Consider the following 69,483-nt stretch of genomic DNA (forward strand, 5'->3'; position numbering starts at 1 on the left):
TTGAAAAAGCTTTTTTTTCCCAGGCAATTGTTGTGCCAAAATTTGGACATTTAGTTTTTTTTTTTAGCTCCACCTGTAACGAACCAACATCCCTGTAACTCAACTACTAGTTTGGAGAAATAGATTGTTGCTCATTTTTCACTGGGCCTTCAAGCAAAGACTTTAGATGTTTACGAAGAGAGAGAAAGTTACGAGGGAATGTGGACGTGCGAGTCCTGGCTATGAAGGAAAAGCAGCAGATGAGAAAAGAGGCTCTTCTTTATTTGCACTGGTTGAGTACCTCCTGCATCTTCTCTTGCACGTTCTCCATCTTCTCGGCCCACTCCTCGCTCAGACCCTCCTCGTCGTCTCCGATGACGGTGGCGTATCCCATGAGGGCGATGAGGCCGATGCAGAATAGGTAGGTGAGGCGCGTGCAGAGTCGCTCCATGGTGCGGCGGTCGCCTTGCGAGTGCTTCAGGTACACCTCCAGGATCGGTCTGCTGAAGAGCTTTGACTTGCCCACCACGCCGTCGTAGAGCGTGTGCAGGTTCTGGTCCCCCATGTCGTCGGCGTAGCTCTCCACAAAGTCGTCCTTCTTGCGTTCGCTGTGCTCCGGCCGCGCGTTCACCATATCCATGAACCTTCTGAACTGGTTCTTCAGGTTCTCCTCCACGCGGCAGTACTGCCCGTCCAGCGTCTCTTTCTTGATCTGCACCAGCGTGTTGCTGTTCATCTGGGAGAGCCCATCCAGGGCCCGGTTGACAGAGCCGAACTCGCGCTTCAGGGTGCGAATGTCCTCGTCGTCGACGTGGTGCAGCACCACCCGGATCAGAGAACCCGCCACGCCAAAGATGGGGTTGACCACAGCTGCTGCCGAGGAGATGGTGGCCACGCACTGGAGGACTTTGACCAGGCCCTGCTTCAGCTTGGCCCGGTCCTCATCGATATCGTCTTCCATCATGTTGTCGAGGGCGGTGCAGATGTGCAGGTCACCTTGTGCAGATGTTGCTGTCTGTGACAAAGAAAGACCATAGTTTATCATCATTGATGGTCTTAAGCCTGACCAACAGTTTCACAGCTACAGATCAGCGGAGTCCACTTGTGATCCGTGTGAAACAACACGTGGACTGACATTCACACAGAGCTACTTGTGTTTAGTTCCACCCCAAGAAGCTTATCACTGATTATTTCAGTTTGGCTCATCCTGATTAGTCTTCCGATAACTACATATATTGACAGCCTCACAGAAAATTTGAACATTATGGTTTTTCTAAATCTCTTTTAACCAGGAAGTGAACGCATTCTTGTCTCTGGCTGGTTGCAGATTTTTTTGGCAGTGAAGGAGTTAACAGCCTCCCTGCTTCTGCATGTCGGAGCGCCATTCAGCACTCGAGTGTTTCAGCACCAGGCTGCTCCGTGTGAGTGTCGATGGACGGAGCCGATAGCTCCTCAGCACACAAGCAATAGAAGCCGTGCAGGCAGCTGAATGGAGAAGGAAGGCTGCGACAATAGCAGCAGCTGATGGGGGCGGGACGGAGCGCATGGTGGAAAGTAAAATGTGCAACGGCAGACTGAGCTGTAAGACGCAATTATTACATAACAGATGCTAAAGTTGAACACAGGTGAATTACTATGTTCAGAGAAAATATGTGAGTGAAGAGGGAGCAGTGAAAACAAGATTAGAAACAGGCCTTCTTCCTCAAAGAAAAGCAGCATTTTTGACATAAGTTTGACATAAGACACAGGGCTGCTTTAAGCAATATTATTGGCAACGGCTTGGCATGTGTGCCACTGCATCACAGACACATACCAGCCTGACATGCCACGACGATAAGCAGCTGAGGACCAAACAGGCACCGAGAGCACTGTACCATACCGAAAAGGCTGCTGTGTGTTTCCGTGTTATTTTTGGTCCCCTTTAATAAATACTCATGTCCACCAGAGGGGGCAGTAATTTAACCTATGACGACAGACACCCATGCAATGCACCATCCCATTTCAGCACCATCACAGTGGACTAAAACCAGTGACGCTGTGGAGTAGGATTTAAAACTTTAACTTGAGATGAACTATATAAAAGATGCTTCTGAAGCCTCACTTTTTTGCACAACATCCTTGCACTTATGCTAAAAGCCATCTGCTCATCCTGTAAATGCCCTTTTTGTAATATGACTGTTGATAAAGTTATTTGCTTCAGAGTTAATCATTTTCATCTGCTAAATAATAATCAAATCAGTAAATCCAAATCAAATGTGTATTTATATGATTGTGTCCCGAGGAAAATCTTTAACAGAAATGAGTGCTTGGAGGGTGGGGGGTATAATTACAGTCTATACGACAGTTACTACTTTGACAATATCGCTAAGATTATCTAGTAGTATTCTATGGAAATGTTGTGCCAAAGTGAACGATTGCAGCTGCATTTTAATCTGAAACAGACAATTGACCCAATATGCAAATCACAAATTCCTTTTATTTCAAGCTAAAAATATTGCTTATAATTAATCTGACCATTAAAGACGGGGGTGTAATTATATTGGTTTTACATCTTCAAAATAATTAAGGGACAATTTGGGCTGGTGGTGGGTTTAACCAATCACTGCCCTCTAGCAGCATGGCCTTTTAAAGAAACCACGTCCAAGTCTCAGTGAGAAAATCCACAGGCCTAAAAGTTATGTTTGGGTGACTCAGCTTCTGCAACACTGTGCGTCCACACACACACACACACACACACACACACACACACACACACACACACACACACACACACACACACACACACACGTTCTAAGGAAATGTGAAGTGTTTTGGTCACTGCAGGGCAGAAACATTTGACTGCGTGTTGGCTGTAAACAAAGCTTCTCTCTGTGTCTAATCAGGAAGAACAACGCTGCTCTCACCTGCAGTGCGGCGGCCATCTTGAATATTTTATGTGATAGCAGCAATGCTAGGCTAGCCCCCCATTTTACACGTTGTATTTTATTAAAAAGTATATATTTAGTACATAGTCTTTGTTTCCCCGAGTCGTTTAAATTATTTCCTGCCGTTCCTTCTTGGTACCCGACAGTTTTCTCTCTTTTTACAGATCACAGGCCGTGTGGCAGTTGGGACACTTTCCTCAGGAAGTGTCCGCCCGTTGAGGACCGCAACTCAAACTATACGCGTATTAATCAAAGCTAACATACAACAATGAAGTTATCTTCCGGAGTTCTGCCGACGGTGAGTACTAAAACAAGCAGAACACCGTCTCTCCTCGCAGCTCGGGCCCGGACAGCCGCCTCCCGGCTCAGCTATGGCTCCCCCTAGCCGTGCCTCCATGTTTCCTTGTTAATGCACACCACAGTGCCCTGACCCTCCCTGCTCAATAACACTATGAATACACCAAAATATATCAGAAAACCTCCATTCCGGTATCTAAATGTGGAATGAAGAGTCTATACCTGCTTCTCGGATCATATTTGGCCTCAACAGGAGATAGTATTCCTTACCTTTTGAGGGTGGCTGTTGCTACACTTCACTTTCCAAAGGCTCAACCTCGGTAGCCTCCTTCTTCTTCCCAGCAATCCCCGCAAAAAGGGACACTTCCATGTAAGTTGAATATGTAGGGGTGAACAAATTGGACAGAATTGATTAAAAAGAGCCCATAGAACCCCCAAACCCTGGATATTGACTTTTTGGCTCTAATTAAAAATAACCTCCACATTTTAATTTTAAAATTACGTGACAATATCTTGTAATTGTAAAAACCCACTCCTCAAACACACCATGTCTCACCCCTATTGTTTCAACTTATACTGGTCCATCCAGCACTCATACAGTTGATACTGAAGATCAATTGTCAGTCAAGGCGCAGCTGGGCTCTGTGGCGCTCTATGCGTCGGTTTGTGCCTTCACCAAGCCTTGAAGCAGCTCTGGAGGACTACAGATGACCCATTGGTGGTATTTATGAATCAAAGAGACCCTTGTCGTGTGGACTGGACCACAATAACCGGGAAGAAAAATACTTCCATGAGTTTAGAATCCAACCAGGCCAAGAGAGAGCTATGCTTCCAAATGGACCTCTCCAAAAGTACGCAGGTGCCCAGGGCACATAAGGCACTCTTAAAATCCGTGGAGAACAAGGGGAACGTTTAATGGGCGTGAAAATAATTATAATAATAGCTCTATTCAAATCTTACCAATTACACTGAAAGATTAAAGGCTACACCAAACAAATGTCGAATTTAATGTATTTCTGAAAACGTATTTGATCCTGAATGGCCCCGTCACTGCTTCAGAGTTTATAAATAAGTAACTATGCGTATTTGATTATATTTTAAATACTTAGATACAGTTTTTGTAATACTTACACCTTGAAGCTCACAAAGTGGAATTGTGTGTTCAGAACAGCGTTAAGCAACAACCTGAGCTTTAACGCACCGATTCGGCGCGCCACAGTAGCCATTTGTCTGGTGCTGTATACAGACGACAAAGAGCAATAATCTAGGCCTGTAGCACACAACATACATGTATATATAATCCCATATACAAAAATCCACGCTGACAAATCCACTGGATCCTTAAATGCGCAGCCGCTGCGCAGGCAGTTGAGGCTGTTTTCCCCCAAACAAACCTCGATGCAAATTCAGTAGGCAGCTGCAAGCAGAACGTTGAAGAGCAACCCTCTCCCCGTCCAGCTCTGGCAAATGACAAGGTTTGAGCAATACAATACAATAAAAACGCGACTGCCCGTTAGAAATAATCTTTAAACAAAGCCCCTATACGTCATCTGCTCAGACAGCACAGTTGGCGAAAGCGTGGCGCATGACGTGTCCCTCTATTCAGCACCATGACAGCCGGAGCTGGAGCCGGACGCGCGCCTGCCCTCGATGCGCAGCAGCAGCAGCAGCAGCAGCTGTCGCACACACCGCCTTCCGGACTGCAGCAGCAACACCTGCGCTGCAGCAGCTGCTCTCGGGCAAGGTCAGCGCGCACAGGCGGTCCAAATGCGAGATGTTTAGGCTCATGGATGACGAACAGCTTCTGTTGCAACACTTGTTTTTGGCTGGGGAGCAGGGGGTAGCATGTTTGAACATGAATCATTTACATGGATAAACAACTTCATTTCACCATTTACTATAAACAAAACGTATTTTGACTGATTGTATTCAATGTGTAAAGAATTAAAAATAAAACAAATGGAAATCTTGTTTTTTCTTTTACTGGTCACACAAACATCGGAGTGACAATGGCTGGAAGGACGGATGTTCGTGGCTTCTTTATGAGAAAAATACTGCATATCTTTATAATTCCCCAAATATTATATATAATCTCCATCTGTTTTTCTAGATGCATGCACTGTGAAATGTTTAAAGGGAAAAATACAACTTTGGGAAATCCTGTCCCAAGTGAGATGCATGCAGTGTTGTTCACAGGGATAATTTAACAATGAAGTAATAGTCTAAACAAAGAAAGGACTTCCTAGCGGCTGCAAGCAGCCCCCCAGGCAGCCCCCCCCCCCCTCTTCCTTCTCTGAGCCTCTTGTCAGTTCGGAAGACGGCGCGCCCTTCTTCTTGTTTCTGAGGAAATCCTGAGGTCAGAAAGGACTGAGGAGCAAGTGTTCACCATGCAAGTACAAGTCATCTTTTTATTCATTCATGGCTGAAGCAGAATGTGGCCAAAGAAGTCGATGAAGTCAACTTGAATACCAAACAAATTATTTGGTTTATAGAGGCAGTAATTGCAGAAGGCAACAGAACAGGAAAACCCACCAAACCACTATTTGCTTTAACAAATCGGATGCCCTTTTAACCTTTTAATACATTAATTGTACGCTTATGACCAACTGAGACGTGCTGCTCCTTTTAAGTGTGACGTGACGTGACTGAACAAAGAAAGTGAATTTGCATTGGTGCCATTTTTCTTTTCTTCACAGGAATCAAACTAATCATTAGCCACTGTGATACAACCATCTGTCTGTGATACTATTGAATTATTCATAATTGAAAATGTCTGAGATCATAATATAATGTTAGAAAATAATGATAAAGGCAGGTATAACAATGTCTTTTCAGAGGCAAACCGAATTTAACACCTCAACAGTCAAACATGTCCACGCAGTGGTCAGTATGTTAAAAGGACTTAATGACATGCTTCTAAAATGTAAAGTAAACTACCTCTAAAAAATTAGAATGTTGGGAGGTTTTGTTGAAAAAAGTAGTTGTTTTGGATGTTGAGTAAAAGTAATAATATGGTGTGTCAAAAAAATCTAAAGATATTACATTAAAAAAGTAAATAAGAAGTGATGTGTGTAAGTGTTTATGTAAATAAATAATAGTATCAGGTTTTTGAATAAAATATTTGAAAATGTATGTTTAAAGATCATCCATAAAACTCTTATAACAATTCAAATCCTAATGTTAGAATAGAAGAAAAAATCCTATTAAAGTGCATTTAAAGAGTAAAGAAAAGTAAATGTTGAAATATATATTGAAAAAAACAAATGGCATATTATGTGGATAAAGGTTTTAATCTTCGGAACAAAAAAAAAAATCTTTTGTATTGTGACCCTTTTAATGCTCAACAAAAGCTTAGATGTGAAACGCGATGGGATTGATTGTCGTCTTCTGATGACATCCAGCGTGGAAACAAGTCATTGATTTTGGGTAATCAGACAAGGAAAGGTCAAAGGTTACATGATAAGATGGGAATGATCAAACATAGAGGGGAAGCAATGATTACATTGCACATGATCAGAGGAATATCAGAAGTAAAAGCAGAATAAATTGTCCCCATGAGTGCCAAGAAAAATCCATTATAATATATGATTATAATAATATATATATATAAATATAATTCATAGCATAATATGTAATATATAAAAAAGCCATGTTAGAGAGTATCAACAAAAAAATAGTATCTCTAAAAAAGTTCTGGTTAATGAAAATTCATTGGTTTGTCTAGAACATGTCCAGTATATTGATGAAATGTGTGCAGGATTTAGAAAAAATGTCAGTGTCATGGTTTTTCTATTATATATCTATGATTCTTTTAATCACTGTATGTATCAAAGTAATTCAATAAAAAATATATTATGGCTAAAGTATATGTTGAAACAAATGATTGTCGTAAAAAGCAATTTATTGTTTTGGAAGAAACATAGTATAGTCTTTTAATAAAAGCCATTAAAATTAAATTAAATCAAAGGCATTTCAATATTTTTCACTGAAAAGTCATTGACAATAAGAAATGTCATAGTATATTACAGAAGGCTGCATTTATTTATCAAAATGACCCTATATATTAAGTCACAAAATAATCACAGCATAGCATAGTCATATTATAATTATATAAATATATATCACGTCATTAAAAAACCATATTGTTTCTCAAAAAGTCATATTGTCTGTCGAAATTCTGAATAGTATAGTATGTCCACCAAAGTGATTCAATTCTTAAATAAGTCTGAAAAAGTTATTTCATAAATCATATTCAGTTATAGTGTCGTATTTCACCACACAATATGTCAAAAACAAAAGCAGTATGTCAAAGTGAAGAACTTAAAAAGTCATAGTATTTCATTGCGTAGTATGAACCAGCTGTCCTCCATTACAGAGGCCTTGGTTTTAGGTAGACTGCATCGATCCAGTGGCTGTCACATTAGCACATCTGCAGCCAGCGTTCCTACAGACACGTTATGCACCGCATGGCAGGGACGAAATGAAGAAAAAGAACCAAAAAGTAGAACCAAATTGATAAAACTGGTGTTTTTCTCAGTTTGTTTTTATATTTCAGCCAATAAATGACTTACAATAGGCTGAAAATACGTGGACCATATCGGAAGATGTGAAATGTCGACTTCAACACAATGAAAGAACAGCCCTTTGTGTGTCCTCACGCTGTCCATCAGCTGCACATTATTCCCCCGCTGGCGGCGTGGGGTCCCGCCCGGTTGGGTTCCGGCGCGTCCCCGGGCGTCTCCGCGTCCTGGAGCAGGTGCGCGTAGTGCATGGGCTCCGCGTGGTGGCGAGGGTTCTTCCGAGCGTAGTACCTCTTGGACGCCGCTCTCCACGCCTCCCTCTGCAGGGACTGCGACGCCTCCGGCAACTCGGATATCAGCGTCCTCCTCCTCTTGTCCGCGAAAGAGATGGGGTGAGGGTACCGGGAGTCTGTGACGTGCGGGACGGGGGCCGAGCGCGGGAAGAAGGGGCCCAAGCGGGACGGGGCGGGGCCCGAGCGCTGGAGGAAGGAGGGGGTCGGGTGCGAAGGGGCGGGGCCCGAGCGCGGGGGGTGCGCCTGCTGGCGGGCGACCTTGCGGGCGTAGTAGCGCCTGGAGGCCGCTCTCCACGCGGCCCTCTTCTGTCGCTGAGCCTCCTCCGTCAGCTCGGACATGGGCACGCCCTTCTTCTTGTTCCTGGGGAGGTCAAGAGGTCACAGAGGACAGATCGTCAGAAAGGACGCACCCCTTAAAACACTATAAACGCATTGTATCTTACAGGAACAGCGTGACCCCTCTAAGCAAACCCCTCCCAGTCCAAGCAGGAGAGGATTTTTTTACAACAAGTTTACACACATGCGTTAAAAATGACCCGACGTGTACAAGTGTGAGCAAAATTTTAAAAAAAAGAAGTAATAATTGGGTCAAAGTTTATTTTTATGTTTATTTTGTCACACATAAAATACACTTCGGGCACATTTGGGCACAACTTGGACCGTGTTCTCTTTGACTGCCTGCCTGACGAGCTCTGGGACCAGGTTCAAGACCCCTTTTGCCTCAGTCTGTTGCCCTGGATCAGAGCTTCATTTTCAGAGGACTCATCAGGCGAGTCTTCGCTCTCATCAAAGGAGTCTTTTTCCTCCAGGAGAGCTGGATTTCTAGACAAGACCACAACTCCAGCTTGACCATGTGGCACACGGTCATCAGCATCGGAGATGTCAGAATCAAGAGTTGCTTCATCTTCCTCATACTGTTCTTTATGTGGCATCGCTACGACTCTTTCTGATGTGCATGTGGCACGATTAGGTGCAGCCAAACCAAATAATATGTACAACTATCAGTTGATCAAGAATACAGTAATAGTGGTTTCATTTCAGTGACCTGGCTGACATGAGCTAACCGTAGCTAGCTAGAATAGAATGTCACGTTGAACTAGCTATTGTTAGAAGTGACTTAAATAACAATTAGCATTAGCTTGTTACGTTATGTTTACAGCTAGCTAAAGAAATTAGACATTTTACTCTTTCCCACCAGTTAAGGATGTCATGTTCTTAACTGTAATGTTCAAATGTTCAATTATATTTTTACAAGGTATCAAATAACAACAAAATGTGAAACAAATGTAAAATAAGACTTACATAAATCAGATGTGAAAAAGCAGCCTGTTTAGTTGTGTTGCATGTGAGCACAAATCAAAGGGTCCTACCAAAATTCACACTTGCATTCATTGGTCATTTTGACCCATGTGTGTACTTTATGTAGTAATACAACAACTATTTTTGTTCAAAATGGAAGACAGAGAAAATTAAAACGAGGAAGGAAAACACATGGAGCAGCCGGGATTCAAACTACCAACGTTGCGGCTCCCAGTGCATCACGTTACTTCATGCGCCACCATCACACAACGCATAAATACATGTATATATAATTTTGGACACATGTTGTGCAGGGATACAAATAAAAATGTATTCAAATGAAAAATATTTGTAATGATGATGTTGGGTATCAGGCTATTTTAATTATTAAATAACTCACCTGAGGTGTACGTCATGGTGGCCGTAACCGCCTGGCTCTGCATGGCGGTCCTCATCTAAAGTTCTGCTGTTCTCTACATTTTCTAAAGGAATCAGAGAGAACATGGACACTTAGATATCGACGCAACTGCTACTCTAATCATTTCTACAGTGGTGTTTGGGAATACGCACACAGGAAGAACTAAAGGTAGGACTAAAGGTAGGGTGCATCACCGTGTGCGCTGGCGCCCTCGTTGTCCTCGCACGGATGGCCTGCGCCCTCACGGAGCTCCTCGAATCTCTCGTCGCTCATTTCCAACTTGATTAAAACCGGGTCGATATCGCACGGCTCTTCTTTGATGACGAAGCCGCCGGGAGACATCGGCAGATTCCCGACTGCCTCCGACACATCGGAGGAATTGGAAGAGAGGGGGATGCAGGACCGGTCCGCTCTGGCGCGAGATGACGTTGGAGCCGACAGGTGGATTTGGGGGGAGACTTGCGATGGGGGTTTGGCAAAGAGGCCTACTGTCGAAAAAAAAGGATTAAAAAAATATAAGCGTTTCCATTTGTACATATTAAGTCTGTATAGACAAACATACATATCTGCCAAATATAAGGGGATGCTTCTAGTTTACAACAGTATGCGTATTCAAAGTGTACGTAAACAATTGTGGGAAATGTGTTTATCAAGTGCAGTCGTATTGAAATATAATATTTTCTATATATATTTAGCCTTTTATGGTCGAGGCAACATACAGTAACTACTAACACAATGTAATGGGTAAGCGAGCTGCCCCAACCAAGATGGCCGCCATGTGTGGACGTTCTATACTCGGCCGTAAGATATTTAGCTTTTATATACATCTATGCTTTTTATAGGCACTTTCGACGCTCACCGGACGTCCTGAGTTACACATAACCCCCCCCCCCTCTTCCGGTTGAGTTTCTGGGGCGGGGGGGGGGTCGAAGATGTTTAGGTCTGTCGCTCCTCCCCACCTGCGTCTAACGCAATTCTATTGGCTCGGACGATTACAACGAGGGATTGGACTTCAGGAAAGGATTGGCTGAGACACTGACAGGATAAATAAACATGTACAAACGCCTCTTTAGCTCTGTTCTGCTTCACTTTATCAAAGTTAAACTTTCATCATCCTTGTCTCGTTTATCCCTGTCAGAGGGAACTCGTTTACACAGAAACACTTCAAATGTTGGCGTTATTATGTTTTTTTCCCCCCGCACATACGGAGAGACTCTAACCAGTCGAGTATCCTACACACTCATATTTACGTACAATTAATACTCATTTCATAATCCTGGTGCTCTGCTGTCCTCTCTGCGTTGATGCAGCTCAGTTCAAACCCGCTCTCCTCGATCGTCTGCGCGTCATCGGGGGTCCGAGAGCCAACCGGGCTGCGCTCCCCTCCGAGCAGTCCGCAGGCGAATCCCCGTCGGCGGAGCACCTTCACCTCGCACTCCATCTCCGAGAGACTGCTCTCCAGCCGACGGATCTCTTTGTCCTTGTCGGCCACCATCCGCTGGTACTCGCGAGTCCTGGAGCTGTTGACGCCGTACAGCACGTTTATGATCGAGTCTATCGCCAACCGAATGGCGTTTTCCACCACCAGGGCTTCTTCGCCGCGCAGGTGTGGGTGCAGCGTTTGGCTTTTGAGCAAATCCATCTTCGAAAGTGTGGGTTTTTTTTTTATGTTGACACGCTACGATGCTAGCACACAATGCTAGGCTACCAGACGCTGGCGGGCTGCCTGGAACGCGCCGCGCTGCTTTGTTCACATTTAACACACAATTCCAAGGCGTCTCCCCGTGATGTCGAGGGTTAAACAAAACGAAAGAAAGGCAGACGTGTGTCGAGCTCACGTCTGCGAGGCTGGTAACCAGTACCGTTACAACAGAAGTGCTTCCTGCTTCCGTCTACTTCTATGGCATCAAGGCGTGTCCCCGGATGTCAGCCTGGTGCGCACAGCGCCGCCTGGTGGCTCGTTTGAAGGCGTACACCAACATTGCAGCCTTAGGGAAAGTGTGGCCGTACAAAAAAAAAAAACCCACTGCGATGCCATTTTTTAAAATCATTTTTTGTAAAAAAAATAACTGACTGAATCAGTTAAATGTGTCTCTTTTGGAAAACCAAACTACATGAATTAACACAACATGATAAAATAATTACGAAGGAACTGGTAAAAACAGAACAGAAAAACAAGGATGCATAAAGTTTAAGCCCTGATAAAATGTGTGCCTCAAGCCTTAAAAGCATCTGCAGAAGGGGAACACTTTGAAATGGTCAAAAGTTACAACGCTGCAAGCTGAAATTCTACCGCAGTGTTCTTTCAAAGGAAGTAAGTTGCAAAAAGTAGGAGCAAAAGAGCTAAGGAAGGAAGTAAGGAAAAGTCTGCAGGAAATAACCATCTAGGTTTTGTGGCCCATGGCTTCTTTAATACAAAAAAATAAATACAAAATCAAACAGTAAACTGTATATAAACTAGACAGGGCATTACATTGATAACATTATAACATTGGGTCTGTATCAAAAGTACAGTGTGAACATGTTTTGAATAATAATCTTATGAGCAAACATCACCACCATGGAGATGTCTTATGGTTTGTTGTCGCTGCTCTGCCCTCAGGCACAAACACGTTACATGCTGGGGGGGTTCTGTGCCGTTTGTTCTGGTTTTATCTGCCTTGGTGAAGATTATAAATAGGCTGTACACTAACTAAAAAAAGAAACAATGCTGAACTCCTTACTTAGCCACAAACAGGAGAAAACAAATTGCGGAAAACCCCTACACCCCTCCCCCCAGAATGCAACACCGCTGCGGGAGAGCACATCTCACACAGCAGCAACTTTTGCAGATCATCTGATTCTCATCACGGACTGAGGGGGGAAGGCCCGGAACACGCAGAGTAAAGTCTCAAGGCCTCCTTCTGGATCTCCTGCAGTGGTTGATGCTCTTCTGAAATGATATATGTGAGAGTTAATATAGGGCTAAAGCATTTTTCAATAATATGTAATGACTCAACATATGCACGGTAGTTCAGAGCATTGTTAAATTACTCAGCTTTAATCGCCGCAGAGTGACGCGACTCACCCATCAAGCATTCCACTCAAAGTCCGAAATGCGAGTTATGAGGGTTAGAACCTTTGGGTTCACCGCATTGTTCCTTCTGTTTTCCCGGACCTCTACTTTGGAACCCTTGTCGGGATTTATCTTGAAGATGCACCTTAGTTTGACACAAAATAAAACCACCGTTAGATATCAACAAAACAACAACGTGACGGGAGAGGAGGCGCCGGGACTGGCGTGCTGGCCGCCAGTTTCCACTCACCACCTCGCTGTGGTCGCATGTGCAAGTCTGTGACGATGTCACAAGGCCGCACACAGCCCACTTCCCCTTGCCGGGCTGTTTCTGCAGTACAGTGGTGCACTACTGCAGAGCCGTATTTGGGCATTTGAACAGCCGGGAAAACGACTGTACAAAGTGGTTAAGAGTTTTGATGAACAATCGCACTTAAAACAAATGGGATTTCAAATTTCCCTTTGTTCTCAGTAAGCTGTACTGGGTGTCAAAAGCATATACAATATATATTATATATACAATTATAGATTTAATGTGAATTCAAGAGCAATTCAAGAGTTATTTCTGTTGTGTATGTTGTGTTTAATACAAATCTATTTCTCCCACAGACTACACAATGTTCCGATTGCTGCCAGAAAACACCCAGAAAAACGTCCCCAACCAGAGGACCCTTAAAGCACGTTCACCTCTGAAGAAACTCCATCGTGGCCGCTACGTCCGCCGGGTACGGCAGATCGAAGACGAAGTAACAGACGAACATGGCGATCAGCGCGTCGGTGAAGCTCGCCAAGTCCTCCAGGATCACCTCCCGGTCCACGGCCACCACGAAGGCCGCTGCAGAGCACGGACTCGCCCCTGCAGCGCCGTTAAATACAGAAAAAGAGCCGCACGGGAGAATCCATCAGCTCAGGTGCACCCGCGTGCGTTTAGGGGGGGAACGGGGGGGGGCGCCGCTCACTTACCACACGCCACAATGCACGGCGTGGCGGGCAGGCGCTCCGTCCGCGCCCCGTCCGTCTCCTCCGACGCGTGGAACATCCTCCCGAGATCCTCCTTGAAGTGCGAGAGCAGCGCCATCACCGCCCCGCAGGCGCCGCCCCGCCCCGCCGGCGCCCCCCCGCTCCACCGGAAGAAGTCGTCGACTCTGGCCAGTTTTTTGCCCATGGCGTCCTCGAAGGCCCCGTCGATGCCGACGCCGGTCAGCTGTTCGAAGTGCGCCTTCACGCCGCCGAGGGAGAACAGGTAGGGCCACTCGTCCCTCAGGGCGCGCGCGTCCTTACCCGAGCGGATGTCGCTCCGCTGACACGCGAAGGTGTCCGACATCCACTGCCCGACCCTCTCCGTGTCCGCCTCGCCCCTGAGGAACATCTCCCGCAGGCCTCGCTTCTTCTGCGCATCCACGCGCGAAGGCCAGCGCTCCTGCTGCACACAGCCATAGGAGTTCCTCCGCCGCTTCCTTTTTCTCGCCACGCCGCCTCCGCCGCCGCCGCCCCCCGCAGGTCTTCTCTGCTTGCCCCACATCGTCTTTCGCTTGCAGTTATCCACTCTGTACTGAAGCTGCTTGGTCAAAGAGTCGTACCCGCTCCCGACGACCTCGTCCTCGATGATGTCTGTGAAGGACTTCGGATACGCCAGGACCATCTTGCGCGCGACTTCCTCCAGGTGCCTCTTGGACGGGTTTTTGCACACGTGGAGGATTTCGGCCGCGACGATGCGAATCATTTCCCTCCTTTCCTTGGCCGCGGGCCGCTGCTGGTTGTCCAACTTGCTCCTCAAAGCGGTGGGGAGTGTTCTCCAGGGGACTTGGAAATGGTAGTGCCAGTCGTTGTTGAGTTGCCTCTCCCTAGCGGACGGAGGGGAGGGGAGGCGTCCGGGTGAGCTCCGGGAGGGGCAGGGTCCGCCTCGCCTGGGGGCGACCCGGGGGGAGCTCGCGGGGGGGTCTTCCTCGCACGACTGGCTCGCGCTGCTCCGAGCTGAGAGGACACAGGATAAAGCACCGTGGGCACAACCAAATTAAAAAGGGAACAATTGTCTCCCTTTTCTTAATGAAATGCATTGATTTTACTTTCATTACAATATCCGGCTCTTTCTTTCAACATTTGCAAATAAAAGTCCAAATCAAAGGCCTTTTATTTTGGTGGCTAGCGGACACATTCTGTCAATCAATTGGGAAGAGAGACGCGTTTTCATTGAACTCTTTGGGGCCTCGACTTACTTTTCACACGTGCACGAAGCTTCCTTGTTTGAATGGGTTGGAGTCCGTCGGCGAGGTTGTCCGAGAAGGCCTCCTCAGTCGCGTGCATTGGAGCCGGCGTGGATCTCGACAGCGCCTCCTTGATGAGAGCGGCGATGTCATTTTCCACCGCTGAACGAGGGGGAAACGAATGGCGGGTGAAACGGGGGAACGGGGATGTCTGGATCATTGCAAAAAGTACCGTGACTAATACCATGCAAACAGCGTTCATAAAGTATTTCCCTCTATCCTTATGTCATCTGCGGCTTACTTTCTTCCGCAGGTTTCCCCGTGTGCAGAAAAGTATCTTCATCCAGAAACGTCCCCTCGCACAGCTCCCATTTGATGCCCGTCTCCATGTCGGAAGATTCCTCCTTGATAAGGGAGGGGGTGCCTCCACCCTGGCACCAAGGGGTCTCAGTCTGGCCGCGTTGGTGGGGAAAAGCCCCCACCCCGTCACGGCACTGTGGGGGAACGGCGTCGAGACCTGATGAAGCAGATTTACCGGAGAGAGAAGTGATTGGGTGGGCTTCCTGTGGCTCTTCAGGGGGGATTTTGTGTAGTACTCGGGTGGTGATACCGCAAGGTAGAAATACCACCTAGAGGTGTCAAATGAGGGCCAAAGTATCTACTTAAGATCACATTTCACTCCATAATTGGATTATAACTAATGATGCATTAATGCATATTCACGGAGAATATTGCAAGTACTTCGTTGATATACAATACCAATGAACTAGTGATGTGATGAACGAGTGAGTGAAAGACGTGTGTTTAAGAATCACTGAAAAGAAAATACTCCCAAGTGTGCAGAAATGGAACAGGTCATTTCATCTCACATACTCACTTTCGGCATCGGAGCCGTTGACCGGCTCGCCGTACTCCAGCCGCGTCTCGCCGGAAGGAGCGCGCGGCTCCGCCTCCGCGTGCGCGTGCCTCAGGCGCATCTGCACGCGCAACAGCCTCAGCTCCCCCTCGCTTTTCTCCAGTCGACCCTCCAGCCTCCAGATCTCCCGGTCCCGGTCGGCCACCATGCTCTGGTACTCGCGCACTCGGCGGCCGCACGCGCCGCGCACGGCGCTCACGGCGGCGCGCAAAGCCGCCTCGATGGCGCGCTCCACGGCCGCGTCCTCCTCCTCCTCCTCCTCCTCCTCGTCCGGTGAACCCGCGCGCGACTCGCACAGTTTGGTGGTTCCGCTCATGGTTGCTCGCTCGGAAAAGGGAGCCCCGCGGGATGTGACCACGGCTCGCGGTTAATCTCGGAGTTATTCGCTTGAAACACAGATTGAACGCACACGAGATTAAAGGTTCTCTCGCGGGGTTCGTGGGTCGAGTTTTCGCTCTTTTCCTATTTTTTCCTTTCTTCTTATTGACAGACCAACGTTTGACGCGTTACCGCCACCAAGTGGTGAGGAGGGTGGACGGCTGGTATTTAATAAAAAAGGGAGCTCATATTTGATCGATATCTTGTTTAAGATACTGAAACATTAGTTTATAACTCTTACTGCTCGAGTTGAAAAACGAAATTACCCCAAAACCTCCAGTTTGGTGTGTGTATATATTTCGTAATTTGTGGATATATTTCGTAATTTCGTTTTTCTGAGATAGAACAGGGTAAAAAACAAGACATGAAACTAACTAAAATACTAATTTCCCCATTTAGGACGACTAAAGAACCAGTAGGTAATGATACAAACTACTTTAATCGGGAAGCTTATCACAACTGTGATATGAAGCAGAAGGATTAATATGCACAGCCATCACGTCAGGCAAAGGTTATTGATAACTAAAATATTACTAATAATCATTATTTAGATTTATTCACAAAAAACTCATTTCAAAATAGAATCTCAGATACATTTATTCGCAATAATGGAAATATTAACTCAATTCATTTAGTACAGCGCCAAATTACTATTTACAAATGTAAGCATTTAATAATGTAGCATAAGCATTCATCCAAGTAAGTACATTTACCCAAGTACATCCCGACGTCTACAGGCCAAACAGCGACAAAAATGCCCAGTAAACCAAAAACTCACTATTCACCATGAAACCGACATAGACAACTCAATGACAAGGGACACACCTGGTTTAGATACACCGGGGAGTCCGGGACGCGGCAGACAGTCGGGGCCGGAAGTGAAGCTGTCCCAGGGACACAAGACGCACGAAACTACAAAATAAAACCGGAAAAGACACAGACACACAAAACCTGCACTTGGCTAAATGAAAACGCGCTGCTTGGAAGAGACAACTTGCAGCACCTGAGGGTGCACGTGCCTGTCCAGTACCACCCAACTGACCACGTGTTACTCCTCCTGCAGGGAATCAGGTGGAAACATTTAGGCTGCCCCCCCCTTGGGACAGCAAAACGGGAACAAATCCTCCTGCCGTTTTGTTGAGGATGCAGTAATCAACACAGACACGCGGCGGGGGGCAGTCCGCCACGGGACTGTTCGGAAAGCTGCTCTCTGGGCTCTGGGTCGGATCCGCACAACTGCAGCCGGAGTCCTCGCTGCTGACGTCGAGGAAATCTTCGGGCGGGGCGGAGACGACCTCCGCCTCCTCCTCCTCGGCGGCGGCGGCGAGGACCCCCCAGAGAGAGCAGTGGAGCCGGGTGTAAGGAGCCCCCCCCGGACAGACCGCGACCAAGGGCGCAGTGGCCTCGTGCACCCCGGGTAAGCCCACATAGGAGGTGTGACACTGCGCCAGGGCCAGGTGCGCCGTCGGGTCGGAGAACACGCGCAGCTCCTCTGGGTCCTTCGTGGCGGGTTTGGGCTCCACGGTCACGGCATCGAATCCAGCCAGAATCTCCTCGGTTTTGTACGTCAGTGCGAACCCGCCTTTGGGCTGGAGCCATTCCTGCAAAGGCAGAGGCATTAAAACACAACGGATTCACCGGGGCACATGTCAAACACGTTTGCAACTCGTGAGCCAAAACTAACCACTACCACGTGTTTTTTAAAATAATATTTATGTGTGATTCCCTGCGTCTGTCCGCGGCTAGTCCCGACACAGCAGGGGACACACCTGGTGGACGTCACTGCGCCACTTCTTCTCTGGATTACTTGCATTGGGGGTCGCGCGCGCGCGCTTCTGCGCCACAAGGTCGAGAGTGGCCCGAGAAGACGTCGTCACCTCACCTTGAGATCGCCTCCATGTTGTTGAAATAAAGGTTGGAAGAAAGGCGCTGGCGTCGGTGTGTGGGACAGAGATCGTATCTTCTTTCTGTGGCACAAACCAAATGGACTTTTTCCCTTTATCTTTTTCTTACGTTGAATAGGATCATCTTATATTGACACTTTTGCAAACATTTCAAAAGGACAGATGACTACTTTACCTTATTGCGGGCTTGTTGAGTACAAACAGCATGACCCCAACAGCCAGACACACGGGGCCCAGAGTGATCAAAATGAATAACTTATTATCTTCGTCGTCTTCTTCTGAGAAGTAGTGAAATAAGATTTTGTAAGAATTTGTGAGTCATACTGCAGAAGTCATCCAACCACGGGGCTGATTAATCATGATCAGAGTTGTTTAAGGTCATCGAGCCTGACACATGTGAAATTCACCTTCTCCTCCTTCATTTTTCCAGCACGTCGATGGACTCCACTCACTCCAGACCGCTCTATATCCCTTATTCTGCGGTTTAGATTTCACTTTAACGCAATATGTAGTGCGAGGATTTAATTGAGACTTTAAAATAAATACAGATCTGTTGGGTGAATTGAGCTCAGAAGGCTGAGGAAAAGAAGACATTTAAACAAAGGATTATTGTCAGGTCTTATCAAGGCACAACTTGTCGTGTCAAAGTATGGTTATTACCTGGTGTCTTACTTTGGCCTCGGCGCTATCAGATGTCTGAAGTAGGAGCCTGTAGTCAATGTCATTCTTGAGGTATCGGTGTTGTTCATACCCACTTTTCCAAGTGATGTCGGCGGCCTCTGGCGTCTCCTGCACCTCGGGTCGATGCGGCGCCGTCAGCTGGACTGATCACAGATGTAGAACAAAGCACATCATGACACATCACAATCTCACCAACACAAACAAAGGATAACCAAATGTTTGTCATTTAGTATCTATCTTCACTAACAAATGAACAGTACATAGGGAATATCCTTGTTTCTCCCAATATTCTTGTGTGATTTTATGGCTCCAGATTCATGCCTGTAAACCAACGCAGGCATCAACGCCCATGTGACGGCGACAGGGACACACTTCATCAGTAATTGATCGCAATGAATCCATGCTTACTGTTCTGTGCAGGTGTAAATGCCTTTTTTACGCCGCAACAGACAGATCCATGACAAAGTTCTATGTCATATTCATCCTCACTGCTGAAGAGGTCGTCCGGCGGCTGACCCATGACGCACAAACAGCTGTAGCCGCGGTCCGTCCTCAGGAGCGGACAGGAGAATCTCTCATCGCTGTCCAACAGACTGACAGAAGGAAGAGGGTGAATGGACCGGAACGAGTGAACCGTCGTGCTTTCGCACGATGCAGGGAATGAAATTACCTGAAATTCAGGCTGTAGGTGGTGTTGGACCCCACAGGATCACCAGTGGTGTCCAAGGCACAATGGACCGCTTTCCAATAGGCCGACGAACAGGATGCATTAACTACAACATGGAGGTGGGAGGAAATGATCTTTTCTGTGTACATCGAGACTGTGATTTTTTTGTTGTTACGAGTATTCAGATCCTTTACTTAAGCAAACATTTGTTATTAGTGTTATTAAATCCATAAAAGACAGGATGATTGGACCTCTTGGAACCCGCCTCGGCAGCTCTTAGTTGAATCACAGAAAGATGAGACCAGATAATTTGACTTGACATTCCCTCTGAGAGCGTTTCACCGTGTGAATACTGACAACCAAGCATTTTCTTCCACACACAAGAAGTTCAGGGCAAAACGTGTGTGTGTGTGTGTGTGTCCCGACCAGCGAGCTGTACCTGTGATGCAGCTGCTCAGTCGTTGGATGCTGCAGCAACACAACAGCAACAGGAGCTGCAGACACTTCATGACTGCACGTGACCATCACACTGGGGACGAGAAGGAAACGTTCTGTAGTACCGGACATTTAGCATTCCATAAAACTATAAATTCTATAAAATACACTCATGATATGTATACAACCTCATTCAGAAATACAACTGCAATTCACGTTATTTGAGCAAAGACAATGAAATCATGCGTCTGTGTGTGTGTGTGTGTGTGTGTGTAGGGAGGGAAGGTGCTGTTACCTGCTGAAGTCTCAGACAGTGAATGACAGATGGAACGGAGTTTAAACTTATCAATGGTTACATCACGGGAAGTCAGACCTCAGTCGTCACAGTGGTTTTTTTTTTCTCTTCTTTAACCTTTTTTTCTTTGGTTCTTGTCAGCTGCGCTTTGGTTGTTTTTTGTTGTGTGTCATTATTTCTTGGTGATTAATACGGGGCAAAACGTGTGACCTTTCTGGTGAATCGAGACGTTTTGCCTCACTGCTGTTTAGGGGATCAAGTTTTTTGAGGGGTTTTATGAATCAACCACGTCAAAAGACATTTCTGTTTGAGCGGCAGGCTTCCTCTCCACTGGAAGGAATAAACACCATCCTACAAAAAAGGTTTCCTCGTTTGGTGTTTTGATGACGACGGCGGCGGCGGCGGTGGTGGAAGAGCAGTGGCGAACCATCTCCCACGGTGTGCGGGTTGTCAGCCGGGTCCGGTGACTGCGAAGGGCGCCGCTCGGCGGCCTCTCACGCCACGTGCGGAAACACATGGCGGTGCGTGCAGAGTTTCAGGTGAAAAATTACCCTTTTTAAATAAATCAAAAGTCCAAAACTCAAAAAATCCAAAGACCTTCGAGAGGAAAAAAAAACAACAACCCAAAGACACGACACAAATGCAGGAGACTGACATGGCTTAAATACACAGGTAAGGTGCAGGTGATTGGACACAGGTGGAAACAATCATCGACACTGCAGACAATCACAGGTGAAGACAGGAGGGGGCAGGAAGTGAAGTTACCCCAAGGGACACAAGAGACATGACACTACAAAATAAAACAGGACCTATGAACCCAAACCGTGACACACATGTATTCATTGGCTTTTTGCTTTATTCTGTCAACTGTCATCATTTAATCAGCACACACATATAGGAAGAAAAAGGAAACATCCCAATCAATGCGAAAACCCAATTTACATTTAACAGCAAATAAATTAAAAATTCTCTTGGCAATAAACACTCGAAAAAATACTGTACACAAGAGTTAATTTTCAAAGAGCTTTACAGATTACGCAAGAAACAAATGATTAGAACAACAACAGTAAGCAAGGCTGATGTACAATTCTTTACTTCTATCTAGACCTGCTAGACCAGGAGTCATGAAGCAGGAGGTCGGACTCCAATGAAGGGATCACTAAATGTGCATTATCTTCTCAGCTTAAAAAAACTGGACCAGATCTCAGGCCTGTTCTGCTTTCCTTTACTTGGGAAAACTCTCATCCCATCGGGGGAACTGAAACTTGTCATTTGGACCCTTTCAGAGCAACCTGTGACTTTTACTGACGTGGTTTGTGTGTGCTAATGTGTGCCTTGTTTTTTCTTCAAAGTGACTCTCTTAACATAAATGTCACAATAATACAATAACATATATTGGGGGTCAATGACTGAAGAGAGGAGTGATTTGGGGTATTTAGCATATTCATTGCCAATATGCCAAAACTCCAAAATGATCAAAAAACAGCAAGCTGCAGACTTATTTTATGTTGTATGCTGTAAGTCAAAGTCTCCATTATGTTAAACACTCCAAAGTGCTGTATTTCTTCTACAGAACCTTCAATCCCTCATATGTTAAGTTCCCCTCCACTCGAAGACGTGTTTTGCTTGAGTTACGTCACTCGGATGTTCAAACGTTTGCCACCAGAAGGGTATTATTTCCTGTCTACCTCATGTTGACTTGATTTTTTTTTTTTTTTCACCAGGTCAAGACCTATTATCTATTATTATAAAACGTCCTCCAGCATGCTCTTCTCACTGAGATCAAAGTCAAAACAGGATGGACGGTTGCAGAGGTTACTGAGAAAATGTGCGCTGGAAATAAAGACATTATCTGAGATCTTGATAAGGCAGCGAGCATTTTGGAGCCAAGCTGATGACTCATTTAAGATAAAAGAAAGCTGTGCAAACAGTGACGAAGATGACAAAAAAAAAATCCACATTATTTCCACACATCCACGCTGATATTACTGATTACAGTCCGGTCGTTTAGTTAATGTTTTCTACTTTTCAGTTCTTTTAATGGGCAATTAATAACCGATGGCCTGATTTGCATGTGATCAACAATAAAAGTACAATTGTTATTATGTATATACACACTCCAATCTCAAAGAATGGCACCAAAGTCTCTCTTTCTGCAATCAAATCGCTTTAAAAGAAAAAAAACAATAACATTTAAACACTAAAAACACCATTTTAAAACACAAGGAAACCTGACTATACAATTTAAGTTCAACGCGATACACGTCAGCCAATCAGCCGCGAGGGTCGCGGTGCCTCACGGCGTTTGGGCCCCCGGGCTGCCGAGGTCTTCTTGAATGCTGCCGCGTGCCATCCACTGCTTCACGTAGTTCGAACCCAGGCTTTTGTGGTCGCGAAACGAGTCGGAGAGCGGCTGCTCCGCCGCGTTGGAGTCCGAGGCCCCGGGGACCACGACGCACTCGCCGAAGCCACTGTCAATAGTGTCCAAGTCCACGCGCGGGTAGCCGTCGTCAGACAGCTCGTTGGAGACGAACGAGTCCAGCGACACCCTCTCCGGTTCCACCGGCTGGTCCTCCACCAATAAGTCGTTGGGTATTTGGTCCTCGCGTCGCGACGATACGCCTCCTGGCCTCCGGGGCCCCTCCGCGTCGCCGCGTCCTCCGCGTCCCCCCTCGAGCTCCTCCTCTCCGGACAGGGTCACGGTGTGGATGGAGATGTCCTGCGAGCCCTGGAAGAACAACAGCGAGTTGCTGTGGGGCCGCGGCGGGCAGAGGGGGGCGGCGGCCCCGGGGTCCTCGCCGCAGCACCGCTTCTCGTTGCTCCATTGGAGGAGGGCGCGCTGCTTCTCGCTCGTCGCCTGGCCGCGCGGGTCGATCCTCAGGTAATCGTGCTCGCTGAACACGGGCTTCACCCACTCCTGCAGCAGAACCAACGGGAGGCATTCAGCTTGAGCAAATGGCACAACCAAGAGAAGTTCGAGCTAGCAGGGTTAGCTTAGCATGAAGTGAGGGAGGGGAGACTCTGGTTGGAGAATGCCATAAACAAGACAGGTAAGATGACGTCATTTGTGGCCATTAGATTTTTTTTTTAGCCTCGGACAAGGTTTACCATTTACACAACTTGTCTCAATTTTCAACCGATTTTTAAACGGTTTGGTTTGTCATAAACGTCAGAGATGTAGTGACACTACATACGTATGAATACATTTTCTGATTAATGTCATTTTTGTATGAAAACCAATGGTTAAAATTAAAATCATAAAAAAGTATGCAGTGTTATAAATACATCTCTGTGCAGGGTGAGGATTTCCAAATGCAGCATTTCTTGATGTATATTTGTAAAGAGAAATCTTGTACCCATTTTAGAACATTATTCTATATTTTAGAACTACATCCCTCAAAACAAACCAAACCGTTTAAAAATCGGTTAAAAATGGAGCAAGTTATGGTTATTAAAAAAGTAGTTTTACTCCACTTCTAGTCTAGTTACGCCCAGGGCTACATTTTACATGCAACGAGAGAAGAAAAAAAGCAAATGACAGGTATGTGCCTCAATAAAACAATAACCCTTCTAAGAATGCAGTGCATTAGCCCATTGTTATGCACCTTTAGGAAAGGAGAGAATCTGTCATTAATCAAACCCTTTCCCCCCTTGTTTTACGCACTAATACTGCTGGTTGGAAGAGTAAGACATCGTTCCTTTTGCATTTTCCAGCAGGATACATGAAGATTGCACACGTCTCCACAGGACTAATAATAATAATAATAAAACATATCCCACGCGTTCGGTTTAAATAACTCTTGTCTCGTTTGTGCAGATAAGCATGAATCGGTTTCTCTCAGCAAAAGTCCACCACATCCTGAGGCACAAAGCGCAACATCAACCCCCATCATCTCTGTGCCGCTGAGAAACGCGCAGGCACTGCGCACCACAAGACCAAGATAGCGCCGCCAGACGAGAACAATGCATTCAAAAAGAGCCGGTTCGGCCTGCAGCAGCGATCCCGAAGGTGTGATATGGAGGAGAAAAAAAAAACACTGCAACACAACAGGGATTCAACTTTCCGCCTGAGACGAAGCAGTACGACTGCAGGCGCGGCGTGTTTGAAGAACACTACAAAAAGAATGACACTTCACGATGGAGGAATGGTGGATAGTTGCCTATTTAGGACTAAACACAGGGGCATGGGTGTGACAATGGTCATCAATACATGGTTATCAATCAAATGTCTCCTATGTCCTCTGAACTAATGTCATCAGACGCTTGCATTTAAAACATTTAAAACCTAAAAACAAGAACTTTCTTCTGTATTTGTTAGATAAATCTAACATGCGCTTTCTGACTTTTTTGCCCCAGACATTATTTCATAAAATCCTGTTTTAAAAGAATTGCTCACAAAATTGCATTTCTGTGTCTTTATGTCATTATTAGGGCCGGGACTTTAGCGCGTTAATTACGATTAATTAATTACAATGTGAATTAAGATTAATTAATTACACAAAAAATAACACATTAAACATTTTTTACGCATTTTTACACTTATTTTTTGCACCGCGGAACATTTCTCACTAGATGAGTTTCGGAGGACCGATTATACTGGAGCACCAACTAGCATTCATGACTTCAGACAACAACAAACCACAGTGAACATGAACGAAGAAGCTGACGAGACCGTGTCGGGTGGCCCCGTGAATGGGAAATGTTATTATAATAAACACACGGATGGAAGCGTCGATAAGAGCATGGTTGTGTGCAAGCTGTGCAACAAGGAATTCACATCGAGCCTCAAGTATCACCTCAACGCAAAACAATTAGCAGCTAGCGTGGACGTACAAGGACCCACACTCAACCCACACTGCACCAGATGACTGGTTTAAGGACCAGGGTAACCAAGTCCACGTCTGAATAAATAACCAATGTTCTGAAAGTACTTGAAAGTATTGGTCTACTTAAAAAAACATAGTTTACAGAAGGTCTACTTACCTATAGGCTACCTGAATTTCTGAAAGTACTATATTTCTAAATATGCTATTGCTACATTTGTCTGCTGGAATTGGTTGAACAAAAATAATAATCCATGTGAAAAAAATGACTTCTCACTGTTCTCAGGTCAAATATTTATGCAATTAAAATGCGATTAATTTCAATTAATTAATTACAAAGCCTCTAATTAATTAGATTAATATTTTTAATCGAGTCCCGGCCCTAGTCATTATTATTTATTTATGTAAAAAAAACGCGCAATAAACCGCAGAGTCCTTTGAATTGAATCAGATTAGCCCAGTTTAGCACATTCTGCGGAGTGAGAAAAGAAAGCAGTGCTGAAGGACAACTATTATACAACTATTTCCTTTTCTCTCTTGTGCTGCCTGATCTCTGTGATATTTGCAGCAGTGGCGCCCTCTGCCGGACCAACATCTGTAACTGCACACAGATGTGAGCTCCAGGTGGTTCACACAGAAGTAACCAGTAGGGGATTTTTCTTTTTTCAAATGTCTGATGAGACCAGGAGAGAATTATCTAAAAAAAATATCATGTTACCAGACAACATCTGCAGCACACAACCAGAACCCTAAAGAACGTGCTTATTAAGATTAACTTATAGCATTCGTGTATTGTTCAACTCTTAAACTCTATTTTTCATTCATCTTGGCTTCTGATTTAATGGGTACCTGAGCCAAGCACTTCAATCATCTTTATGGATTTGAAGAATGATTGTACGCCATACATTTTTCCAGGTACTTTTAGATAAGACATTGTGAACGTTTTAAATTCATTTTGAAATTGAAGAGTGGAATTGTACCAGTTCGAGGCCCTGTTGGCTAAATAGTCCCCCGATAGCAAAGCTGCATTGAAATCTCTCCATTAGCTTTAACTTTGAATTAGCACACGTGAATAAAGTGCGTGTGCTTCATTGAAAACAGCAATCAGCTCGCGCCTGTTAATCATTAGGAGGAAGAATTTGAATTTGGGGGAAAATACAAAAAGGGCAGATGGAAAAGATGATAATCACACATTAGCATGTTGAACAACAACAAGTTTGACACGATGACACCGAGAGATCTAACAGGGGTATTTTCCACCGCGGGGCGGGGGGGGGGAGGGGCGGAACACACACATTTTTTACCCACAGCATCTCAGACAGATGTAAAACAAAAAGCCTCTTGAAGCCCCTGCACACTGAGTCATTCGTATCATGAAGGCCCTTCGGCACCAGGTTGGAGGGAAAGTCCCGTCTAGCCGCCGCTAGATGGGCTGAAAGTCCCCGGCTTGGGAAGCTCCTGATGGGTGATTCAGAAATACACACACACACACACACACACACACACACACACAGACACCACTTCTGATTGGCTCTCTCTCACCTTGAAGTCCCCTCCATACGCCAGGTGGAGAGGCTGAAAGAACTTCTCCGCCTTGGGGATGTATAGAATCCGTTGGAGTTTCTTCTGCCACCACCTGAAACGAATGCGAAATGATTCAAGAGCAAAAATGGAACCTACATCTGTGATTGAGTCACTTTCGATGAGGGGGGGGGGGGGGGGGGGGGTTGTGGTCGGTACCTGAGCACCTGTTTTGAGCGTCTAAAAGTCTTACTAATAATAATAATAACACACACTTAATAGTGGGGATATGGTCAAATCGAATGACTTTGGGGCAAATCGAAGGTTCCTGAAAAGGTTTTAGCTTATTAAAGAGCATTGTTGTGTTAAAACATCTCTCGTTAGGCCATCTGACTCTGAGGGTTTTCTGTTTTAAAAAACAAAAGCAGTTTTGAAGAGGTGTTGATGCATCCTCATTGTCATTTAGGAGGCTGCAGCTGGTTAAATATTTGCCCACCCTCAAAATACAAAAAAAAGGCGCCGCCGCCACACAGGGCGAGCCGATTAACTGTGTGTCAAGTTCGTTCACTCGCATTCGAGTCGCTGCGTCCTGTCCTGTCACTGCGTGCAGATAAGAAGCGAGGTGTTCAGCTCGATGCCGATGCTCTGCATGACTTCCTATATCTGCGGGACGTTTCAGTGCAAGCTGCACGTACGGCGCAGCCGTGGTTTCCACGTACGTGGGAGGTGATGCCAGGAAGGCTCAAATCGAAGCAGCGAGACGCTTCGCTAAATCGTTTTACTGGAAGGCAAAGCGTTTCGGACCCGAGCACTTTGCTCCTTTATTTCCGTGCTTCGCCAAGTTGTTGTCTTTTTGTTAAACGCACGTGGTTTCAAGTAAGCAAATGTAACAGTTGGATTTGGATTTTTTCATGAGGCTCAAATCCATCTGGGTCAAATCTTCGTAACGGACGAAAATAAAGTGACTCACGTTTTCTTAAAATAACCCAGCAACAGGAGAACAAGGACGAGAGTGACGGACAGGGTGACGTACCACCAGAGTCCATCCAATTCTGTGAAGGAGACATAACCAAACATGTACCGATACGTTTTGAAAAAAGGACGAATGCATAAATGCAAAAAGTCGCATGATGGTACGAAGCCCGTCACATCTCGCTAATTATGATCGACTGATGGATTTGACAGAAGTGACGCTCCACCTTCAAGCGCCCCACCGGTCCTCCAGCGCGCGGCGGAGCTCCACTCGCTCCACGGGCCGAGGTACTGATGCCCGGGGCACACCTTGGCCCGCACGTCTACGACGTAGCTCACGCGTGGCCGCAGCTGCTTGCGGTCGAGCAGAAAGTTCTTCTCGTTCACGCGAAGTGGATTCTGTGAGAAAGGAGACAGGCGAGAGAGCCTTTGGTCGGTGAGCAGAAGCGACCAATGGGCGGCGGCGGCTGCGGCGGCGGCGGCCTCGTCGCAGGTGTTCCCTGCTCACCTTGGACGGGCCTCTGTCCTCCCTCACGCGCAGCTCGTACGTGAGGCAGTGGCGCCCGCCGTGGTCCCAGCTGATGTTGTGCCACCGGCCGGTGTTTGTCACACGAACATCGACAGGAGGCGACGGTTTCACTGTGAGAGTAGAAAGTCCCCGGGGAGGGGGGGGGGGGGGGGGGGAGGGAGGGAGGGGGGACATTGTGAAACTGAAAACGAGTGCATTCCAGCAGCCCGTCTGACCCTATTTTTAGCTTTTGTCTCAATCTAGACGGCGAAGCAGGTGGCAGGAGCCAAACGAGCACTAAGGCATGCTGGGAAAGCTTCTCTGAAACCTCAAACCAAACCGAAAGTGAAGGCCGTGCGCAACGAAGTGCGCACGCTGGAATCGATCCAAATAACTCTAAATGTAACTTCTTCTTCAGCCATTAGACGCTTTTCAACGTTGTCCCGGGCCCGCTGAGCAGAAGTGGCACTCGCCTGTCTTCAGAGCGACTTACCCACGTCGCACAGTGACCACGCGCCGGGCAGGCCGGCCGGCCGCCGGTCACGCTGTGGGCCGGCGGTGGCGGTACACGTGGTGAAAACGTCCAGGACGTCGTCCAGCAGCTCCGGGTACATCACGCACCAGGGTTGAGGTGGTTTGACTTCACAGCTTCCGTTGACCGTGACTTCATCCAAACTGTAACAGAAGGACGTTATCAGTAATGATCGGTGACACCCGATGACGTCTCAGGACCGCTGGTTGTGGTTTCCATCCCCATTTCTCATCCTGAATGTCTCTTTAGAGCAAAAATACAGCAGAAGGACAAAATCCTGTGTTTGTGTCATAGAGGTGAAGCCCTTCTCCAAGTAGTTTAGAAAACACAAGTATATTTACTCCAAAGTAGAAGGTGCCACTTACTCGCTCAATAATATATGGTTTTGTTAGTATTCAGGGGATACTTTCACGTTTTTAATCGATCTTCTCAACTCCTCCCACCAACGACGATGAAAGACGAGACTAATCAGTGAAAGATGTTAATATTAAAATAACTCAACCCTGCAGGGTTTCTATTACGTCAAAGCAGCTGTTCTGGCCAAAAACCACAAGAATCAATTAAAATGTTCCTAATAATATCACGGCCAAATATTCTTATCCTGTAATTGAGAGTGGGGTGGGGGGGGGGGGGCGGGATAAACAGCTGGGCCACTAACATTTGAACAACAGCTAGCAAGTCACCCGACACGCAGATAACACAAAGCCTATGAAGATAAAACAAAGGGAGGATGAGGATACCTGCACGAGGCCGCGATGAAGCCGGAAAACGTCGAGTCGGAGCAGGAACAGTTGAGGGACGTCTCGTAGTCCGTGGAGCAGGTGACGTTGCACGAAGACGCGACTGCAGCATTGAGACAGAGAAGGTCACTTTCCGCCTGTGCAAATTCTGGCGTATTTTCACATTAAAGCCGCCGCCAACGGATGAGGAATTGTGTCCGCTTCAAAGCGAAACGTACAAAAAAAGGGGGGTTGAAGGTTAAACCCACGTGAGGCCCACTCACCGCCCGGAGGAAACGACGCGAGGTCCCACAGCAGCAGTAAGAGCCCCGCTCTGACAGCCATGGGGACGACCCGCTGCCGAGAGGGAAACAGACTGAACACGCTGCCAACTGCCTCTGTGGTGAAGGGCCACAGCAACTGAACATTTTTCTGTTCTCATCTAGAGGGAGGGGGGTCGGGAGGGGGGTCGGGGGGGTCGATCGTCTTACCTTGTCTCGGTCGAAAAAGAGCCGCCGCTCAATCAGCCGCCGCGGTAACAGAGCCGCCGTGGAGCACTGGCGCCTGTGTGAGAGCGTTTGGCGGAAAACATTATTTCGGGTTCGTGAGTGCGAGGGCGTCATCGTCACCGCCACCATCATCATCATCATCATCATCATCGCCGTCGGTGGCGTGGCCAAGGATGTGGTTTCAGACCCTTTGAATTGTGTCTGTGTGGTGCCTCCCCACCACATCCACACTGCGCCTCTGAGTGTGCAACAGATAACCGGAGAGCCCCAAGAAGGTCAACAGGAAACTGACGTCTTTGAAAAAAAAAAAAAATGAATGTCATCCTATTTGCAGGAAGACGAACAAGAAAAAAAAAATACACAGATAAGTACTGAGATATTTATTTATTTCTCAGAATAGTTTATGTTCTAGTGAAGCCAATCTGGAAATGGATTTTCGTAGAACATTAATGAGATTCTCAACAAATAACGGGGTCCGACACCTACGTGTCTGCCGTCATAGTGGTTGTTCAATGACGTGTTTCAGTAGTTTCCACCGTGCAGACCTTGCTGAATGAGTCACGGCGCTGCCGTGGAGACCCTCACGACTCACGACTTTTAACAATTCAACCGGCTCTGAATGGCCCGGCGCCTGTTTCTGGGCCGCGTTCACGTCTTGTACCAAACGCCATTCCGTCACACCGAAACGACGCAGAGCTGCAAAGCCGCAGAGAGGACGTTCCCTAAAAAAAAACACGCCCTTTCATAGTAAACTGCCCCTTTAGTGAGGTTCAACTTAATGTCATGCCGTGGTTTGGCCTCATGTAGAGTTTGTTGGGCTGCTGCCGAGTCATTGTTTTAACCCAAGTCGGCGCGGCCCAAAAGCCTAAATGTTTGACTCCCGCTGGAGGTCATCAAAGGGGAGGTTTCTTTGCAGTTTGCAGAAGTAGAGTTTGAGTGGAGGGGATGGTGTGCATCCGGCTCATTAGTCGTAGGTAAAGGGAAGCGTCAGGTGGCTTGAGTTTGGAAAACAGAAGCAGAAAGAGCAGAAAATGGATGACGGCCTTTAGTTTGATACAAATGACTGGCAAGATGTGGTGACTGAATTCTTGCTGTTGTGAGTTTATTATCTGATTCTGTGCTGTCAATGACCTTTAGTTTGTATCTGAGGAGAAGTGTTTACTCATAAGACTTCAGATTGTGTTTGGAGCAGAATCTTAATGTTTGAGATGAGGCTCTAAATGTCAGCTGCTCTCTAAGGTGACATTTATTTGACTTCCGTCTGCATAAAAGCACTTTTATTGCACTATTCACCCACTTGGTGAACTTTTGTAAAATCTCTTCACACCATACCGTGTTAACATCGATATGTAATGCCACCATACCATGTCACATGTTACCTCCTTGTATTTATTTTTTAATTGTGTGCAAAAAGGTCAAATGCAGAATGAAACGCACAACGGTTAATACAAGACAACAAGACACTTTGTCGACCATGAATGTTGAGCCGTGTGGCGTGTGAGTTACAGCCTACCTCCGCAGAATCGATTCCTCCTCTCCTCACACGTCCCATCGGCAGGTTACTGCAGTTTCACGGGGGGTGGGGGGTTCACGGCCACCTCGGCGCTCTGCAAAGTGCGACGCAGACGTTGCAAGACACGAGGAAGAGTGTTCTCCTGATCGATGAGAGAACTGTGCAGTCGAGGGAGGGGGAAGTGGGCCAGAACAGTGTCATACAGAGAACGAACTTATTACTCACTGCAGGATCAAGTGTGATACACGCCAGCAATGGGACACATTCAAAGAACGTTAAGCTATGAGAGAATAAACGATCAAACAACACAGAGAAACACCATAAAATATAAAGAATATCAGTAATGCAACTTAACAAACTAAATAAGAGTTTGCTGAGACAACAGAGCTCATTTTAATTTAGGGAAATAAGCAGTGAAGCGTAGACTTACTGTTTCATTTTCACATCATTATCTGAATGACTTGTGACTGTATTTGTATACAGATCAGAGGAACCAGTCAGATTATAAACCCATGAATTCACTTTGCTCCAACCGCAAATACTCAATTCACACACATTTGTAAACCCACAGCACCTCTATGTGGTGAAACCATGGTGGTGTCATTTAAGATGAGATGTTCCTTTATTTGTCCCACAACGGGAAAGCGGCAGCAAAGTGCACAGTGCACACAAGATACATGGAGAGAAAAAAACAAGAGCAGCAGTATAATGATTAAAATGACAAGAATAAACAAATAAAAAAATGAAAAAAATCGAGTGCAAAGGCCACAGTAGCTAATAAAGCACCAAATAAATATATGTATACGCGCACATACCGCAGTGGTTATTGCACATTGTCATGCTGGCCCTCTCGATGGCCACAGATATGCTGCAACCACAGCAGACCACTCCATAAAAAAATGGCAGATGCCACAGCAGAGTGAAAGAAGGTGTTTAGGAGACTTCAGAGAGTCTCCTTGTCGTAGACTGCACAGATGTGACCTGTCCAGTCCAGTGTATTGTTCCAGTGAACACACCCAGGTACTCGCTCTGGGCCCAGCAGAGCATTTCACTGTGGATCACTCTCCACTGGAGGGCAGTATAGATTCTGTTGCTTCGCTGAAAAGCAAAAGCATGCCATGTATTTGGACATTAAATCCAGATAAGGTGTGCTTTAGAGCGGAGGAGTATCTTGTTCTCCCCTTTTTTTCTTTTGCATTGTGCATCAGTACCTTTGACCCCGTACCAGTGACTCAATATGTCGCAAACAATGTCAAAACTTTCTCCCAATCGCTCTGTGTGTGTGTGTGTGTGTTCTTCTCATTTCACTTCATTCATGAGCTCCACATGTTTTCGTTAAAGGGGTTGTCCCTTTGAAGTTAAATGTATATTGTAGGGAAGGGGGTACTCCCTGCACTCCACAGCGGGCGCCTTAATGGTGATATCATTTTCTCTCCAAAAAGAAATGACATGATCATAAGTTTGCAAGAAGCAAAAAGAAAAGAATCGTGTTGCACTACTCAACACTGTGGCTCCATGTTCGCTTCTGATGGACAAAAGAACAGAACACGTGTGAAAATGAGTCCAACTGCTGTTACTACTCGCGTGCATGTGACCTTTCGCCAGTTTTTTTTTGTGCCGTATCTCAGTTCCTGGAGGGTCGGTGTGGCTGGTGTGTGTCGGGTGTGGGGGGGGGGGGGGGGGGGGGCGCTTTGCTCTTTTTGAGTGGAGGCGGCTGAAGCAGCTCTCCCCAGGCGGAGGAGGAGGAGGAGGAGGAGGGGGCTTCGTCCCTCTCGAGGGTGGGGGGGGGCTGCGGGCTCTCGTTCGAGTTGTTCTGTGAAGTGACCCGCGCACTGAAGCAAAGTGGTGGAGGTGTCTCTACTGCGAGGGTGGCGAGGAGGGCGGTGCCGCCGCTCACATGCTCAGAGGTGGTGGTGATGGTGGGGGGGTGCAGAAGTCGACTGTGTGTGTGGTTTGGTGGTGGTGGTGGGTGGGGAGGGGAGTGTGGGGGGGGGGGGGGGGGGATTTTGGTTGAAGATATGCAGTGTTGCAGCTGTGCGTGTGCTTGTCCATGTCTGAGTGAATAAGGGTAGGTAGGGGGCAGCGGGAGGGGGGGGGGGCAGGTTCAGAAGTGTTGAAGCATAAAATCCCCCCCCCCCCCCCCCACCGACCCCCACCCCCCTCAACCCTCTGTTGCGGGGGCCAGACGCAGAGCAACAGCAATTTGTGCGATTTCACAGCTCACCGGATCCCTAAAACTCTGACAGCCTTGCACTGTGGTGGTGGGGGTAATGAAGGGGGGGGGGGGGGTGGAGCGGGATGAGGAAGAGTGCAGAGATGGAGGGATTGCAGCGATGGGCGATGTATGCAGGAGTTGAAGATGGACAGATTAAGCGGGAGAGACGGAGGGGGGGGGGGGGGGGGGGGGGGCTGATGTGGAGCAGATGTTCGTCATCCACCTCCTGGAACTTCTGGTTCTGACGACCACGAGAAACCCGACTTCCATCCGCCTCACTCAGAGATGTGTGACTCAATCAGAGCTTTTAAGGCCATGGACTTGTGTTATGAAAAAAATCTCGCGCCGGGCCTCCTCAAAGATGATGAGCAGTTTATCGATATACTGTATACAGATTTATAATACAGATTTCAATAGTGCAAATGGAAGAGAATAGTACAAACTGACTTTAGAAGGGTTTCTCTTTTTGCCTGTATGTATTATCATTACGTTTGAATCACAGAATTAAGCATTCGTCAATTTCCAAAATACTCAATAAAAAGATTTCTTTTAAATTCCAGAGGGTCGTTCAACAGCAAGACAGCAACAGGTACCTCAAGAATCTTCTAATCATCTGCATTAAATGCTGCTTGATAATAAAAAAGTACTCACAAATGCAGGAGAATAAGATCAATAATGAGAAACAAGAACTTGATGGTCCCACAAACTGAATTGATCATTAAATTCACTATTATACTTTAGGTTCCTGTCTATAAGAAACCTCATTAATGGCTTACCATACAATCAAAGAAATTTCCCTTTCCACCGATCTCAGCCCACCAAAAGACGACCCGATTTAAAGAAAATAATCATCTAAACGCCTAATCTCCCGTTTGGATTATTCTCAGAAGATCTGTGAGGGTCTTTACTGATTGAAAGTAATCTTTGACTGTGCCCCCTAGAGGGATTTAATCCATTCATTGTCCATCGTGCCCCTCTTAACCCTCAAATGAAGCTCCAATTGGGTGGCCATTACTTTGACCAAGACATGACTTATAGTCCTAAAACAGGGTCAAAACCTTAAAGGACCAGCGCCGACCTCGGACGACCTCTTGGCAATCTCCATATAAAGTGTTTATGTCCTACTTTGATTCAGTCGCGTCATTCAAAATCTCACGCTCATTGTCGCCGCCGCTGCCTCTTGACCTTGGTTTCCTAAAAAAAACAACTAAAAACTCTGCAAAGGAAAGGGGCGGGGCGGAGTATCGAGAGCGTTGCCGTCATCTCCGCGGCGCAGGGTCACCTCCGCGCCGGGGGTCACGGGGAAACCTGACCGGGACCAGAGGGCCATGAGATACCACAGATACCAATTCAAAGAGAGAGGGTGAGTGCTCTCGTGATAAGAAGTGTCACCTGAGTGCTTTGTTTTCGGCGGCGGGGGTCAAGAGAGGGCTGGAGGTGATGAGGGGGGGGTCTGGTGAGGGGGTGGGGGTGGGGGGGGGGGGTATATGCGAGTGTTGGTGACCGGTGAGTGTGTGGAGGGGGGATCAGGACATCTGCGCCTGGCTTCGAAGGGGTCAGCCACGGGACAGGAACCATTCTTAATCCTCCCAGCTGGGCCTGCAAGAGAGGATTTGGACCGCCCACCCCCCCACGACCCCCCCCCCCCCCCACACCCACAACAGTAGCTAATTGCGCTCCAGCCTTCAATGCAAAGCCCTGCATGCTTTCACAGGGCTTTGGACCAGGAAATCCCTTTTACTGTCTACCTGCTATCATTGACAAGAGCTAGAATGGGATTATCCACACCCTCTAACGTGTACATGGCTATGGCCAGATGAGCTACCTGTCAGTATATACAAGTGCTTGAAGTACTGTATTTTTTTTTAATGCAAATGCATTCATACTTTAAAGCGAGAAAAAACACTGATTTGATGTTGCTGTTTGCGAGCGGCAACAGAAGGAAGAGGTTTTTCATTCTGACAAAATAATAAGTTATTTCCCCCCCCCCCCCCCCCATGGACACGAGGTACATTTTGGACGTGGAAAGCTGCGGAGCGGCGACGGCCTTGAGCTCGCGTTGCATCGCCCCGCACAATTTTTTTTCTCCTCCCCCTGATCTGTGCCCCTCCTCCTGGTAAATGACATTACCATACAGGCTGAGGGGTGGTGGTGGGGGGGGGGGGTCAAGTGAAGGTTCTCGCCCTGATCAGCCAACTGGAAAACTCACAGTTTTAGAGGTCACGGATAAGCCGCCCTATTGGGTGATTGGTCAGACAAATCAAATTAGCATCCCCTGGTGATCCCCTCTTTAAACTGCCACCCATGAAGTATTAGATGAGATGGCTGCACCCCTCATTCGATTTATCCTTGCGGTATTTGATCGGTGGACACGTGGAGAAACCACACGAATACACCAAACATATATCTCTGTTCACGAGAGACAGAGGTCGCGCCAGACACAATGTGTCTGTTTGCCTTTCAGGTGCATCTCTTTCTCCTTGATGGGAGTGAAAGAGGGTGGATGACATGGTAGCCTGGGTTAGACCCGGACCCGGAGACGGTGACAGTGACACGGTCCGCATCTCAGGACCCACCGTACCCCTCTAGGAGGCCCCCCTGCCGTTCTCGCCGTTGGGAACCGGGCCTTTCCACGGAAAAGCTTCTCTCTGAGGCGTAGAATCCATTGATGGTGGAGTGAATATGTCCTGTGATGCACTAGATTTCTGGGAGCTTATTCTGAGGAATGTCAATAAACATCTTAGTTCTGCTGCGAGAGGATTGGTCGGATGCGCCGGGGCAGATTTTTTTCAGGTGACCAACATCCGATTACGCAAATAAAAACCCTCCACCGACAATCTGCGATTTAATTTTCGCACCTTTTCACGACTTTGACCTTGCACCACCACCTTGCATTTTGGCAAGGAATGATTTATCTGCCAAATAAAACGTGTTGGCTTCCATTGGAATGTGTGTGTAAGGTGTGGGGTCACTCACTAGGTCAAAAATGGCAGCTAATAAATTGAAGCCCACGCGAGACTCAAAAAGAAGGAGCCAGCAAAATGGGAACGTTTTGAAGGGGAAAAGGTTTGGCAATGAAAAATTTGATGACTTAAAAAACAATAATAAAGTGAAACAATCTAGAGAAGAGTATGGGGCAATTTTCCGAGATGCATAAAAGCAAGACGCATTAGGTGCCATCATCGGACACCTTTACCTTGAGGGAGAGCCAGCGGTAAGACGGTGGATCAGTCATGTTGACAGAGGGAGGTTAGAGGGCTCATTTAAGGAGTGAAGGCCGGTGTCCCTCTCTCGGCGACGTGACATCGTGACGCTTTAGTTGCAACTCACCTGCCCGGAAAAAAAAAAAAATCCACTCAGCTGCCTCTCCTTCAAACTTCAAACTTCTACGTCTTGTTGAGGCCGGCGCGTTGCCGGGCGGCGAGGGGTGACGGACACGTCTGAACGCACAACTTTTGTCGAACTTTTATTCAGGAAGTAAAATCCATCTTTTCAGCCCCATACATTTTAAAATGTATACATCCATTTCTAACATAGGACATGATGTGAAAAGACTGAGACCGGCTTTAGCCCTCTGTTTTCCCTTTTCGACCCTTTTGATGCAACCCAATGTCACCCAGCCATGCGCCGCATTGGCCGATGAAAAACGTGCAAGCGCACGTCGCTGCTGGATTAGCAGTCGGGTTGCAAACCGCTGCGCCGCGTTTTGCTCTCTGCAAAGCCTTTGACTCTACTGATGCACCGCCATTAGACAGTACAACATGAAATACGATATCTCACAGGTGTTCTGTGGCTTTGATCTCCGGGCTTCCCCCATTGTCGTGGATCGCCCCGAGAGAGATGAATAAATAACGATCCGATGCATGATGTGTAACACCGAGTCAGTGGTCCCGGACTGCTGAGCTATGCTCGCTACTTTTACAATTAAGTGGATCAATACATTATTTGATGATGCTCAGAGTTTGCTTTTTCACTCATTTTGAATTTTGCATGCGTTGCAGATAACAATTGCTTACAAACGGCTCCCTTCAGACACCGAAGGAGCTGCTTTACCAAGCTGAGCACGTGACTGCCTAAGGTAAGAGCCAATGAACACAAAGACCACGTGAAAAGATATCAACGTACTTCCCGGCAATCCACGGCTTTGTATTTTAATTCGTAAAGACGCTTTAGAGAGGACACAAAACAAGTGTTTTCCAACCTGCAAAGGATGTGACTAACGGGGACCAACAGCTTCACGTTCATTCGACCTCATCGCCCCACAGGTCAATAAACCTTCTCCCACCTTCTGCCTCAGATCAGTTTGATATAGTTTTTGACCAAGTCTCGTTCAAGGAGTCCAACAGGTTCAATGCTGCCCGAACCTTTGCTGCAGAGCGTCAGTGAAGCTGTTTGGACCTGGGATGTGACACGAGAGCTCGGTCTGCCAATCGGCTCTTTGCTTTGGCCTACTTTGCAACCTCGCAGTCCGGCCACGACTGAGGTGGCTAATGCCGTGGCCATGGGGTCTATCCACAGGAGATCTGAGCGAGTGCAAGAAGAAAGTCCTCGGGAACAGATGTTTCCCCGACATTTACTCGCTAATTAGGGAGGAGCTCTGATGAGGCTAACAAGAGTCCACGAGGAGGTTTTGACGTTGGTCGACGGTAAAACCGCCGTAATTCCAAATAATTGGGGAGATTTATGGTCGCGGCCGTGCATAATTACTTACACACACTAACTTTTGCCTAATCTAACGAAGCCATATTCAGCGAGGCTTTAATAAATGGACAGAAGCCCGTGGAAAGAAAACAAAGCTAATGCTCGCCTTTATTTACTCTGAGGTTGAGTCATGGGTGCAGCGACTGGTGGGGATTTGAACTGTACACGACCCGAGGGTCAATCCCCGTGTTTGTTTGTGTTGGAATATGACTGACTATGGTCTGATGATGCATTTGCCCTGTGGACCGTTCCGCGATGAGGAAATCAGAAGCGGGGGGGGGGGAAAGCGCGAGACAAAGAGAGGACCAGATGGGAGACGGAGACGGATTGGCCGGGCTAACAGGCAGATGTTTATGGGCCATTATTTACAAGCTCTTTAATCTGGGCTATTTCCTCGCCCTTGGCAATGGATAGGTCTATGGGTCATGCTGCCTGAACCCCTCCACCAGTGGTCATCCATCTCCCTCTCTGAAAGACGGGATGGGGGGGGGGGGGGGTATGGTGAAACTACGGCTCATGTAGCTCATTCACTAATAACCACACAAAAATAACGCCTTTTTCACTATCCCTTTAGTCATATCTCAAGTTCTCACTGATGTGATTATGCATACATATACAGTATATATACATATATAGTATATATAGTATAGTAAAATAGTAATTTCTGACCAAACACAAAAGAAATCCTTTTGGTGCATCACAACTAAAGGTGACATTCAGAAAATGAAGAAAAAGCAATGAATGAAGAACTGAGGTAGATGACAGCCTATAAAGGCTGCAAAGAGGGAAATGACAAAGAGGAGTGATGAGAGAGGAAGTGATATGCGTGAAGAGAAAAGATTCCACGGGAGACGGGCCGACGATACGTCGCTTCAAATAGATGGTTTGTCCCCTCGTCTCCCCCTCAGTGTTAGGAGCTCTTTCCTTCCCTGTGAATACATTCAATTAGAGGAGTCTGAGGGATGCTCTGCCCGTTGGACCAACAGTTTGTCTCTCCTCCGTCTCCAGCCGGCAGACTTGCGCCTAATTTTCCCATCTGCTCGATGAATATTAGCCCAATTGCCGCCCGTATCGATTTATTCTGAGGTTAAAAGCTTGCGAGACCTTGGCTTGAGTATGGGTTGCCTGGCAACTGCTCAGTCCGACCCCCCCCCCCCCCCCTAAACCCCACCTACACGGACAGCTTAATGTGGGGTGCGAAAGAGGCTGGAAGGGGGGGGGTTGGGGGGGGGGGGGGGGGCGGGGCGGGTCCGGCCTAGCCAGATAGCAGAAGCCCGGGCCTTGATTTCCAGCCCCCCCCCCCCATCAGTGATTAAAAGCTCCCCCTTCTGCCTGACACTGTGACCTTAACCCCCCCCCGGTCCTCCGCGCTGCGGGGTCACTTAACCTTGAACCCAATTACAAGATAAGGTTACTTAAGTGTGACCCGCAGCGCGCTCCTCACTCGGTTAATGGGACAGGCTGCGGGGGGGGGGGGGGGAGGAGGGCCGGCGTGGCTGATACGCCTTTTCGGTTAATTCGCCGGGTTGACAAAGGTCGCGGGCAGCGGCCATAAAGAACGGGATTGCGCTTCGATTTCTCTCATGCAAAGTGAGACTCAGCAATACGATATCGCGCTGGGAGCCAAAGAGCAGAGGCAGCAGGGCTTGTGTTCTGATAAGATGGGTCCCATCGCCAGGTGCCATTGCTGAGCCCGGAGTTTGGTCCAACTTTGCAAAAAGCTGCCTCTGCACAGAGTCACTTGGTCTCATAACTTCCTGTATGGGCTTTTTAAAGAAACCTATTTCTCAAATATAATTCATTCAACAGTGAACGTTAATCGTGAACCAGCAAATTACGCAGAATTATTGAGTGATTTTGCACAAATCAAAATCTTTAGGTCAACGACCATTAACTGCGCAGATAGTAGACGTCTTCATGGATTAAATCCTGCTTTGGAATAAAGCTGCGTAAACTCTGCTTTATCTCTTTGCACGCTTACTAACCAACCAGACAACATGCAGCATATTGACGGCCTAAACTAAGCCAATAACGCGTGGCGGTTTAGTTTCGTCCCGTGTGAAGCCCCCGGCTGTACGGCGTGGTAAACTGTTACCGCTAAACCCCCCTCCAATCTGGCATCATCCCCCCTTGGATCAAATCCAATGGGCCGACTTGACAAAGCCACACCCGAGCAGACGGGGCGCGGGGATTGTACATCACGGCAAAACAACAACAACAACAACAACAACAGCTCGCTTCAGTGCTTACCGTAGCAGTAGCTAAATTGGTCAAATTCACCCCGAGAGCGGACCTCGTTTGGAGGTCATTCGGTCCCCGGAAAGAAAAAAAAAAGGCTCTTAAAACATCGAGAAATTGGTGGTTAAGCTTCAAAAAGGTCTACATTCAAGTGGAGTTGATTCGTCTGATATACATGCTAAAACATCTGGTCAATTTAAAGTGAGTTAGGCATTTATTTGAGATATTTTAGAACCAAATGCTTAATAAACGCCTTACCTTCACTCGGCTTGGTTCTTGGCTCGTAGCGTTTGGCCGCAAACCGTCGGGACAGGAAACAGCTGCTTAGAAATAATAATGCAATTAGTTACACAGTGTATTGGCCAGACAGACTTTAATTAAAATGAACAGAATTATTACTTAATATTTGGTAAATGAATAAGTGAAAAATGCAACTCACCAGAACTTAAGGAGAACTCTGAATTTGGCCGTTAATCGCTTCGGTCGGCTTGCGTCGGCCACTTTGCTCGATCGAGCCCCGACACTCTCGCCATCACTTTGTTTGAGGTCAGCTGCTTAAATAGGTCATCGTTTCCCTGTAATGAGACAAAGGTGGTTTCTGATTAAATTGTTGCAGCCATAGAGGTCATCGGGCTCCCGGCACACGCTAGTCAAGCAGAAAAGTACTGTATGCCCTCATCAAAATTCCATTCATAAAACCAAAACAAGAGCTTTCAGGTTCATTCATACGATGTGGATAAATGACCTGAAAAGGAGGAGGATTAGCATCGAGTCAATTTGAGCCCAAATCAAAACCTTTGGATTTCATTGAAAGGCTGTTTGCCGTAAGTGCTGAAAATAGTGCCAAATTAAGATAAGCAAACTTTAATTTAACAAACAAATTCCGCAACACGCAGTGAAGGACTTTGCGCACACTCATGGATAAAAATAACTGTACTATGACTGTAAAAAAAAAATACATTTTTACAAAATTCTTATTTTTGTAAACTTTTGTTTGCCACCTGAGTGAATCCCAACAAAGAGGGCAGAATGTGTAAAATAGAGCGCTGAAAGGGAGAGTGTGTGTGTGGGAGTGTGGGGGGGGGGTTGGGGGGTGTTGGTATTAGAGGATAAGAGCAGAGAGGGGGGGGGGGAGAAGGTTTCTCTAACGGCGGCCCGCTGACCGCCAGTTGAACCTCTCTCTGAACTGGAGATGAACTCTAAACTTGAGGATCTTTCGGTCATGGATCTCCCCGGAAGCTACAAACGGCGGCCGGCCGGCCCACAGGATGATGTTGTTCTCTCTCGCACACACACACACGCACACACCAACACACACACACACACACGCACACACCAACACACACACACTTTACCGGTGTTACAAGCGGATAATTCCCTCGTCGCTGCGGCGTAAACAAGTCCACTCATCCTGCTGGTGTGAAATTGGCAGTCACACAAAAAGCAAAGACACACCCACACGGACCCACACGTACCCACACGTACCCACACACTGAACGCGCGGCCCACCTTGCCCTTTGACCTGCGCGGGCATTTTCCCAGCGAGCACATGCATCATGAAGAAAAGTAACACGCAGAAGCTAAAAGGCTTTTTTTATAAAAAAAAATTGTTTGCGTTTGTGCAGACAACAAAACACGCCATCGGACACGTCTTTAACGACCCCCACAGGGGGGAGGGGTGAGAGGGGGGGCCACACACCCGGGAGGGCGCGGCAGAATGCACGGCGGGGAGGTCACGGGCCGGTCACCGCGCCGCACAGTGACGGTGGTTCTGTGTTCAGCTGAGGAGGGCGGAGGGAGGAGGGAGGAGGGCGGAGGGAGGAGGGAGGAGGCGACGATGGCTGAGGTTGCAGCAGAAATACTAACTGCATTCAAATGTGGAATCGCCGTTGTCGGGTCACGTAGCCCTTTGGGAAGCTTGATTGGTTTGAAAAAAAGTTGCACCCGGACCTCCTCTCGCGCCACAATAAGGCGCCTTCCAATCTCTGATCTGTTAAGAGCAATTATTTAAGTGAGAAATAAAAGTGTTTATATTGCTCGGCTCCTTTCGGTCAATTGACCCGACACACTAAGCTAAAGGAAAATGTCACAAATATGGGACAGAACTACACCCTCACCTTCCTCTTTGAGCCGCGGTAGGAACCAGTTCAGCCGGCTGCTGAAATGAAGACTTTCCCTTTGACAACTTATTCATGTCCCACAGGCACAACGCAAGGCAGAAACGTGCCCGGAGAGGAAGTCTGCGTTTCTACAAAATGGACCTTAAAAGGGAAACGGTGAGTCAGATGTCAGTGTCAAAGGATTTTTTTTTAACCTTTATCCCCGAGAGCAGCTTTCCGAGGATGGATGCTCATTATCATTTTACCTCACGCTTATACTTTTACAACACTTTCCCTCCAGGGAGCTTCTCCCCGCAACCACAGCCTCCAAATGCGGGGCGGGCGGGGGGGTCAAGGTCATCTCGACGGGGCTCGTCGAGGAGCCCGATTGGCATCTCAGTTATGAAAACGTTTTTTTTTCTTTCTCCGCGGGCGGGAAATCATGTTCTTGCGTCGAGTTAAACCACAAAGGCGAGGGAGGCAAGTTTCTAGGTCTAACTCGAGATGACTGTGTGCGTTTTGTTCTAGATAAATGGCGCGTTAAAGCAGGGACTGGATAACAGAGGTGAATGGAAAAGAGGGAGAAGTGTGCGACCCCATTCTAGCACCTTACACATGACTCTGTGATGAACCTGGTGATAATATTACTAATTAACCACTTTGCTCACTTCAAACCGCGCTCACCAGCAGTGTGTTTGTTGTTTCTTATTCTAATAGATGTGTGGAATTATAATGTTTCTCTCCTGGAGGCTTAAATCCAGCAAAAGGTTGCAGACGAGTCCTTGTGGTGTGTTGTGATGACAGTCATGTGCTGACGTTGTGTGACAGCAAGCCACCAACGGCTCGTGTATGCATGTAAATATGTTTCACTAAATCTATATCGTATTGATTTTAAAATTCCTTCTTACGAAGACTCAACACTTGCACAGGAGCAGAATGAATCTGCAGCCGAAGATTTAAGGTCTGTTGTATCGCCGCCTACATCACATGTCTCTGCAGACAAATTGCATCAGCTGATTAAAGGCCGGCCTTTCGAACCTCGGGGAAACAATGTGTGAATTCAGGTTTAAGCGCTTTGAAGCTCTGCTGAAAAGAATGGAGGGATTTAGAGTGCATCTGGCATGCGCTGCTTTTCGTCAGGATGGAAACGCCGATGAAGTTTACACTACGGCAACATTGTGAAAATGAGAAGAAAAAAAAAAACTACCTCGATCCAAAGTGGCGTTGACTTTCGGCTGTTTTTATATTCACAATTCCACTTCATCCTCAGGAAAGAAAATGCAGTTTAAAAAAAAAGAGATGGAGACTTATAGAGAGACGTATCTGTTGTCCCTCTGGAAAAAAACAATCGCTGCCTGTCCCGACCGCGTAAGGTGTTTGAGTCCTCAAAGTGTGAGGATAAGCTCCGGGAACATGTTGGTCAACAATGCTGTTAAAGCTCCTTACGGAGGTCACCGAGAGGTCTCACTCTGCATCCGTTCCCTTTAATGACGCTTCAGTTTGTCTGGAGGCGTCAGAGGCTCAATATATATATAATATACATATATATATATATATAATATACATATACTCCATAACACCACTGCATTTCAGACTCACGGGTGTGATGAAAAGAGGATTTTCAGATTTTCTCCTGTTTGTTTCATATCTCAAGCTGTTGTCGTGTGGGGGGGGGGAGTCATCCGGAGGTCATGTGGACACTGTGTGTGTTTGTGTCTGTGTGTGTCACACATGCCGTTGTCCAGCCTGGAGGACATCACAGAGTTCTGCCAGAACTAGTTGTGTTACTTGCGTTACCGCACACGGTGCATGTGAAGAGGTCACGGGGGGGGGGGGGGGGGGGAGAGGAATGCCTGGGAGACCCTCACAGGCTGACACCGTGTCGCACTTCCCTTAATGTACACACAGCGTACCGTGCCCTTCATGTGCGTCCGATGTTTACATGAGGATCAAATGTCTCTCAAAGTCATAAAGATTTATTCAAATGTTGGAAATATAGCGGCTTGAATGTAAATGTACGTACTTAACAACTTCAGCTCCATTCTGACATTTTTTAACCTTTTTCTCCCGTCATGAGTATTGACCGTGGTGAGTTGCATTAAGTCCATTAACTTAAAAGCGTAAGCGGTTCCCAGATTTATTTTGTGTGTGACCTCTTGAAACAAAGCGCTATCTACTGGTGACTCCTAACTGGCTGGGACATTTAGTTTGGATTTCATTCTTGAAAATTAGAGAGCTTTCCTCAAGAAACAATAATCCTTTATAAACAATGATCTCTCAGTTTTAGAATGCAACCCTTGTAGATATCCTGAAACCCTCATTTCTGAAGCACTGTCCTCCATTCTCAACCATCAAGCAGCTCTACATGCTTTACATTTCTAAGTAAAACTTGCACTGGTTCCAGTTAATGATCGTTGACGGGGGTCCAATGATCAAACGTTCTTGTAGAGATGTTTCTTTGAAGCAGAAGCACTTATCTCCTTATCTTATCTTTGAAAGTTGCCCACGTGTGATGTAATAATGATTGATTATCTGACGGATTTATCTGACGGATTTATCTCTTGCGCTGGATTACATACGTGAGGGTCTTTGCTCTTTGAGACCACACAAGAAAATATATCACTTTTCATTCTGCCTTTTAGTGTTTTTTTTACACAATCAAGAAAAAGAGCTTTCCCAAAAAGGCCAGACATGACAAAACCTTTTTATTTTTTTTTAACATTTTGTTGCAGCTAGATCTTGTGTTGATAGCGGCGACCTGGGTCTGAACTTTGAGGAAAGCTTGATATAAATTGGCCAGACGCAGAGTCAAGTCCTTGTCCATATCCCTTGTTAAACCCGGGTCCCGTAGCGTAAAAGAGGATTAGTCCGCGTCCGGGGAATCGTGTCTCTACCTCTCGATGAGGGATTTTTCAAACAGATCGTCCACCTCATTCCTACACCATGACAGCGACTGTCCCGTTACTGTCAGTGCGCCCTGAGGTCATGGCAGGTGGTGGCGTCCCGGAGCCGTGGCAGTGGGAACAACTGCCGCGGAGACCAGGCAGTGGACTCCCAGTCAGGCTGACAGGTGGTCAGTTAGAGGCGGGGGGGGGGGGGGGGGGGTCAGCTCCACTTATCATGACCTGAAATGGGGGTTTCACCTCCAAGGGTCAAATGGAGGTCAGTGTTTGCAGGTCTAAGGAGTTTCCATTGGCAAGATACTTTTGGGGTTTTGTTGATATCAGTTCAAAGCCTGATCCACATGGACGTTTGAGTGTCCTGGTTTTTGTAACTTTTATAATCTTTTTCATACATTACTGTGATTTTGTCATTTCTGATTATCTTCTTCTAAGATTTGGCAATGGGAAAAAAAACACATTCCACTTGTCAAGCTTTGGAATAAGTTGGACACACGTTTTGGGATGTTTTTCTTATCAGAGGGAAAGGACCATAGACACAGCTATTTCTAAAGAAACAAATGTATATATGGATTGCTTGCTAGACCTCAAACAGGATTTGGTGAGAAACACGTTTGGATAGTTTGCCATGATAAAATCAACCATGATAAGATCAACCCCAAATCAGTGTTTACTCATTTTACTACACTGCCTGAGAATGGAAGCAAGTCATGTATATTAGTTCTGTCTTGCTACCGTGGTTCTCCTGTTGAGCATTTCACACTTACAATTTAAAGTATTCTAACACCAGCACAGGAAATAAATCGAATACAGACTATACACTGGATAGAGTAAAATGTGTTACAAGATTAATAGAGGAATCACAGTTTCAGAATACTTATTAGGAAATTTGCGCTATACAATGACGACACACTGACATTAAACACTCTTAGGAGAGTCAACGTTAGCTTCCTTAACGTTAGCTGCCTTAACGTTAGCTCCCTTAACGTTAGCTGCACAGTCCTGCCTGGCTAACCGACAGAGCTAATAGACAGAGGTTGAGGTACATTATGAAGCGTTCAAGTTTCATTCAGCCAAAAAATGATTTAGGCAAAGCTAAATCATGACGATGTGTTCAAATGTAATCGGTGATATATAACATTTTATATAGTAAAATAACAGGATCGCAAGGAGGGGGGCCATGGCATCTAGTAAATGTTTTTAATGAAGGAACACGGGGAAAAAAGTCAAAACAAAAATCAAACTTATTTTCCATTCTTCAAACTAAACTAACACAAGTAGCTGGGCCACTATCAAACCAGGACAAACTTCACCACCATGGAGATCTGCAGGACCAACCCTACTCCTCTCCCAAAGAATATCTGTCCCCTGACAGCTTCCCTGCTTGTCCTTTTGTACCCATTCCTTGATGAGCAGATGAGCTTCAGATGTGTCTCCTGGCACACCTGAACCTCACGTCCCCTGATGGAATGGGTGGAAGCCTTCTGGCTGTAACGCTCCCCCACTATTCCATTCTATCCATAGCCCCGGGGAAACTATGGGCTGTTTAGCTTTTTTGTTTTTAACACACAGGTATCTGATCGACTTGTTATATGTATACATTAACTATTAATCAAATGCATTTAGTCTACACCAGAATACAGCCATGATTGTGGAACTATGTAATCAATAAAGTAATTAGGAGTATTGTAAAACCAATGTAATTTTAAAACTGTAAACAATAAAATAAGGGGTATGTGGACACTGATGTTCACACCTTTACTGATCTGTATAAATACCTGTAGGCAGCCTTTCTATGGGTGGTTAATGGACACCTTTTCCTTTATTATTAAATACTTTTGATTTTGACTTTTCATTCCAAGATGTCTTCTGTCCATCCTGTGTTTCTTCATGTTTGAACATAACACTATCCCGCCGGGGAGGAGGATTCGCTTTGTCGCCATGGAAACAGTTATCAACTAAGTCCTTACATTTCTGCCATCAACCATAGACGAAATAACCACCATTGCTGCTTTTGTAGTTTACATGTTGTGGAAGTCCCGGATATCCCTGGAAACTAAACGCAGCCTGGGTTCTTAAGATCCCCCTGAGGCGCACGCACTGTATAAAGCCACATGTCGGCTTATTTACTGCAGCTGTATGAACCCAAAAAGAAGAAGAAAATGCTCTGATTTGATTGCATAAACAGATAAAACGAATGCCGAAATAACTACATAATGATGCAGAGTCTCACTACATGTTTTCTTAGTTCTCTCCATAGGACGACAAGGAAATGATGTGTTTTCTAAATGAAGCTCTGATTAATTTTTCCAGGCTTTGCCAACATTCTATAGCTGCGCCATCAACCTTTAAAAGAAGGTCATTTAGGCATTAATGTGGCAGTATTGTTATTGTTTGTTCCATATGGTTTATTCACAGGTCTTTGTACAAAGAGCTCCACAATACCACATATTAGTGCAAAGCACCCAGGGTACAAGAAAATATTTCGTCCATTTCAGTGGTAACAGCAGCAGAATCGTGACGCTTGAACGATTACACGGCGAACGCGTGTCGGAAAATGTTGTGTTTATTTGTTTCTTTGCATCGACTTTGTACGTAATCTAGTCGCGCAAAGAATTTTGCGGGGTCCAGAGAAATTAAAACAACTTACTTTAATTTCATTGGACTTTCCAATCAATCCAAATGATTCAAACATGTGACCCGTCACAGAGGTCTCTGATTTCTCCCGCCATTGAGTTAAGACAAGTGTTGAGCCCATTGAAAGCTGCTTTCAGGTAAAAAAAACAACAACAACAACAACAACAACCCACTACTCAGAGCTTAGAAAGCAGGATTAGTAAATACGTCCACACAGTTAGTGTCAACTCGGACAATGAAGAAAACGAAAGTAACACATGCGCGATGTTTTGGGGGTGTTTCAGACATCCATTGTGACATCTTCGGTTGCAGAGCCCAACAAAGCCGCTCAGTTTGCAGAAGTAAAGCTTTTGTATCTCCGGGAGATAAGAAGCAACTTCGTGACAAACTGTGAGCCGCAAACAGCGCAAAAAAACCAACACAATACACTGGCGCCCACATGGCTAAAACGGTCCATGCACAACCGGTTTAATTCAGAACAATCTGTTCACAGATTTCAATGTACACACACACACACACACACACACACACAGCTGCATCTCCCAGCACCAATTACCACAGCTGTGACCTCACACGTCCGGGTCAGCGATTCCCACAAAACGGACAAGAAAGGAACTTGTTCTGGAATCTCGGCCCCCAATTACTGTGCACTGAGCTCCCGGGTCGGACAATGCTGCAGGTGAGAAGTTGGAAGGGGCCCATGTCAGCGCTTGGCAGAGGAACAATGGAGCCCTGTGGCGGGCGCCCGGGAACGGCTGCGAGTCCGTGAAGGAGTCCGGGTCGGAGCTTCTTTGGAAACGGGAGGTATCTTCATTCTCTGCGTTTTCGTCTTCGCGAGCTCACCTCGCCGTGTTTGCAAGCAGGACAAGTCGCGACCCGCTTCATTTGAACTTCAACAGTTTAGGCGGGCGAGACAATGAGGGAGGTTTCCTTTGACACCCTGAAAAAGTCAAAAAGAGAGAAAAATGCTCATTTTTATCTGGTACACTCATAGCATTGCTGACTGTTTGTTTAGCTTCATTCGATTCTGCTCCAAAGAAAACCCGCTTTTCCCCAAACGAGGAGTCCATAGCGTGTTTTGCAATGGATTGTAAAGCGTGAATATTGTTTAACATTTTAAATTTCATCTTTTCTTCTGTTTTTAGGTTTATTTTTGTAAAAATAGCCTTTTGGCCAACTCTGGCACATTACATTACAGCCATGTTTTTATCAATGTGCAATGTCCCTTATCAATTAAACCAATAACTACATAAATAAAGAAAGCAGGGGAGTATAGATTCTATAAGAGGTCCATCTTTAGGAAGCAGGACGGCGATGTGTGTTTCAGGGAACGCCTAAGGTCAACAACAGAGCCCCGCATTGATTCCACATATGCGGTAAGGTCAAAAACTATCATGGGACCTTTCCGCCCCCCCCCCCCCCCCCCAGGCAGTTTCCAATCATTCCGTTTCTCATAATGGGGTGTGAAACTTTTCTGCTTCTCGGAGCTCGACGTCCGCTCATCTCTGCGTTGAAAGCGCCGCCTTTGCACCCAGACGGTTCAATACCCCGTACAAGTGATCTGATGGGATGTAGTTCCTCCCACTGCTACACGCACGTTGAACATTTGAACCACTGTGCAGGACGATTAAATCCACATTAAATGGATTGGATACAAGCAACCTAAAAAGGAGGAGGGCTGGAAAAGAAGATAATTAATATAACCTTTGATCCGCAGACAGGTCCCTGAGGAACTGTACGCTGGAATTTAATTGCTCATTGATTTGGAAACAAAACCAGCTGTTTAGAAAGTAATCCTGGCTGATTCTGTGTGGGTAGATGCTGATACAACAGCCAAGAATAAAGTACTTTTTAGTGTCAACACCGCCGATGCATGTCGTGCAGCACCATTTAGGACGGCCCCCATCTGCACACTCGATTGATGAACCCCGTGGGCCATGTGAAGATGACTTAGTGGGTCAAATGCAGCCTGCAGCTATCGCAAACAGTGAGCGAGAGGCACACACACACACACACAAAAAAACGCACAGCTCTTACACAAAGTGGAAACAGGCGCCGCTAAAAATAAACCCTCTGAAATATTTAACTTACTGACCCAGAAAACAGCCTCGGTGTAATGTGTTTGCACAAGCAGAGGACGCCGCGGCGACAGAGTCATGATATCATGAGGTGCGGCTCTTCATAAAAAGCAGGCTACGCGCTGCACTGTCCGCCCCGCAGGTCAATGCATCAGAACCCCCGTGCAGACAAAACATGCCGCTCGGGCCTTTATTTATGTCCCGGACGAGGAAATCATGCAAAGAGCTGTTTACTTGGCATCATAGGTCTGCAGAGAGGTCCTCGGGCCACTCAGCACTGCACAAGAAAAAAAAAGGCATTCTAGTTTTGTTGGTCTTAAGCAGGCTCCAAAAGCATGACATCAGGCAAATAATGGCACCGGGTGCAACAACCCTCCTCAGGGGTCTCCCTTGATAAGCATCTCTAATCTCATTTTGCCTGTTCAGGGAGAAGTTCACCTGAAGAACCAAATGAACTTCCCTCAATCAGGCCCGGTCAGGTAGACGAGGTGGGCCCTGGTGATGGTGATTGGCAGCTAAACAGCCATGTCCATATTCAGCAATGATATTGGCCTCTAACCCCCAGTTCGGATGCCATTACCATTTTACAGCGTCCGTGCTGGTGCACAACACACATCAATATTAATGCTCTGTGACTGAGGCGGCTTTGAAAGAACTTTCTCCCACATCAATATTGATGGTATTGCCATACATTGGAGTCTGGGCCCTTTTTAAGGATTTATAAGGGGAATGCTGGTGGGGTGGGGGGGTGCCGTCTATATGCGAATGGGGCCTCTGTCATTTTTTTTTAGTCTGCACCTCAATGATGTACATTTTCCTGACGTTCAGCGCAATTTTCGTGGGGCGGGAGATGGGGGCGACTGCGACTCGCGCCTGATGAGATCTGAGTGGCGCCGAGACGGATCCAATTCCCCTGCAATGCTTTGCCGCAGATGATAGTTATTGAAAAAATGAACGTTTCATTTCAGGGGATCCGGGGAATGCTAAATGGGTGCCTGTTGATTCTGGAAAAGGGGGTATTGCTTTTGGGACATCTTCACAAACAAAGTCCACTCTTGGGGCCACACACGCAGACAGACATCCGATTCATTATAATATTAGCTTTGGAGACGCATCGCTCCATATATCACGTGTCGAGAGGGCGCGCTCGGACGAGGACTTTCATTTTGTCATGCATTCATATATAAATCATAGGGGAGAGGGGAAAAACAAGAGGAAATGAATGAAACTCCAAATGAACTTTGGCTCGTAAAACCATTTGCAAAGACTGCCGCGGCGGTTGAGATGTCCAGCTGCCTTTGTCAGGCTGCATGAGATGTTTGGGGTTGGAGAAGCCCTGGAACGCTGAAGGAGGAGGGGAAGGAGGATGAGCTTTCTTCCAATGCAGTGACGTGGCGGCGAAAGCTGTGGAAAAGACAAGATAGATGTTAAAAGACTTGTAAAATACATCTTTGAGCTCCTTAACAAATAAGGACAAACAAGGATTATCATCATTAGAAAATGAAAAGCGTTTGTGTACAGCGGAACGAGCAACAGGATGCGGTGCACATCTTTGGATGGAAGTAATATGTTGCTTTAGACGTCCTAACAAAGCAACAACATGTAATAACAGATATTACAATACTTACACGTTTTTACTCAAATAATGACAAAAACAAAAAGCAGTTTCTGAAGAGCAAATCATTGATTCATCTTTAAGCCCCCAGACTGCAGGGAATTCTAACCCCCCCGCCCTCACTCTCACAGATATGCGTTTTTGTTTGTTCAGCCGAGCAGAAAGACTCTATTGTCAGTCTGTTTAACATTTAGATAGAATTAAGCAACAACTGTTTTTTGTTTTTTTTCGGGGTTATCGATCCGCTGGAGACCGGCGTCAGTGTCAGCCGTGCAGCGTCTCCGAGGACAACGGGGAGTCAACGTGTAGCGGGACAGAGAGACCAGGGTCTGCGACTGTCCGCCCCCCCCACCCCCCCCCCCATCCACACCGTCCCTTTCACTCAACGCCCTGCTTCATTTTGATGGCGTGCCAGTAAGTGGGACCTCTTTGGGGAGACAAAGAGTGACCTCAATTCAATCTGACGTCCCACCTATCGATCTCGCCCCCCCCCCCCCCCCCGAGAGACATGGAGGTCGAGCTCGCCCCCCCCCCCCCCCCCCCCTCTGCTGCCGGCAATTTTTTTATTCAACGGAACCCGTCCACGTGTCTCGCGTCCCGGGGACAGAAATCCAAATCTTTGCTGCGTCCCCCTTTTTCTGCGAAATTGAAAGCGTGTCATAACAAATAGAAGAGGCCTCTGGCTTAAATGCATGTGACTGGCGCCGATGTCGTCTCTGTCAAAGGAGCGTCCCTCTCGTATTTTTAACGGGGGTTGGGGGGTAAGGGGCGGGGGGAGACTGTGACGTGGTCCCGGGACAATTACTGTCAGAGAGCACACGTGGGTGATGAATCCGCCGCCTCATTGGCGTCAAAAAGAGCCATCCCATCAGAAACAAACATGGCCGCTACGCCTGAACGCCAGCCCACATCTTTTTCTTTATAAATAGAGCACTGTGGGTCACAGGTCGTTGCTTTTGGGGTTTTTACGTTTACTGGTGCGAGATGATGCTGATCATCAGCATAATGCACATGATACTCTGAATATGTTTCTACTCATCGTGCAGGAGACTCAGAGTCCCTCTGAAGAAGTTTAATAAATAAAAACAAAGAGCGATGAAGGTTGAAGAGTAATTTAATGAGCTTAACATGCAAATTGTCTCAAAGAACGACCTTCCGTCCAAGTTTTTCCAACAAAGCAAAAAAAACTAGACCGGACGCGCCAAATGTCACGTTATTGTAAAATGTAGTAGCATTTGTAATACATGAAAGTAATTAACCAACACACGAAACGGCCTGCAATGACGCACCTGGGGGCGATATTTAGTGGCGCTGACTTGTATCTTGAAGCAACATATTTTTTGCTTTCATGGTTTATGCTGAGGATGCTGTTTGCCATAAATGGCAGGTGTGCAAAATTGAAGTGCAAAAGTAATTCAGCTCCTGCCATTCAAAGGAGCTGTGTCACTTTGATTTACCTGTACACATAAACATGCACACACACACACACACACACACACACACACCTTTGGGGCCACATGTGTTTTTATTCCATATGGTGAAGGAAAGAAAAAAAAGTGCGCCTCCAAAATGGAGGTTGAGGGGTCATGGCGTTTGGCCAGGAGTGACAGTTCCGAAATGAAGGCATAAGTCAATTGGCTACTCTTCACACACACACACACACACACACACACACACACACACACAAGGGGGCGGGATGATGGTGGGTGGGTAGAATGGAGGGTGGAGATTGAGGGATTGGGGGAGGTGGTTGGAGGAGGGGAGTGTTGGGAGTAAGGGGCACAAGGTTACCATATGGGGGGAGTGTGTGTGCCTGCCTGCATGTGCATGTATGTGTGTGTGTGTGTGTGTGTTTGTTGAGAATGAGGTAACATTAAATTATGTTTAAGCTTAAACATGTACTTGTCCATGTTCATGTCTCTCTTTTCGGACTTTGACTGTTATAACTACCAGCAGCTTACACAAACTTGAACACAATACACACACACACACACACACACACACACACACAAACACACACCTTGAACCCAAAGGTCAAAGACCATGTGTGTTCTTTCTCTCCCTGTGTCTCCCCCCACCCCCCCCCACACACACACACACACAGGGCCGTGTTGTTTGCTCACTTTCTGTCACGCACCAATCCGGCCTGTATCAACATTTGGGTTGCATCCCAGCGTGAGTGCGGGGCGACCCCCACTTGCTATTTAAAATCATCGATTGATCAATGGATCACATGTCGACTCACCCCCCCCCCCCCCCCCCCACACACTGAATCAAAGAGCTCTTCGGACAAAGAAATACCTACAAGCGGAGCAGCGGGATGATTTGTCCTGGACGAAATCAGACAGAACAACGCGATTTAAAAGATTACACAACGACACAGTTACATATTTAACTCAATGCATTGAAACCACTCGAATTAAACCACTAAGGTTTTGGCATCAAAATATCATTTTAAATACCGAGGTAAAAGTAATGATTATGCAGAGTGGCTCATTTGATAATCGTGTGTTGTGCATGAATGTGTATGAAATAGTGTTGAGTCGCTTTGTCGCCTGCTCCAGTGAAATCTCTCTGCTCCTTCATTCTGAGAAGGTTATCTGGTCACCAGTCCACTCCGCCCCACTCTGTCCCAGTATCACCAGTCCACTCAAAACATTTAAACAGTGAAGGACCCACCTGAGGGAATCCAGCTCCACCAGCCTGTTGGCTCATGCACCTGTTCTCATGTGGCAGCTTAGGGTGTGATTGATTTATGTCACTTAAAGGTGCGAGCCGGGTGGTGCCTGAAATCACTTCAATCAACTCACTACCATTATTCTCACTACAAACCAAATTAAACAGCCTGTTTGCATAGAAGGATGTGTATGAAACTGCATTGTGTAACATTTAATAGGATTGTGATGAAAATATATTTTATATATAATATTTTATGTATTTGGGGTACAGCGTAAAAGTGCTAACCAACAACTCAATATTTAAATGGTACCAGTCTATGTTATAAAATGATAAATAATTAACCCTGTACTTTTTTTTTTTTTTAAACCTTTGTTTGCATGCATCTCGTAGCGCTGAGGCTGATTACGCAATGCAGAGTTCTTCTAAACCACGTCACCTGACTCACAGCTGGAGAACTTTTGGAGAAAAAAAAATCAGTCGGCTACATTAAAAGATCAGGAAATATATGGTTGATGGAAGTGAGACATTTGTGCGGAAAACCTTTCGTAGGGAAGATACGACTAAGAAATATTTCCTCAACAGACCTGAACACACTGATGCTATTTTGGGTCGGAATGACAAATGACTGTAAAATACGGCACAAAACTTGCTGTGAACAACAGAATTTTATTTCAATTAATGGATAGTCCATATTTCCAAACAAAAGAAGAGGGGATAAACACAAACTCATAGGAGCTCTCTGTGAATTCATCATCAACAGACGGCTTTCTAAAAAGGTCCCGGATGGCTTTTTCAACGTTCATACCACAGTGCCATGCTGGAAATGTGAGACAAGTTGTCAAAAACAAAAACTTCCACCAAGGGGAAGAAACAAAAAAAAAGAAACAAAACAAAAAAAAAACTTAAATTGTCCTAAACTAAGTCACAGTCGTGAGTCCAACAGGTTTTCAGAGGTTAGTGATACTTTTCGCTAGGATATCGATCGGTACGATGAGCTCAAACAACACGAGTCGAGGGCGGTTTTCCCCCCCCACGTGGAGATTATCACCAGGAAGTGGAAAAGAACTCACATGAAGTCTAAAAAAAAAAAAAATTAAAAAAAATGAAAGTGCTGATGGATTCCAAGCAGAAAAATATCAGTTCGCTCTACTGATGCAGAAAAAAAAAATTAAAAAATCACCATAGTTTGCATTGATTTTCTACGACTTTATGTTCACATTTTTACATTGTGTGAGTTCCTTTCCTCCCCTGACAGGACATAATACCTGTTATAACAGGAAACGAGAGATTATGGCACAGTCATAAGATAAATGCTCAGTGACAAAATCTTTGTTCTAAGGCAAGTACAGCTAGTTTTGTAAAATGCTCCCTCCCCCTCCCTCCCTCTCCCCCCCGCCCAATTCAGAAAGCTCCATTGTTGACAATAAAACCCAAAATGACCCCGTGTTGCGTCACCGCTGTGATGACGCTCGAGTAGGAAGTCTCAATGGGCCTTTTGAATAAGTGACGAGGTGGATGGAACCTACCAGTGCTGGGAGTTTCCGTTTGGACTGGTTTACAACGCAAGTGCCCAGGCTGTTGTCCATTTTGATCCAAACACAACAGTATATAGTCAAATAATACTCACTAAGTTTTCGTCACCAACACTACCACGAAGATATCCAAACAATATGCATTTCTCAGCTTTGGCACAGGCTGCTGATCACTGTAAATTTGTACTGGTGTTTTGCTCTTGTTGGCATGTCTGTCTGGCTGACTCACCCTTTGGACCTGAGCTTTTCCCATTGAACCCTAATATGCTATAGATGCCTATGAATCAACAATATACTGTACATATGGACACAATCATGAGTTCTCTCTCCATATAAACAGTGCTAATACAAACACACGCACGTTAAAACACATCCTCTGCAAAAGTCCGAGACATTTTGGCATTTGTCTTCTTTTAATGGCTTCTGGCTTTCGGTTAAAAAAGAAAATAAAAAAAAAACAAAAAACAACAAAATGGTATATTACACAGTGGACCTTGTGCTCGTGGTTTTGGAGTCCCATCGGCGAAGCCCTTTGCCTCAGTATTGTCCACGCTGAGATGCCTCTGTGAATGCAGGCCAGCACCAACAACCAACCACACTGTTTAGTGTTTTTCTGTTTTCATGGGTGAAGGGGGAGGCGGGGGAGGCGGGGGAGGGGGGGGGGGGGTGGGGGCGAGACTGAAATCTGAAGTGAGTCCAACAGACCTGCTGGTGAACCGCGCAATGACCCGTTCTACCAACTCGTCCATCTCGTCTCAGTCGGCTGGCTCGTCTAACCGGGATGGTAATGGACTACGTCGTCAGTTGGGTTTTTGAGCACCATGTGAGGAGGGGGGGGGGGGGGGGGGGGGAGGGGGGAGGGGAGAGACGAGGGTAGAGTTGAAATTATGAATGACGGCTGGATGGGCGAGAAGTCAGGTGGACCGTTGCAGCGCCGCGTTTCCTTCCCACGCTGCGGCGTCTCTTCCCCCCCCACCCCCACCTCAGGGCCCGTTCTCGTTGTAGTGGAGGGAGATGGGGCGGTCGCGCTGCACGGCAGGCATGTAGGGCCAGTTGTAGCTGGAGCCCGAGAGCAGCATGTCGCGCAGCAGCGTCTCGATGGGCGTCTTGCCCACCAGGCGGACGAAGAACAGCTGCTCGATGACCGGCGAGGAGACGATGCGCAGCGAGGGCAGGCGCAGGAGGAGGCGCCCGAAGCGGTTGGGCTGGCTCGGGTACTGGTTCCTCACGTACTCCTCCAGGGCGCACTGGGACTTCTCCTGGATGCTCTCCACGTGCGCCACGTCCGAGAGCCCCATGGCGTCTAGAAGGGGGCGGGGGGTGGGGGGGGAGGAAGGAAGATTTTTTTTTTGTCAAAACAGATTCCTCATCGTAGCATCCGGAGCGCTATGCGAGGAGGCACATTAGCAATGAGACGTCTCTTTCCTTCCCTCGATGACCTTTTGTCACTCGGGATTTTGCATAAATTGTTGCCTCGTGATAATTGAACTCAACGCGAGTTCTTGATCCGATACGGTACTGGAAATGTCATCCAGTGCAGGATTGAAGGAGATACTGTAAAAAAAAAAACAACGGAGGAGTAACTCAATGTTCTCAAGAGCGGAGCCCTTTTCTGTGTTTTTCCCCCAAATTCCTCAAGTCAAAAGGAATGTTGCTCAAACTTGGAAGCGACGAGGGTTGTCGCTGCAGAGATGCTTATCAGCTTATAGCTGTGGTCTGTGTGCACGCCGCACCACGGCCTTCCCTTTCCATGGGGGCCGGAGGTCATGTTCTGCCTCCTCACACCTCCCCTCCCTCCCCCCCCTCCGTCCCCCCCCCGCGAGACTCTCGCAGAGCAGGTGAGAGCGCGTAACACTGTGCACGATACTTTTCGTACCCTCTGTGTGCAGGAAGGAGAGCATGGGGGATTTTGGCAGGGGGGGGGGGGGGGGGGGGAATTGGCGATGTGTGAACTCAAAACAGAGACAACAATCCACCGCACTGGGCCACGTACGGTTCATTTAGTGGGCGTGCCCCCCCCCCCCCCCACCCCCCCCTTCGGCCCCTGCATGAACCCTCGTGTTGGAAGGCGGGTCTCTGATGAGGGCGATATCTTCTTTTGGTCTGAAAGCGCTGGCCCGTGGGTTTTAACCTGCCGCCTTGCATTGTTGCGCCCCCCCCCCCCTGCCCTACCACCCACCCCGTCATATCGCACTTAGATCTGTCCCCTGTGCGAACCCTTCTGCGCCGTAGCGCTACACAACAACAACAAAAAGTGTCTTATTTCAACCGCTGTCCGAGTGCATTTCCCTTCCACTCGGGCGGCAGCTGAAGCGCTTTGCTTTTCTTCCGCTGGGCCGCCATTTTGGTTTCGCTGCGTGACAAGGCGGTCCCTGCATGGGTGGATTAGCGAAGCCGCCTGTGGGACTGAAACCACATCGCGTGCCGGGGCGACGGCCCCCGTGGGCGCCCTTACGCGCAGAGTCCTTTTGTCTGATCCTCGGGCGCGCGCGCACACACACACACACACAGGGTCAGCGGGGGTGAAGGATCAGGGTGGCAGCGCCGAGATGCCCGTTCTCTGATGTGGCTTGATGGGACTGGGCTTCACAGAGGGGCAGGGAGGGAGGGGGGGGGGGGGGGGTTAAAGACGATTGGTTTGTCCAAGCTTGTTAGCTCATCCTACAGAGTCTGCAGGAGTCAGGTTTATTAACGATGTGTGTGTGTGTGTGTGTGTGTGTGTGTGTGCCTGCACGTCTGTCCGCATTAAATTCAAATGCTTGTGTTCGTATCTGCACGTTTCACTAAATGCATTGTCTTCTTCCGGCAGGACATCTGCAGCTTTTTTGTAACGCGTCGACATGCGGGTACATCTGCCCTCGCATGCGGGGAAGTCACATGGGATGCTCAGGGCTACAGGGGTTATGTAGGTCACGGCCGTCTCACTGAAACCCACCATACATAATTCAATTCCCGTGGTGGGGGCAGGGGAGGAGGGGTTCCCGAGGCTTGGGGAGCATAAAGGGGGGAGGAGGGGGTGGATAACTGGTTTCAATAATAGATGGGATCAAGGAGGAGCGATGGCTGGATCTCCAGACGCACACAAACAGAGGAGAGAAGCGCCGGGAACACGCAGAGCCAATCTGACACGACCATGCAAGGAAGTAAGGAGGGGAAATGCAATAAATAAAGATAAATAAATAACAGGGAGGAGACGCATCCCAGTGTTGGCATCCACACCATCCGTTTCCCCCTGGGTCACAACGCATGATCTCTCCGCGGAGGGTCCCAGATGTGACAGTATCTGGGCCGGCACTGGAGCCCGGTGACGGTCTGGATAAACCTCAACGGGGTTTGTATACAAGAAGCATCAAAACAAAACGCCTTTCTCGTGGCTTTCCTCAAGATGCAACACCATTACATTTTGATTTAAATGGGGAGTGCAGCACGGTGGGGAGAACATGAAGCAACACACTGTTTATTTGGATGAACGGCTATAAATAGCCCAAAGCGCTCCTGCATTAAGGCGCTTTCCTTGGTCGGGATATCCAAATGAGGGTTATTTAGGGAGATGAGTTAACAGGTTGTAGCTCTCTTAGCTGGTCGTAAACATCTGAATGGTGGGTTCAGATGTGTAAACAGTATATACACATTTATGAATAGTTAACTCTTACGGTGCAATGTCAATAAAAAAAGTTGAATATTTCCAAAGAAAAGTGAGCCGTTTGATGGACTGGATCCAAATGCAACTTCCATAAATACTTTAGATAAGATTCAGGTAAAATCTGAAGGAGGCCATGTGATTGAGGCCACTCGGGGGGGGGAGAACGGAGTATTAGAGAATGCGATCAAATTACAGAGAAATTCACGGAGGGTAGAGCCCATGGCTGACTAGTGGGAGGACTGTAGCAGAAGCATTTGCATACGGAGCCAAGGAGCCGGCCATGTGCTGCAGCGTTAGAGGTCGCGTCTCGGTCAGCCCCGGCGGAGGTGAAAAGGTTGCGAGTGGAAGCGCAGCTGAAGTCGGCCTCACGAGTCTCTCTGCCAGCGCAAAAAATGGATTTTAAAACACAGCGGGAGGGAGAAGAGACGTTTCTTGGCACCGAGAACTTGTTATTTAAAAAAAAAAAAAGGTTAAATCGTCCAAGTAATGCTCCAAAACTCACAATCATGGACAGGAGTTTGGTTCCATCTTTTTTTAGACCTAACGAGTAACATGGTTTCTTCCAAGTGGAGCGTTCTGTTGCAAAGATATGAACCTGTTCATTAAGTATTCTCACAGAAGGCTTATTAAAGCCGTTCCATCAAAACCTTCAGTTTTGACCATTTGCGGTAGAAGAGATGTTTGCATCCTCTTCTTCTTTCACACTGTGCTCTCAACACATTTCATTTATTTCTACTGATACTCACTAACATTTAGGATTTAATTCAACGGTTGCATCCCAGCCGGATAAATCAGCCATTTTATTATCTGCTGAAATTGACTCGCCCCGTGTTTGAACGCACAGACCAACGCTCCCATTGGCCGTTTCTTCAAATGTGCTTTGAAACCCCCGCCATTAGGCGTCCCCTGTTGACATAAATAAACCAGTTAAGAGAATGTTCGTGCTCGTGCCAACAGACTTAAGCTCACGCGCCTGCTAATTCCTCCCCGTTCTGACGGAGCAAAAAGTTACTCACAGGAGAGAGAGTGTGTGTGTGTTGACATCTACTCGCAATCATATCCCGTCCCAGTAGGATAAAGATCAAGTGAAAGGACTTTCTGTGGAGCTTTTATGTTCAAAACTGTAATAACGTTCTACGTGAATATGATATTTTAAAGTTTTTTTTAATATATTGCATCTTCAACCTTCTAGCAGGAGAGATCTAGGAATTTAGTCTCCGGTTTTGTTGGTTTTCTTTCAGAGCTTAAAGAGCAGAATAAAAAGAACAGCTAATGGAGACAAAAACCCAGGGTTCCTTTAGGATTTAATATCGTAGCAACACATTTGACATTTTGGGGCCACGGATGTCCAATTATTCATAAACTTTTGAAGCAGATAGTCTGGAGCGATCCACAAAGTTAAACGTTTTGACGTCACGCGACATTTAACGCATTTCTCAACCGTTCCCAGGACGCTTCCCTTTTCACACTCACCAGATGTGAAGAGCACAATGGACTTGAGGCAGGAATATTCCGCCGTGTCCACCTGCAGGGCCTTCAGCTTCTCCACCTGCTCTTGGAAGACGCGGATGTGGTCCATGAAGGCCACGACGCGCTCCGCCGACATGGGCGACGCGTGCAGGCCGGCGGCCGCCAACAGGGGCGCCACGTGCAGCGGCATGGAGCACTGGGCGGCGTTGAGGACGAAGAGCTCGCTCCACGACATGCGCAACAACGCCACCTGGAACAAGGCAGAGCGGTTTTTACAAGGGGGGGGGGGGGGGAAGATTCTTCCAAACAATGAGTTTTTTTTTTTTTTTGCTATGATGAAAGATGAAAAGGAAGGTTTGCACACGCAGATCAGTTCCACTGAGCATGAACAAAGGAAGGAAAAAAAAATAAAAGCACTAATGCAAATTAATTCTTTGTGTCACATGATGCGAAAAACCTCGAGTCACGCAAACCACCGTTGAAGCTTTGGTCACGTCACAAGAGACCGGATGCAGGACAGGAGGACCATTCATGCATATTTCCCCCCCCCCCCTACAAGTAATATATTCACTTATTGAAGCAGGAAGGGAGCACGGACCAAGTTGATGGAAGCCCACAGAGAGCGGCTGTTATAAACAAACTAATGCACTGACATGTCTATGGTCAGTTGAAAAAAAAAAAAAAAAAAAGGTCATCCATGTTAGAAGAGGATACGAGAAGCTGAGTTGTGCACAAATAGGAGAAATGTGCTGCCAGCATTATGATTTTAATATATATTGGTCGGGATGATCACACCAGAAAAAGATGTTATTTAAAAAGAAAAATCAAGACTTTCTTGTGTGAGCAGTCACAAGATGAAGGCCGTGGATGGGTACGACTCCCTTTTCTAGCAGCACCTACAATAATAGTCTCTCTTTTCATGGGTTGCAGGTGGGTAAGAAAGTGGTTAAATAGAAGAAAGCATGGATCTGGCGGGCACATTGCTAGCGCAGTGACTGCGAGCGACGGGGACAGCTTGACATGACGTTAATGGCATATTAATGGCACGGTGGAGCTACAGCATGACACGTCTGATAAAAGTCGGCCCAAGGTGCATGTGAATATTTATAGGTCAGGCGATGCCTGCGTGCCAAGACTTTACAGCGGTTATAAATCGACATGGGCAGCGTTGACATTGGGTTTGCCGTGCCGGTTCCTCTCCAGAAACGCGACAGACTTCCCTTCATATGCGACCGAGCGATGATGATTTTTACAAAATGAAACGAGAAAGATGGAGATGCTTTGGTTTCTCTTTTGTCATTTTTAAAGCGTAATCAGAGGGCCGTATTTCTAATAGAAATTAAATGAATTACACTTAATGTAACTGGGATCTTTTATTGGATAACAGCCATCTTTTCGTTTGAGTTGAAGGATTTTTTTTTTTTTACTGGCTCTGCATTTTAGAAAAGGTGATGTGAAATTGCTTTAATTTGCTTTAGTTTTTGGGTGTTATTGAATAAAAAAGGCACCCATTTTTTTGTACTGCATATTACATGAATATGTTGATGCTAGATGTCTACAGTTGGAGGCCAAAAGCCAACCCATCACGTATGTTCCCTTTGTACGCTTTATGTCACAATGGAGAGGCGTGACATGAAATACACTCATATACACTAAATACGACGCTATAGGCCACTAAGCATTAGCTTCATATTTAGCGTATACAAAAATGGTATCGTTTTATTATCTAATTATTGCAAGAATTGAATCCCAGGTGTTGTGCTAAGCATACGATGTCAGTTACTGAGGTTTAAAGCTGCTTAAGTTGTTGTCTTTGGGGCCAGGTCAGCTGGTCCCCCCCCCCCACTTACCCGCTGCCTGTATTTATACTAAAGTATGCTAATCAGCTGCTGGCCGTTGCTTTGTATCTGCTGCACAGACACAACATTTCTCTCTTTCTTATCTAACCGTCGGCCAGAACGGGATTAGCCCAAAGTGTCAGTCTCACCTGGTCCATGAGCTGCAGATCGGGGAAGAAAGGGATGTTCTTGGCCCACTCAACAGCGCTGAAGAGCAGCCGGGCCGCCAGCTCGCAGATGTTCTCGATGCCCATCAGGTTGTTTCCCTGCATGCACTGGGCCCCGTAGCGAGACGTGGGGTAGGGCTCGGCCCGCAGCAGCAGCGAAATGAAGCCGGACAGGTAGGGCTGGCCGTTGTACGGGTCGGTGCCGTTGGTCAGGTACTGCCCCGGGCTGGTCTGGGAGTTTGATGTGCGTCCTCGCTGCACAGCTGACGGGGGGAAAAAACAAAAAAAACAGCAGAGGGTGAGAAATTTGGCCGCGGTGCACAAAAACACCCCCCCCTCGATGATGATGTGGCAATTGCTCAAAAGGCCCAGTTAGAAAACACCCGTTCGGTCAACCCTCCATCTACTGTTAGACAGAGAGGGTTGGGGGGGGGGGGGGGGGCAGAGATAAGGTGCAGGGGAAAGAGAGAAGGTGCAGAGTTCAGTCGATTTGAATGTGGTCTGAGAGGATAGAGAGCGGCGGTTTGCATGAGGGGACAGGTGGAAGCAGGAGGTGGAGAAGGGGGGCGAGGGGGGGGGGGGTGGGGGTGGGGGGTTTGGACAAAACGCTTTTTAACTCTGCATCACCTGGCACGCAGCAGCTGTGTCAATTCAACGAGCGACGTGAAAATGCCGTCAATTCGAACTCGTCCTCTGCGGCAGACGGAAAATAAACCTCTCTGCACATGAGGCGTTGACCTCAAAGCGCCAATTCCCCCCCCCTGCCCCCCCTGCCCCCCCCCCGCCCTGAACTTGCGTCAACTCGCGCACTCCCGGTGAAAAGAATGCAGCCCCCTCTGGCAAACACTGCGGAGACGAAGACGTCCGCACAGCGGGGGACGTTCCTTGTGACTCGCACCCGGGCCGCTCCGGTCCCGTTTGGCGAGGGACGGTAGATTAAAATGGTCAAATGGCTTTTTAGTCCCTCTGAGGGGGGGGGGGGGGGGGGGGTTTGGCAGTGAAGCGACAGAGCACTAAAGCCGGCAGCCTCGATTAGACGTCAGACTTCTTGTTAATAGCTGCTCTGTAGAAACACGGTAAATCAATTTATTCACGACAGGACACAGAAGAAAAAAAAGAAGAAAAACAAACTACTGTTGATGCACTGAAACACTTTGGTTTCGTTCAGGTTGGCGAATAGTTGTAGTTTGTTGCTCGGCAAATTCGATAATGTCAGGTGACCTTTTGTTTGTCACGTTGCAGTAATAACGGAGGGAGAAACAGGAAACGAGATCCGTGGGTTTGACGGGTCTTTGACCTCCTCCCTGCGTGGCCATTGGCGCTTTACAATAACATCCCCCCCCCCCGACTTCCACTTTTCGCTCGCCAGGGACAACAGTCATCACATCTGCTGCGGGGGCCGTGTGGCTTGAACTTCAGCATGTTGTCACTTTGGGGCAACGACGCGAGAGGGGGGGGGGGGGGGGGGCGACTCCGTCGCGCTCTCTGGGAAGGATACAGTCACCGGACAAAACGCTTCCTCCCCCCCCCTCCCCCCCGACCGTCCGTGTCCAAGTCAGAGCGCTTCCATAACCTAAAACTGTCACTCTGCCCCGGCTTGTTAACGTCATCTCAGGAGAAAGAAGAAAAAAGAAAAAGAAAAGACAACCCACTTGTTTTGAGCTCACGTAAATTTCACGGGGAAATACATTGAACGACCGACCGGCGCCCTGCGGCCTGTCAAGTCGGCGATGTGCGAATCCGCCGCCATTAATCCGCTCGCCAATCGATCAGTGGTTAATCCGCCAGGATGGAGGCGAATAAACTCCATCCACTTGGCTTTTCAAACGCCTCATTGTGGGAGCAGAGGTGGAGGGGGGGGGGGGGGGGGGGGGTCATTCGTGGCCAAGAGGCAGCACACTTGAGGGGGGGGGGGGGGGGGGGTCATTATGGAAGTGTCCCAGGGAATGGAGAGGAAGACAGACGTGCAGAGACAGAGAGAGATGTAGTATCTGGACATGAAGGGCAGTGAGAGAGAGAGAGAAATGACATTAGAGAGAAACAGATGCCTGAGGAGAAGTTAAAAAAAAGAAGAAGAGAAAGGGTCAGACAGAATAACATGGGGGGGGGGGGCACTGTGGCTCAGCTAAACGCATTTGACCGAGCTCGTCAAACTTGACGTCTGAACGTCCCCCTTTGTGGGCGAGGCCAGTGATTCCGATGCTCGAGCTCTCGTGGGTGGGGCGAGGAGGAGAGCGCACGCAACAACAGGAGGCTCCATGGGACGTTTCAGCGGGCGACTTTCAAAATGCCACTTCAGCAAATGGCGTCCGGCAGAGTGCACAGTTTCGCTGCCTGGCCGCCCTGGATTAGCCTCCAGGGTCAGACTGTTAGAGGAATTACAGCAGCTAAATACAATTAAGGCCCATCAACATTTGGACTTAAAGGTCACGGTGCCGGGGCCCACACGGACGCATTAGGGATTTGGCTCGGGCTGAGAGTTGCGTTTAATAAGTCGATTTCCCCGTCTCTGTTGGCAAGAGAAACACATTTCGCTGCACAACCAAAATATGGCAACCATCGAAAACACAAAAACACAAAAAGCTGAGGCCTGTGTACACGAACACGGCCGTGATCCAGCCCAGAGGGAAGTGTGTGTGTGTGTGCGTGTGTGTGTGTGTGTGTGTGTGTGTGTTGCAACACTAGGGCGATATCGCCGAGGCTCTCAGAGGGGTTTTTGGGCCCTGAACTTTGACCCGCAGTGATTACCTGCATGTTTGGTGTGTAAATAAGCAAAATGTTCTCCAAAAAGTTCGCATTATCAACTTTTTTTCGAGAGGTAATATGTCAAGAGTTGTGTTTACAGCTCGTTTCTGCTGCCCTGGCAACGAAAACACGGTAATGTGGGGGGGGGGGGGGGGGGGGGTGTCGCAATGTATTGATACTGGTTTGCAATATAAAAGTAAGCGAAAGAGGAGCTTTTAAGGCATGTTACGTTGAGCCGCAGTGCAGATGGGACAGCTGAAACAGTTGCATCCCACTAAAAAAAATATTTAAAAAAAGATAATTAATTTGTATATTTAAGCGTTGCTGCGAGCTAACCTCAGTGACACGCCATCTGCGCGCGCGCACACACACACACACGCGCGCGCGCGCGCGCACAGGTCTGACTCGGTCCTCAGCTGTGCGTCGGAGCACGACGCGGCAGGGAGGCATGCAGTGAAACGCGAGAGTCGCATCGGAACGAGAGTGCAGAAGAACCGGAGGCGGCGCGAGGAGGGACGCGGTGACACAGACACGGAGAGACAGAGAGGCGCGCGGGCCACGCGAGCTGTGCGTGACTAAAGTTGCGTGGCCGCGCAGAGGCGGCTGCCTCGGTCCCCCGCTCTCGGAACTTTGACGAGGCAGAATCCCTTAAATTAATTAAACGAATTCACCCCGAACTCAGTGACTCAGACTCTCCTTATTTACACTTAAGGCGCCCAGCCCCTCCCCTCTCTATGACGCACAGTGGAGAACAGGGGGGGGCGTCCACGTGCTTGTTTTGATGCGTTTTCAGAGGGAAACACAAAGCTTGGCTTTACCTTTACTTTTCCATTTTTTTTTGAAATATCAGCAGACAATAAAATAAGGAAGCCACCCCAAAAAATCCGCTAGATCATATGAAAGCGAACAAATAAGAACTTTAATAAGAACCATTGCATTGGCCAAAAACTACAGAAAACTGGTCAGAGAGGAGCCTCCGTCAAATTAGAAGAGGAGTATGTGATATATCCCATTTATCTAAAATGTTTGGAAAAAGAAAAGATATCAAATAGGGTGAGCTTTGGAAAAAAATGGCGTGCGTGTCGTGTGGTTTCTGTCATTTGTACAGCTGCACTCCCACTCAGTGAACCTCGTAAGATCATCAACCAGGCGCCTAAATTATGAATGCAGCGATTCCCCCACAGCTCTGTAAAAGAAGAAGGAAGCTTGTTGGGTTTAACTGTTCCCGACATATTCTCTGCCCCTTTCTCAGTGTGTGTGTGTGTGTGTGTGTGTTATTACAAGAGACCCAAGTGACACACAAAAACAGGTTGAGCCACTTAAGTCTCAAGCAAAACAGTCCAGAGTCGGTCCGTTTGCTGAGGGTTGATTGAGTGAATGCCCCGGAGGGGGGGGGGGGGGGGGGGGTCACACGACTTTTGTCACGTTCGTGATCCACTGGAATGTGCACAAGGAAGCATTGCATTTTTAAAAAGAGGGCACTCGTTGCCTTGATGTGTCCAAAAAATCATCACAAAAACACCCTCTATCATCCATTCTGCAACATACAGGTCGGCCTTGCAGGTAACGCCGCCGCGACCGAGCATTACTTTAATGGAAGCCGGGCAGTTCGGAAAGACGCGTGAATGGGAGCCATTTACTCCCTGTAAGAGGCCTCTGATAATGACTACAAGTGTGGTGACAGGGGGTTAAGTATTTAAACTCGTCAATAGCTGACTTATAAGTGAGGGTTTTCAGAGCCAAAGGGCGCCATGCATTCTGGTGTTCAATCACCCACTGTGCTTTGTCTTTTTTTTTTTTTTTTTTTTTTCAAAAAATGGCAAACCAAATTCACATTAGGCCTCATCTTTAAATCATAAGAGCAAATTCCTGCGTAAATTAACGCTCGCGACCGTCCCTTTTCCTCGTCGACTTACAAACATCTTGACGCGCCAGCTGCGCCGGGCAGATAAAAATAGTTCTTTTGCAACTTTTGTTGAAGGTCACGTCATGAGGAAACACCGCTCGCACAACATGCAGATATCGTTTCTCCCATCTGTTTGGTTGCTTGGTAACCGCAAAAAACGTGCAGGAGGGCCGCAACCTCCCAAGCGCCTTGGAACGAGGGAAGACTTTTAGACACGTGAAGCCTAATTTGTGGCCAACATTTTTTTTTAAGACATTCCGCAAAAATCATTCGGTGAACCAAACCAAACCTCCTGCGACCCGACTGTGGGGCCCCGACCCAGTGTTTGGGAACCGCTAGATTAGTCACTGTTTACTCGCCGGCGAAGCCCCCCGGACGCCTCGCACATTTGGACTTTGACTCCGGCCCGGTCTGCTATTAATGTTTTAGTTTTTTTTTTGGGTGACCTACATTTGCAGCCCTCCGGATCGGTATTCTGTCGCCAGGAGGGCAGCGTGGGCGAGAGGAGGCAGCGGCTTTCCTCGCCGAACGCGGGTTCGAGCCCACGGACTCGTCACTGCAGTCCGCCGCCGTGTCCCCGCGACCTGATGACAGTCTCGCCGAGTCTCTCTCTCTCTCTGTCTCTCTGTTCCTCAGCTGCTCGAAGCGAGAACCTTCCCGCTCCGATTCAAAAGCAAAACCGGTCGGGCTGATTATTTAGGGCCCAACAAGACGAGGTCCGGCGCCGCCAAGGTCGGGGTGGTTCCTTTGAAGGTTTCCCCCCCCCCCCCCCCCCCCCCCCATCGAGGTCAACACAGAAAATGTTTGCTGCCGTGGATAAAAGTATCCGTGCAAATGAGGTCATGTTCTACACAGCAGGCCTGCAGAGAGGGAGGTCAAACGTCTTCCTCTTACTTTAAAGCAAAGTTGTCTCTAAAATCGGACGTGTCCACTCCGACTTTCTCGCGCGTCTTTTCTCAGGAAGCTAAATGTTCATTGTGCGATTTGAAGAGGTGGTGTGAGAAAGCGACGTACCAACACATGACCTCCAGCAGCGCTTTCCCCTCCGACGTGAAGTGCGATATAGGATGATACGCTTTAGCAAATCGTTCAGAGCAAGAGAAAGGGCCTTTTTAAGTGAGTGACGAACCAGTCAAACCCTTTTAACATTTCCGCTCGTGGCTTTCTGCTTTATTTTGACAGCATGTTCTCGGTAGCTTCCGGCATGTCGCTAGAAACGTCAGACAGAAATATCAGAATGTCTTTTCTCACCTGGATCTCAACTGAAAACAAACACGGCCTCCCCTCCACGACCTTAGCTGAACCTGTTAATAATGTAGAGAAACATGTCTTTCGTCCTCGGGGGGGGGGGAGGACGACAGTGTAGCCGTGTGCGCTTCAGCGGTTCCATTTGGGACTTCAGGAAGCAGGCGAAGGAACTACAGTAAAATAATGACAACCGTTGTTTCAAAGAATTCATGAATAGTTCGATGACTACAAATAAAATGTGCTCATTGTGACTGACTTCATTAAAACAATGGGTATAAAGGAAAAATGGACTTCTGGGATATTCTCAATTCATGCACAACATTTCTAATGTTTTCTGATCATGATCCTTCTCAGCCTCATATTAACCATAAAATAACCATTTATGTCCTTAAATTCAGTCTTGGGATAAT

The 69,483-nt window shown here is 47.1% G+C and overlaps 6 protein-coding genes and 1 long non-coding RNA gene across 10 annotated transcripts in view; 1 reads left to right on the plus strand and 6 right to left on the minus strand.

Moving 5' to 3' along the window:
• The window catches only part of LOC119197072 (uncharacterized), a 6,267-nt gene extending 3,063 nt beyond the window's left edge, over positions 1–3,204 (plus strand). Inside the window, exon 3 of the long non-coding RNA XR_005114385.2 lies at positions 3,068–3,204. This is a non-coding gene — a long non-coding RNA (uncharacterized LOC119197072). The remainder of the gene's footprint in view (positions 1–3,067) is intronic.
• Positions 1–4,015, minus strand: part of LOC119197071 (protein rapunzel-like) — a 5,284-nt gene extending 1,269 nt beyond the window's left edge. Inside the window, exons 1-2 of the mRNA XM_037453031.2 lie at positions 3,471–4,015; positions 1–994 (exon numbers count right to left, since the gene is read on the minus strand). The exon at positions 1–994 is cut by the window's left edge and continues 1,269 nt beyond it. Of these exons, the coding sequence (XP_037308928.1) occupies positions 260–943 (684 nt within the window). The 5' untranslated portion in view covers positions 944–994; positions 3,471–4,015 and the 3' untranslated portion in view covers positions 1–259. The remainder of the gene's footprint in view (positions 995–3,470) is intronic.
• Positions 4,016–6,711: 2,696 nt separating this feature from the next.
• LOC119197070 (uncharacterized) lies at positions 6,712–11,641 on the minus strand. Of its 2 annotated transcripts, none has more exons than XM_037453029.2 (4): positions 10,985–11,641; positions 9,925–10,215; positions 9,713–9,794; positions 6,712–8,374 (listed from the first exon to the last, which is right to left on the minus strand). In XM_037453029.2, the coding sequence occupies exons 1-4, from the start codon at positions 11,370–11,372 to the stop codon at positions 7,867–7,869; spliced, it is 1,269 nt and encodes a 422-aa protein (XP_037308926.2). In that variant the 5' UTR covers positions 11,373–11,641; the 3' UTR covers positions 6,712–7,866. The 2 variants fall into 2 exon arrangements, with proteins under 2 accessions (XP_037308926.2, XP_037308925.2); XM_037453028.2 differs by having other exon boundaries at positions 6,713–8,374; positions 9,925–10,218; positions 10,985–11,640.
• A 474-nt stretch (positions 11,642–12,115) lies between these two features.
• LOC119198156 (uncharacterized) lies at positions 12,116–16,531 on the minus strand. 2 transcript variants are annotated; one of them, XM_037455060.2, is made up of 7 exons: positions 15,867–16,531; positions 15,291–15,506; positions 15,002–15,151; positions 13,749–14,759; positions 13,473–13,641; positions 12,798–12,930; positions 12,116–12,662 (listed from the first exon to the last, which is right to left on the minus strand). In XM_037455060.2, the coding sequence occupies exons 1-6, from the start codon at positions 16,219–16,221 to the stop codon at positions 12,801–12,803; spliced, it is 2,031 nt and encodes a 676-aa protein (XP_037310957.2). In that variant the 5' UTR covers positions 16,222–16,531; the 3' UTR covers positions 12,116–12,662; positions 12,798–12,800. The 2 variants fall into 2 exon arrangements, with proteins under 2 accessions (XP_037310957.2, XP_037310961.2); XM_037455064.2 differs by having other exon boundaries at positions 15,002–15,200; positions 15,867–16,007.
• Positions 16,532–16,684: 153 nt separating this feature from the next.
• LOC119198158 (interleukin-21 receptor-like) lies at positions 16,685–22,189 on the minus strand. Its single transcript, XM_037455065.2, has 9 exons — positions 20,266–22,189; positions 19,975–20,064; positions 19,539–19,641; positions 19,277–19,461; positions 18,860–19,011; positions 18,595–18,763; positions 18,363–18,465; positions 18,166–18,250; positions 16,685–17,884 (listed from the first exon to the last, which is right to left on the minus strand). Exons 2-9 carry the CDS (start codon positions 20,042–20,044, stop codon positions 17,351–17,353), a joined length of 1,401 nt encoding a protein of 466 aa, XP_037310962.2. The 5' UTR covers positions 20,045–20,064; positions 20,266–22,189; the 3' UTR covers positions 16,685–17,350.
• Positions 22,190–22,327: 138 nt separating this feature from the next.
• On the minus strand, positions 22,328–32,251 carry il21r.1 (interleukin 21 receptor, tandem duplicate 1). The gene is made up of 10 exons (XM_037455077.2): positions 30,336–32,251; positions 29,832–30,143; positions 29,625–29,697; positions 29,362–29,464; positions 28,583–28,764; positions 28,090–28,220; positions 27,809–27,980; positions 27,580–27,661; positions 26,631–26,724; positions 22,328–23,182 (listed from the first exon to the last, which is right to left on the minus strand). Exons 2-10 carry the CDS (start codon positions 30,072–30,074, stop codon positions 22,562–22,564), a joined length of 1,701 nt encoding a protein of 566 aa, XP_037310974.2. The 5' UTR covers positions 30,075–30,143; positions 30,336–32,251; the 3' UTR covers positions 22,328–22,561.
• Positions 32,252–56,916: 24,665 nt separating this feature from the next.
• nr2f5 (nuclear receptor subfamily 2, group F, member 5) overlaps positions 56,917–69,483 on the minus strand; it is a 15,757-nt gene continuing 3,190 nt past the window's right edge. For both annotated transcript variants that reach the window (XM_062565577.1, XM_037454508.2), the window contains exons 2-4: positions 63,157–63,437; positions 61,173–61,419; positions 56,917–57,359 (exon numbers count right to left, since the gene is read on the minus strand). In XM_062565577.1, the coding sequence (XP_062421561.1) occupies positions 57,040–57,359; positions 61,173–61,419; positions 63,157–63,437 (848 nt within the window). In that variant the 3' untranslated portion in view covers positions 56,917–57,039. The remainder of the gene's footprint in view (positions 57,360–61,172; positions 61,420–63,156; positions 63,438–69,483) is intronic.

Source organism: Pungitius pungitius, chromosome 11 (genome assembly GCF_949316345.1).
Source record: "Pungitius pungitius chromosome 11, fPunPun2.1, whole genome shotgun sequence".
In the NCBI taxonomy this organism is placed as follows: Eukaryota; Metazoa; Chordata; class Actinopteri; order Perciformes; family Gasterosteidae; genus Pungitius; species Pungitius pungitius.

Bases quoted from the DNA above. Each gene is read 5' to 3' on its own strand.
- LOC119197070 (XM_037453028.2), bottom strand. From the start codon at position 11,372: ATGGATTTGCTCAAAAGCCAAACGCTGCACCCACACCTGCGCGGCGAA. The intron at 10,219-10,984 runs GTACGTAAATAT...TTTTTTCGACAG, and splicing joins TTATGAAATGAGTATTAATT to TAGGCCTCTTTGCCAAACCC. The intron at 9,795-9,924 runs GTGATGCACCCT...TGATTCCTTTAG, and splicing joins CGAGGGCGCCAGCGCACACG to AAAATGTAGAGAACAGCAGA.
- LOC119198156 (XM_037455060.2), bottom strand. From the start codon at position 16,221: ATGAGCGGAACCACCAAACTGTGCGAGTCGCGCGCGGGTTCACCGGAC. The intron at 15,507-15,866 runs GTGAGTATGTGA...CTGCTTCATCAG, and splicing joins CAACGGCTCCGATGCCGAAA to GTCTCGACGCCGTTCCCCCA. The intron at 15,152-15,290 runs GTAAGCCGCAGA...CCCCTCGTTCAG, and splicing joins GGGGAAACCTGCGGAAGAAA to CGGTGGAAAATGACATCGCC.
- LOC119198158 (XM_037455065.2), bottom strand. From the start codon at position 20,044: ATGAAGTGTCTGCAGCTCCTGTTGCTGTTGTGTTGCTGCAGCATCCAA. The intron at 18,466-18,594 runs GTGAATTTCACA...ACTACTTCTCAG, and splicing joins GAAAAATGAAGGAGGAGAAG to AAGAAGACGACGAAGATAAT. The intron at 17,885-18,165 runs GTGAGGTGACGA...CTGCCTTTGCAG, and splicing joins AACATGGAGGCGATCTCAAG to GAATGGCTCCAGCCCAAAGG.
- il21r.1 (XM_037455077.2), bottom strand. From the start codon at position 30,074: ATGTGGTGGGGAGGCACCACACAGACACAATTCAAAGGGTCTGAAACC. The intron at 28,765-29,361 runs GTATCCTCATCC...CTTCTGTTACAG, and splicing joins TTCATCGCGGCCTCGTGCAG to TTTGGATGAAGTCACGGTCA. The intron at 28,221-28,582 runs GTAAGTCGCTCT...CTACTCTCACAG, and splicing joins GTGGTCACTGTGCGACGTGG to TGAAACCGTCGCCTCCTGTC.